This window comes from Cornus florida, unplaced genomic scaffold (genome assembly GCF_030987335.1).
Source record: "Cornus florida cultivar Cherokee Brave unplaced genomic scaffold, ASM3098733v1 CherokeeBrave_3.0.0_Hap2_Chr06, whole genome shotgun sequence".
Taxonomy (NCBI): domain Eukaryota; kingdom Viridiplantae; phylum Streptophyta; class Magnoliopsida; order Cornales; family Cornaceae; genus Cornus; species Cornus florida.
In genome coordinates this window covers 100,332,543-100,393,939 of record NW_026775576.1, presented here as the reverse complement: position 1 = coordinate 100,393,939, position 61,397 = coordinate 100,332,543, and the positions used below count along the sequence as shown (strand labels likewise).

Genomic DNA, 61,397 nt, shown 5'->3' with positions numbered 1-61,397 from the left:
GAACATTGAACATAGGCTCTCAAATATAGAGAGCAACGCAACTACTTGAACAACACGAAATTTACAGAGTACCCTCTTTTTCATTGTGATTTTCTTCCTCCAACATTCAAGGACAAAATAAAGCTAATGGGAGAGTAATCTTATGATAGTTATATATATTTAAAAATAAAAAAGTAACATGACTTGTGTAAAAACATATAAACACCAATGTATATTTGAATTTTTTTTTTTAGTGGAATGGATTGGAATTTATCAAGAAAGTGGGAGACTTGGTATTAAAAGATTAGAGACTGGGATTGGGTCACTAAGGTCGTAGGCTTAGACAGTTGTGACATTATTTAGTGTATACTCCATTTAGGTGAGGTAATAAAGTGAACAACTGAAAATAAATTCAAACACTCGATATTATTTTGTGTTACAAGTAACTGCTCTGAAACTCAAATATGATCGTATAAACATTTGTAAATGCAATGACAGATCCTGATTAACAAGAAGGTATCGAATATCCTCCATAATAGATGCCAAGACATCTATTATTATTTATCTATTATTATTATTATTATTTTTTTTTGGTGGCCTAATTTGGTCGGCCAAAAATACCACTTCCCAGTTCAGAAGATGAATGTAGAGTTTGATATGACATGTTAACCTTGAAATATAAATTAACCAAGTGAAAACAAAATTAAGAGAGTATTATCAATTACTTATTTAAATGTGACCTTATATTATATTCGGCTTATTCGTTTTGACAGCAATAAGTAATGAGTCCAATTTGTGTATTTAATTCCATAAAATATCATATACGATGGTATTAATTTTATTGCTATCTGCTACTAGATACTGTCTCCATTATGATACTATCTTTCCTTTTTCTTTACTTTCCATCAAGTTTCTCTATTTAAATATAATTCTTAAGATTTTTATTTTTTATTTTTACAGGAAACCTAAATCCCTTCTTACTGGTCCACAGTGGATGATGGTTGGGATTAATCCAACAGTGTCCTTTGGTTAATCCCAGCCGTCAATTATATATTGGAACGTACAGTGTACAGAGGAAGATCCAGGCTCATACATTATAGAGGAAGGACTATCATTTACATTAACCAAAAAAAAAAAAAGGACTATCATTTAAAATAATTGATGAAATGAGAAATATAGCAACTTATGGTATAAAATGACGGGACAGCACATGGTGTACCATGACCACGGATCGTACCATCCTGGCATTGCAGAAATATACATATAATTATATACTGTAATATATATATATATATAGGAGTGTATATATTTATATAGTCGGTAAGCCTACAATTATTTGTATATATGCAACCTAACCTTGCTCCCACCATTTTCTAAACAAAAATGATTCCAAATGCCTACAGTGATTAGTTATTTTTTTATTTTTTTTTATTTTTTTTTTTATATGAATGAAATGCCGACAATGATAATATTTCCACTAATGAATAACTATAATGTGAGCATGGTAATTATATGTGAGCATGGTAATTATACTCAAAAGTTATTAAGTAGTATTATATATCTATTAATTTATATACATTTTTATCCCTATTTAAATTCGAGGTGGAATAAGTTTCACTTGTAACATTCTCCCTCACTTGAACCCGGGCAACACCCTCATTTTGGTTAGATCACCCCGCCTACCTAGAGACCTGACCTAGACACCCTCCGGACCACGCGCTTGGCGTGACATTGGATCAAGGATTGAGTTTTACTTTGATACCAACTGTAACGGGTGAACACTTACCCATTTACCCAAAAGCCCAATCTATTAGGTAATGTTACATACCCACCCATTTATACATACTTCAACCCTCAATCAAATTTGATGTGGGACAAGTCCCACTTATAATACCTACTATATTACAATATTACAGATGCAAAAGAAATTTGTTAGAAGAAAGACTTGTTTTACACGAATTCAAATGTAAGGTGTAATGCGTATAAATAGATTGTGCGTGAACCGCGCCTAACATTAGTAAAATGTTTGGATTTGTTCGCAAAGCACCTGACTTATTACAATTGACATCACAATTGACATCAGATCTAAACTCAGTTATTGATCCAATGTCACGTCAAGTGCCCAATCCGAAGGTGTTCGGGTCTTTTCCTCTGATAAACAGGGTGGCCCAAACTTGTTACGAATTCAAATGAGAAGAATGTTATAAAGAGGACTTGTCGACTTATCCGACATCGAATTTGAATTAAAAGTGTAATGGATATAAATAGATCAGATCCCGAAGTACCTCGCCGTTACAAAACCTTTATACAAAAAGCACATTTGTGTGTGTGTGTATACTGAATCGAATTTGGCCATTACATATCTCAAATTTGGTTACTACCGATGGCAATCCATGTAGCACTCAAATCCAATCTTTAATTCCATATCTCTTTCTTTCTTTCTTTTATTTTTATTTTTTTTTATCTTTTCTTTGTCCCAATCATTTTTTTTTTGTCTCTTCCACCAGACACCGTGACCTAATCACATAATGGCTGTCTAAGAGCATGTTATGGATCAAATAATATCTTTTGATCATATACAAAGTAAAAGTATACTTACTCAATTGGTTGCATATGGACCCCATCTTGTATATAATCCAAAGTTATCATAATTATTATATGGGAAAATTGACCGGTCACTAAACTCGTTCACCCCATCATTGGTTCAACTCTCGGATCTACTGGTAATATAAAATGTGTAATTATTTTTCTATTATTGGAAAAATACATTTACTTTTTAAAATTTATGTAAATAAAGACAAATCATAATTTTAAAAATTACTAAATCAATCTTACTTTGTCATTAAACAAAAAATAAAAATAAACAAAAGACAAAATATCAAAATTATCTTTAAATTCATATATGATTCATTAATTTTTCTTTTTCGTCTGTCATAACATAATAATACTCTATATAATTATATATCAATCAGCCTTTTATTCCATAGCCATCACAAATAAACCCCAACTTATGAGTCATCGCTGATTAACTAATAAGGAATGTCATGTTGTATTGATGCACAAAGTTAAAATTTGAAGAAAAAATATGTAAGTGTAAAAATTTGTAAATAAAAAATAAACAAGTTCACACAAATGAAAATGCTCATAGAATTGATCCAAACTTCCTAATATTGCTTTGACATGGCATCCTTGGAATACAAGAAGTAATTTTTTATTTAATTTTCTCTCTATTTTTCGAATATCTATTTTTTTATGATTTCTATCTATTTATAACAAAAATTTGTAATTGGTTCTTAATTTTTTCTCTTGATCTTTTCGAATAGATTGGAATTGGATTGCTGATTTTTTGAAACGGATCAAACAACATCTTCTCGGCTTGTGCTATGTACTAATACTATGAAATTTCTTGAGACTTGTTAAGTTTGGGTGCACTGTTTTAAAGAGAGATACTATCAATGACACAGAGAAATTTGAGAGAAAAAAAAAAATAGAGAGATATATTATATTTTCTTATATAAGGAGAGTTCTAGGAATAGAAGGAAAATATATATAATTTATAGAATTAGAAAAGAATATTTGCAAGAAAGATTATGTATATATATATGAAATAAATAATATTCTAAGAAACTAAAAAAAAAATTAAAAGTGATGTACATATTCCAGAATCTCACTTGACAAACTAAATGAAATATAGTGTCATAAAAGTAAAATAAAAAATAAAAAGGATGTCTTCTTGGTAACAGGTTGCTATATGGCAACATAGAGATATTTTAGAGTGAGAAAAAATATTAGAGAGAGATTTTCATGGATAGGTCTTCAAGTACATTCAAACATACCCATTCACTAGTCACTGTTCAAATATATACAAAATTGATAGGGGCATTCTTGTTACACAAATGGTAATTTTGGAATTTTTTTTTTTTTTTTTATTTATAAAAATGATATCACCAACTGTTATTTTTCAACAAATTTATTCAATAGGGGGCTATTTGCTCAAAAGATAGATAATATATTAGAACTTTTTTTTTTTTTTTTTTTTTTTTTTTTTTTTTTTTTTTTTAGTAGAGGTGTTTTTTTGCACATTTTTTATGTAGTGATGAATTTTTTTGCACTTAACCCTTGGAAGAATTATTTGATAAAACTATAAGTTCCCCCACAAACTAGCATTAAATGTATTGATGAATAACACAACATATGTTGACCACCACTCGATTAATGAATAATTTAGCATTCACGTATTCAATATTTTTGTGAATTCTTTTATTTATGAATAAGTAAAAATATTGTAGAATATTTCTTAAGAATTGTAAGACTTCCAATATCAACATATTTGGATTTGGTATTAAGACTTCAAATTTGAATAAATAAAAATTCACATGTCCTAATCTTTTAATGTTATTTCCTTCCTTTGTAGTTTTGTTGTTATCGAATACGTTTTTTATTTTTACCAACGCTGAAGACCTTACTCGGGTTCAAGCCTCCTTGTAGGTAAGGTGCATGAGTGAATTGTGTTTTAACTTACAAAAAAAAATATGTTTTCTTTTTTTCATCAACAATAAAGACATTAATATACACTTTTCCCACGCTTGGGCTCGAATCCCTGCTATGTCCCAACTTATACTGAATTTTTTTTTTGCACACTTATATTGATTGATAATTACGAGAAAAAAAAAAAAAAGAAAAGAAAAGAAAAGAAAAAAAAAAAAAACTTATATTGACTGATGTCCCATTTATGAAGAACCATTTGATACCCAAACATTTTATTACTAAAAGCCCATAAATGTTAGGGCTGGGTGGGAGCTAAGTTGGTCAAAACTCTGAAGCTGGGCCACGGCCCATAAATAGATTATAATAGGCCTCTAGCCCATGTTGAAGCTTTCTACGGAGTATTTGTTATGTAAGGCTCAGCTCAAAAGGAATCTATCACCTGCACTCCTCGAAAAATAATAATAACAATAATAATAATGAAAAATAAAAAATATATATGCATCAACTTGTCTCATGAAATCGGATTACAGTATGTTTGAACTAGCTGACTAAACTATGCAATCCAGTGAAGACATGTTGCTTTGAAATTGTCTACCTAACGAGCAGTGATTAAAAAAAAAAAAATTGTGAAATTTGTATATATATATATATATATAGTTCTAATTGAAGTACATGGGTCAATTAGCATCTCCATTGCAGAGACCAATTCCAATTGTTTCATCCCCTTTTCTTCAGTAACCTTAGTTTATTAGTGCCCGATTGACCTTGGTTGTATAGGAATAGTGTCATTGGCACACCATTTTGCGTGTTTTGTTTGGAAACAAAATTCTGAGCATGAAAGATATAATTATTTAATCTAATTGGGAATAGCTAAGTTGTCTATAAAATTACTATAGACTAGTGATTCTATATATAGAGATACACACTCATACACATTTATATTTTATAAGTGAAACTGACCTATATACAAAGAATCTTTCTTTGATTACTTCTAGATGACAACTTTCTAAATAGCTGAGGAACAAAACTTTTATTATATATTCATCTTTCACTTGCAATGATCTATATTTCAGATTATGAAAATCTTTGGTGAAACACTCAATCTTTATATCAATCGATGTATGATCGATCAATATACCCACCTTCCTAACGACGTATGGAAAAAAAAAAAAAAATTTAAACGATACGTCTTGAATCATGTGATCCAATTTAATCATAATTCGATCTTCAATTGATAATTTCTTATAGAGTGAATGGAGAACAATGATTCAATTATGTCTGCTAAAGGCACTATATATATATATATATATATATATATATATATATATATAATAGTAGAGCTGGCAGTGGAAGGGTTTGGTTTGGATATACAATAATTCAATCGTTGACTTAGGGTTAACCCAACCCCATAGTGTTGGTCCTATTATTTGAAATGGATTGGTTCAGGTTGATCGATTAGGTTGAAGAGCCCAATCCTATTCCCGCCCATTAATTGTTATTATTATTTTGGTGTTATCAAATTAATTATGAGATTTAAAGCAAAGTTAGTCAACTAAATGTCAATAAATTGATATTTTTTAACAACAGGACCACATGATGATCAATCACAAGATATTAAGAAATAGGTGAGATGTAAACATTGCATGGGATCCACAAGAATGCTTGAAAATGAGACAATATATACCTTTGACGCCAATATAATAATACCAAATTTTAATAATATTCTTTTCCCACCATGCATACGTATAAACACAAGACTAATCAATATAGTATATAATTAAATTAAAGAAATATATTGGCCAAAGAAATTCCAGAATGAGTTAGCTAGCTCCCCAACAATTTGCATATGTGATCACTGATCAGCATAAAATATATATTATATACAGTTGCTTCCACCATACTTAAACTGGGCACAATTAACTCATAATAGAGATGTTTCTACTATATACTTCAACTCGGTATATATATATATATATAAATACCGATAGTATTGAGTACAATGATAACTCCTACCCTTTGGAGTATGAATACTGATAGGAGATACAAATACAATATGATACGAATATAACAGATACGACAAATTCTTTAAAAAAAAGGAATGGGGGTATATGCAAAGATCAACAATATAGTATACATTTATACAAACTTAGATATGTATAAAAATTAATATACATGTATCTAAAATAAATTCAAATAATAATTATTTATGTTGTATTTACTGTTATTAACATTTCTTTATTAAATATTATGACAAAAATAGCCCATTAGATTGTAGCAGGTGCATTGGTCATAATTTTAGTATCCATTATGTATTTTTCTAACTGATATGTACATTATATATATATATATATATTATTTGTAATTGATGAGATCATTTTAAGTTTTTATAGGTGTCGAGTAACATGGTGAGGCGACAATAGAATAATTCAAAAAATTGACAATTGCATTGCTGCTGCAACACAAACATGCAAGAAAGATCTGATAAAAATATGAAATAACAAGAGAAGATTGTGGATCAGCAAACAGACAAAAAATGAAGATTAAATGGTCTGCAAATTGTCTTACGCCTGCAGGTAAAGATTATATATCAAGCTTTTATAGTACATCCTTATGTATATTTTTTTTCAATCAGTGTATCCACATTTTAATTACATGGAAAAACTGTATACATTTATATATACACTGTCAGGGATGGAGCCAAAAAATTATTTGAGAGGAGGCAATCTTGAAAAATAATTAGATAAAAAATTTTCAAACTAGCATGAGAGAGGGATTTACCAAAAATATAGTTAGGGGTGGCTAGCTAAATTAATTGACACCAAAACTCCATTTGTTTGGATGCAGTGACCAACCTAGAAAATTAGGTAAGGGGAGAGGTGGCAGATTTTCATAATTTCAGTGGGGGCAATTTTAAAATTTTATGGATATAATTGTAAAAAAAAATAAAAAATTCAGAAGTATAAAATGCAAAAAAAAAAAAAAAAAAAAAAAGAAAGAAAAAAAAAAAGAGAAAAAAAAAAAAAAATTCCATCCTTGTTTGAAAGAAAAATGTTTTTTAAAAATTAAATTTTATTTTATGGTGTTTGGTGGTTGTAAAATTATTTCGAAAAAAAAAAAATTATAACATAACAAAAATAACTTATTCATCAATTTTCGATAGATTATTTCACGCACCCAGCCCAATTGACTTGACCTAGACCTAGGTCTTTCACCGAATATATATATATATATATATATATATATATATATTTTACTTGAAAAAAATATATATATATATTTCGAAAAGATAATTTATGTCAAAATAAACGGAACCCAACGAGAATATAAAATTTACTTGATTTTTCATTTGCACATCCACTCAAAATATTTTTCATTCAATAACTGAAAATTTATTGATGGGATGAATATACTGATGGTATTTTTACAGTAGTAGTCATCACCCTCCTCGCTATTAATTACTTTTTGATACTGTTTTGTTGTTTTCATGTTTTCTTCTCCCTGCTGAATTGGGGGTTCCATGCACATTCTCTAATTCTCTTCAATCTATACTGAAGCTTACCCTTTAACTAAACACACACACATACACACACACAGTCTTAAGATTATTTTATTTATGAAAAAAAGTAGTAGTAGGCTAGTACCTACCCATAATAAATAAATTTAAAGAGAGAAGCAATGAATTAGTTATCAAATCAACTACACGGCCTTGGATTAAACCTTATATAGATGGAGTTGAATTCGATTTGCATGACATTTTACCTATCACATGTAGGTGTATAAAATTATATAAGCATGTATATTTATTAATGCTTGCATGGAATGCATGGTGACCATATATATATGCTACATGCAACACATGGCATGCAAAGCCATCGTATGCATCACACGCATTCATATTTTTTGATTGAGGTAGAATTATACAGTAGTGGTATAGTAAAGTGTATAAAAGGACAGACATGCTCATTCTCAAACAATATTAGATCCGCATTAATAGGCACACAAATACCTATGCACATTTATATTAATGGGAACACAAGTACTGTTGGGGGTTGACTTCACAGGTCGTGTGGGTGCTGGACTGAATCCTTTCCGACCAACCTAAGTTTTTAATGTGGAAATTTTTGGTGTCCTCTAGATGGGTGTGTCATCCTTATAGTAAGCTTAGGGCTGAAATATTTGTTTTCTTATTTATTTATTTTTTGGTTTCTTTAATTTTCTTAGTTGGAAACTTCGAAATTTGTTTGAAAATTAGTTTAATTGACAATTTTCTAATGAACACTAAGTCAAAAAAAAAAGTTTCATTTCAAAGAATGGTTTTTTGTAATTATGGGAAAATTATTTTGTATTTTCAAAATTGTTTAAAAACAATTTCAGAGAACTATATACCAAGCATCCTTTTAAGTGTTTAGTTAGGTCCAAGAAAGCTCATTTCACGAAGAAAAGGATAGCTGACTCACTGTAATTCTTGGTGCATTTGCTTCATTCTTTGTGTATGTGTACTAAGTATGAGTAATAATTCTACACTTGTTGACACCCAACAACCAACTTGAGTATATTTCTTTAAAATTTTAAAATTGCAGCTTTTAAAAAATTAATTTTTTTTATATGTATATTTCTTTAAAATTTTAAAATTGGCCCTCAACCTTTAAAAAATTTCAATTTTGTATGTATAAATCTTTAAAATTTAAAAATTACCCCTTATTTTATTTTTTTTTATTTTTTTTTTTGTGCATTGTGCCCCTAAACATAATTTCTATCTCCGTCCCTGTTCGTGCTAACAATACATATAAAATGTATACTATTTGTTTTATTTTTTTTGAAAGGTAAAATGTATACAAAAAGAAGATGAGATACGTTTTTTTACCTGGCTTAGAATGCCTTGTGCTATTGTGCATTTCTCTTTACATCCACAAGTTCAATTTCAAGTAAAAAAATAGGGCAATTAAATATAAAATCTTTCATTGAATTTATATTCCCCATTTTCTTCCACGTAGTCTTCAAACTTTGAAAGCCAAGTCCATTCTTAATTTTGTTAAACAAGTGATCGATGTATGTGATATTTCTTTTAGAATGTCACATGGAATAAGAGTCACCTTTTGAAAAAGTTTTTATGACTCATTTCACGAAGCACTCAAGAACACCGTGACCAAACAAATATGATATGGTTGTAAAAGGAAGAAAATACAGCATTTTGAGCATGGAAGATGTCAATCACAATCACAATCTATGCTACACGTGGGAAGAATGAAAAAGTTCCATTGTACTTCCCAACTTAATTGTAAGTTGTAAAGCCTCTTTTTTCAACCTTATACCTCCGAACTAGTTTCTAACACCATACTAATTGAGCCACATTTATAGCGAGACCTAGTATATATTAATTCCATTGATGAGACAAATTAATTGAATATAGAACAAAACAATTCCACAAAAGGGCATATATGACATCAATATAATAAGAGACCATAACTTAATTGAAATGACATGTTTTGAGGCACATTGCAGTGTTATTGTTCTTATATATGCAATTGTTGAAATTGGGGTTCTTGACTTCTCTGTGGATGGGTTAGTGTCCACATTTCCAAGTCAGAGTCGTTTGTAGGGTGTGCATATATATATATATATATATATATATATATATATATATATTAATGTCCCACTAATATTTTGTAGGTTTTTTATTTTTATTATTATTCATTTTATTTTTAGTATATACATATAGTATAAGCATCTTAGAATTAGCCTAATTAGCAATGGTATTTGAGTATATGGAGTTGGGCTTGTAGGGGATGGGAAGGGATGAGATTGGATGGTAGGTCCCGAGTCCCAAGTAGGAACAAACCCCGTGATTCCCGACGGAAAGGGAGCTGCAAGCATGCATGCAACATTTTTTCTTTACACTTTCCGTCAGCATCACATTCACAGACAGCAATGCATCATATATATATATATACATACATATATATATGTATGTATATGCTTGTATGTATCATCAATCTTCAAAATTTGATCTTCTTACTATTATTAATTAGAAAATTAAAGATAAACACAGGCACACACATACACACAATGTGTGTGTGTGACAATGTGATTTATTATTGATTTGTGGTAAAAGAGTTTGTTTTAATTCAGTAACATTCACTCACCTGAAGAGAAAAAAGAAAATTAAGGCAAAATGAAAAAGGTGATGAATTAATTTCAGGTAACTTTAAATTTTGATCGAACCTATTAATTTAGGAGCCTTACTCAAATCTGAAAAGCGGTCTGTCTTGCGTGAGAATAATATAAATTCCCAGCCATTCATTTGAAAACATGTCCATGCAACAAATATTGAACAGACATACTTAATTAGTAGATCAAAATATTGCATTCACTAAACGATTCAAATTATTATTATTATTATTTATTTATTTTTTTTCTTTTCTGGAAACTTGACAATACGAACTTAAGCACGCACATACATTTTTTTCCCCTTAACAGTGTGAAAAGTGTTTTAGTAAGATTTGAAAAAACCCTTCAAAAACTGCTGATCTAATTTAAGTAAAGATAAATTAATTTTGATAGAATATAAAATGAAAGGTTTGTTTTTTTATAATATTCTTCAAGAATACATGGGTGGTCCCTAATGCTGTTTCACAAAGAAAACTGACAAGATAACAACAAAAATTTACTTGAAACTTATTCGGACTTCTTCAATAAACAAATACTGAATTTCTTGGTCTTTGCAGCACTGTTGAAATTGGGTAGAAGCTATATATGTATTTCAATGAAGTAGGACAGTCCACAATTCATACTTATTCATATTTTTAAAAATTGTATATATGTATTTGAATTGATCAAAATGATACATAACTAAAAAAATAATTTTGTTTGCAGGTATTGGTGGTGTATTCTACGTTAAAAAATAAAAAATAAAATAAAAGTTAAAACACACAGAATACACTACCAATATTTTTCTCACCAATGTATAACATCATGCATGACTGCCTACATGTATTGCATGCATATATACATATGCACAAGTTAGATACATACCAATAATGTTAGATGAATAATTGTTTAGACGTCTCTAGAGAGAGAGAGAGAGAGACTTTTCCATCTTTTTTGTCAAGTTCTAGGGTTTCAATTCCCATTGGCTGTACATAAGACAATAATTCATATTTTTCAGAGCTAGTCAACGGAATTTTCAGGTTTAGTGTCTCGATCTTCTTCTTTAGAACTCTCTTTCCCTGTCCTAAGATGAGGGATCAAATAATTATAGAAGAAAGAAGGAAGATAACATATATAGGTCATGAAGCTGCCTAGAAAGCCCTAATTCCTAATAATTCTCTCTAACTAGTGTATATATATCTGTATTGACATTTCTTCAGTGTTGATCTTCTTACTACTTTTCAGCTCAAAATTTCAAACCCTGACCTAGAGAGATTGAAGAAAACCTAGTACGAAAGATGGAGGGCAGTGGCGGCACTGAATGTGCTAAGACAAGCCTTTCTGACCAAAATGAAGATGAGGATGAGAGTGACCAGAACAACGATGCATGCCCTCCTAAAGATGGAGCAAGCTCAAGCAACAGCACAGTGGAAGAGACCGAGAAGAAGGCATCAGTGAGGCCTTATGTTCGATCTAAGATGCCCAGACTCCGCTGGACGCCTGATCTCCATCTTCGATTTGTCCATGCTGTAGAGAAGCTTGGTGGACAAGACAGTGAGTTACAACTAGTCAAATTTAATTTGATTAGGCCTTAAATATTTTTCCAGTCTGCTTGGGATCGTCTTAAGGACACATTGATCATTATATGTTGTTGATTCTTTTGGTGCAGGAGCAACACCCAAATTGGTTCTTCAAATGATGGGCATCAAAGGACTTAACATAGCTCATGTCAAGAGTCATTTACAGGTTATTTTGCCAATTTATAGCTACAGTTAGCATATCATGATGATTTAATTTCCTTTTTCCCAAGTAATATTTTTTCCTTTCTTGTTTGGGTATGTTGGATTAGATGTATAGAAGCAAGAAGATCGATGACCCTGCTCAAGGTAAGGCAATTTCTTCTTTCATATATTTTTCCTTCTCATTTGCACAAAATTAGGGTTTTCACTGGGCATCTAATTAACATGCCTATGCTTCTCCTTGGCAATAATAGCTGATCATAGGCATCTTGTGGAAGGTGGAGACCGAAATATCTACAACCTGAGCCAACTCCCTATGCTCCAAGGTTTTAACCTAAAGCATGATTCAAGTTCAAGGTATGAACAATTCAAACACTTCCTGGTTTGATCTTATTTTTTTAATTTAATCTCACAGTAAGATGTCCATTTTTTTTTGAAGATATGGAGATACTTGTTGGAGTGGCCTTGAACACTGGATGCATAACCCTTCTATAGGCCGGGGTATGAACGACATCAAAGACGGTCCACGATTTTATGGTTCAATTGCAGAGAGGATCTTTGGGAGAAACTATAGGAACTCTTCTGATCAATATCTTCATATGGGTATTTCCCCTTTGAATCACGAACAATACACTTGGAGAACCCATGAATTGAGAGATGACTTTCGATCATTTCATGATTGTGAGTCTTGGCGAGGAAAATCCATACCAAGCCATGTGGATCTCAACCCCTTAACTCAATTGCAGGAACAAGCTCGAGAGGGAACTAATCTTTTGGGCACCAGAAACTGTACTGATTTGAACAAAACGACGAGTCTTTCAGACCGGACCACACTGAAAAGGAAGGCTTCAGACTGCAACCTGGATTTGAAGCTATCTCTTGGGCTAACGCAAAGGAATGATGAGAGGAGGAAAGGTTTAGAGGAGGATGAAGAAGATGAGAGTAAGTTGTCATTGTCCTTGTGCTCACCATCTTCCTCAAAGCTAAGCAGGTTGAAGGAAGGAGACACTAGTAAGGAAGATGCAAGAAGGGTAAGTACTCTGGATCTGACTTTATGAATGAGACAATTCTAAGTGAGATCTTGAGGTACTTGTTGCAGAAAATGCATTTTCTAGATTGTCTTGTACCATCATATATACAAGGTATTAGCCAGCACGTACTTATCTTGTTTTGATGTTCTCTTTCCCCATTTTGTTTGCAAGATCTAGCTACTTTGTTTAGATTAATTAGTCTGTTATGTACTTCATTTGGAAGAAGAGGGTGAAAATTAAGATTGAAAAACTTCCATTTGTGTATCATCAAAATGGGATAATATATGCTAGAAATTTAGATAGATAGAATTTGGCATCACTACATTTTTTTTTTTTTTTCCCCTCCTCCCAGGCCAAAGTAAGATTGCATTAAACTAAAGAAACAAGAATACGAGGCACAGATAGAGGTCTAATTAGCTGAAGAAAATTAATTTGTAAATGGATATATAAGTGGTTAATTTGGTCCAAAAGGATCTAACTTTTCCCAAAATCATTGACATTCTTGCAAATCATACATTTGTTTAAGCTTCATTCTTTTGCTAGCTAGGGTTTTTAGTTTTGGTTGCTTATGATCCATATTTTATATATCATATATGGACACTCTTTTTATAAGTTTGTCTGACAAATGGTGTAAATTCTTACTTGACTAAGACCTCCTATCTTAATCTGATCCTAGCTATTTGTATAAAAGTTCGAATCAAGAGATGGAGATATATATACCTTTCTTTACCAGCACTTGGTCTGAGAATTTAGAAAGTGGCCGGTGTCTATGTATTTTGATCTGAGTCTATTTGAAATAGATTTTTGTATAAGATTATATATCTGGCCAAGAGCTAGACTATCTAATATATGGGGATTGGGGACCATAAATTAATATATATGTTGATGAATTCCACAACCAAATGAATTTCCTTTAAGAGCTACATATACTATTCCATAAATGGTTGATGAATTCCCTGAAAGGGAAGATTAATGTCAATTGTTGTGATTAGTTCCCATTAGAGAGAGAGAGATGATGATCGAAACTTAAGGCTGATAATTAATCTGTTCCAATAGTCTATGTTGTGTTGCAATTGTATGAAATTATTTCTGGATTGCTATATTGCAGGTTTGCTTAAGATTAGCTTTCTCATCTTCTATAAGTTTATTAAACTGCTCTCTTTTTGCTGTACCTGAAATACAAAATTTGTGAAGAAATTTCATGAGGTGACAAAAATGATATAAAACCCAAAAAGGAAGAGGTATTTTAATGTATAATATACAACTCCATGAATTTCTTGGATTTTTTTTTTTTTTTTTTTTTTTTTTTTTTTTTTTTTTTTTTTTCCATTAATGGTTGACATGCATATGTGAATATTGGACTTGGATTCTGGTATGCAGGATATATAGACATGTTTGGTTCAGTTTTTTTTGAGAATTCTTTCAAGTTTTAAGTAAATTAAAATTAGAAGACTGTACAATAATTTAACTGTTTGACTGACAGTTTCTATAAATGTTTTATGAAAAATCAGTTAAAAAACAGGCTTGAAAACAAATTTTCATTTTCTAAGTTCCTGCTAAATGTTTTTTACAAACTGACTCATAGAACCACAGTGTCCAAGATTATCTAGCTAGATAGTGGTCATAACTCACAATGACCCATCAATCATCAATTTTTTTTTTCCCAAAAAAAAAAAAAAAAGGAGGTAAAATGACCCTGTAACAGTCCTTATTGGTATCTGTTGTTCATGCAAATTCACTCCTAATTACAAATACAGGTGCTAACTTTATATGAAAAGAATTTGATAAAATGTTACTTCACTACTATTAATTAACTTTTTGTTCATATTCTTTTGTACGTGGTACTATATATGGCTAACAATTCAAAACAGGCTCCCAACTAAAGATCAAAAAGCTCTTGGATTTTTAAACAATCCTAACAATTGTTCTCTTTGAAATTCCTAACAATTACTCAACTCAATAAAATCTTTTTCCAACTATATGTTACATGAATCTTGATTTGTGAACCAGTTTACCTAAATTGATGGAATACAAAATTTTCCTGAGAATTACTCAAAATAGCCTCAAGACTCTTGTTTATAACTTGACCATCATTGTGTTTGGATTGCAGGTTATAAGAAAAAAATAGGACAGGATATCCTATCCTATTTCCTTTTCCTTACTTTCTAAATGAATTCCAAACTAATGATTGATTGTGTAAGATAAAATACACGGCACATAGTAATGCTGAGGTGTTTTGAGGGGTAAAGAATTGCAATGATATTTCTGCTTCTTAGAGTAATGCAGAGACGAGACTGTTGGTACCTTCTGAAAGTGCTAATCCATTGCACGAAACACACATTATTGTGAAGTATGAAGAAGGTCAAATGTACACAACTTTACTTTCATGTAGAGAAACTGTTTCAAGTTTCGAACTTGTGAACTTCATGCCACAATGGAAAAACCAACCCTAACAGCTATCTATTCTCCCCTCAAGGTTGAGCAAAACATTCTCTTGGTCATTGCATTGGGCATTATGGGCCTCTGTTTGTATCCCATTGTTAGGGCATTAGTTTATTAACCCTTTGGGTTTGTTTTGGGTTGCTTTTCTGTGCCCAATACAGTTAATTATTCCTTATTTATATAATTTTGTTTGATCTTAAAAAAGTAAAAAAACAAACAATGTATGTGGGCTACAGCTGGGTGTTTTGAGTAACAAATTGCCCGTGGCCCAATGGGCTCATTGTTTAATCAGATATGGGGATTTCTATGCCTTGTAACTTTTAAAGGGCAGCACCAAAGAAACAGATTGTGAAGCCCATGAACTTTCCAAGACCATATCACATACATGTACAGTAAATTTTCTGGGTGGTGCATCTTCCGATATATATAAATATATTTCCAATCGATCTAATTCTCTGCTGGATGGAACTTTTGAAATCATATATGGATCTAATTCTCTGCTGGATGGAACTTTTGAAATCTACATATATGATTCAAAAGAAAGTGAATGATTAAAGATTTGCCAAACAAAGGAAAGTGTTTGAAATCTACCTATGATTCAAAAGAAAGTGCCAAACAAAAGGAAAGTTTCAAAAAATATAATATAATTGGCCCATGCAGGTTTCAAGCCTGCGACCTTCGCGTTATTAGCACGACCCACTAACAAACTGAGCTAATAGGCCATTTTGTTTTTTATTTACAATTTTTAGCCATTTGTTCTATTGAGTCATATATATATATTGCTATACACATACATGTTGAACTAATGAAATAGAAATGAAAACTGATTGGATATATATGAGTTGGGTTTTAATAAATTAAATTTTTTAGTTGGATCGTGAAATATTCGACTCGTTATATTTGATCTAAAACACTTTATTAGTCTTTCTACATTATGCTTTGCATAAGTTAGCTCAATCACAGACAATTAATATATGTGTATTATTTCCTGAAAATAAAAATAACGTGTTTAAGAAAAACAAAATTGTTAGAATAAGAGATCCGAATAACGAAGTGTTCTTGCAATGTATTGCCCTATTTGGCAACAAAAGTATTGTTCTTGTTTTGGATTGTGTTCAATAGTAATCGAAAGCATTTTTGCTAAGGTTATATTTGTTGCAAGACTTTTTAAAACAAAAAAAAAGTGCTGCGTTTTTTCTAATTTTTTCCTGTGTGTCCTTGGGCTTGCTCTCTTGCCTTTTGGTCTGGGCCTTTTGTTTGTTTTTCTTTTCTCTTTCAATAAATTGATTAACTTACTGAAAAAAAAAATATAGAAATACCAGTTTAAAAATTAAAATGGTTAGTTTAAATGGTTATTTAAGAGTTCCTTTTTTCTTTGGTGTATTGTTCATCAGTAAGTGTTTTTGTTATGGTGTGGAAATATAAATTTGGTGCTTTTGATTTTGACTTCTTTCTCAAAATTGTTTTGATACTAATTAAATCATAGCAAATGTTATGAAACACGTTTTAGTGTTTTGTTTTATTAAAGTATACCGCCTGAAGCATAGACCACGAAATAGAAGCCGGTTGCCAAACGGGTCTATGTAAACTCTTCACCCACAACAGTTGGTAGACCGAACCTTGTAATGTGGGCTTGTAACTCAAATGAGGGCGCAACGAGGAGACTGGTTTGGCCCAGAAGGTTGGGCTTTCAGGGTTTAATCGATCGCTGGCTAAAAACCTTCAAAAAAAAAAAAAAAAAAAACAGTTGCTGGTCTGTTTTGAGTGGTGAGAAATTAAAATGAATGCAAATTATGATATATGTCAGCATCCAATGAAGCATATTGCCAAATTAATTTTTGCTTATCAAAAAGCAGAAGTGTTTGATAAATTAACATGAATCAGAACTAAAGAAAAATAAAAATTTAAAATTAAAATGAGGTGGAAAAAAAAAAAAAAATTCTCTGATCGAAACACACAGAACAAATCACTACCGGCCGATTCATAGCTGTGGCACCACCAGAGGAGGATCTGAGAATGGTTTGAGACGTACCATGCATGCAGCTAACCACGCCTAACTAATATTAATGGTAGACTAATTAATTCTTGATCACGAGGCTGACGTTGTCTCAGCGCGCGTCTTCAGATTGATGCAGTGGCTATACCCCACTATTAACATGAACATGTTCGGAGGAGCCAATGTTGGCTGCACCCTTAGGGCGCTTTACGCAAAGGAAGTAGAGGATGGAGGCGAGGAAAAGGGTGAAAAGCATGACAATAACGACCATCATGACTTCGCCGTGAAGACCAAAGTTATGGTCACTGTAAAACAGTTTCTCGTGATCTTTTTGAGTCTCTCCATCACTATCAGCCATGGAAGATGGAAATGGAGCACTAGCCATTGAAATGGTGAACATGGTTTGTGAATATGTCTGTCCTAAATATTTGTACATATGTATGTATAGGTGGGATCGAGATAAGATAAGAGCGTGACTGAAATTTTAGCAGGGAGAAGTTTTGGGTCATATTGGTCATTGGCAATGTGGCATGCATTCTGCATAATAATTCACTCATATTGTCCATAAACGTGGGATATTTGGAGAATATAGTTGGTAGATAAGACACACACAGACCGGCCTATGCCTTGGGCCATGCTAATGTAATGAGAAAAAAGCAGCCAAAAATTTATGTACTAGTAACGAGTGTGGTTTTTATGGACTATATAAATACATACATACATATATATATATATATATATATATATATATATATATATATATATTGGAGAGTGGATATACAAGCATCTTATGCAGAATGAAATGGCTCAAGCTAAGTATGCAATATAAATAATGGAACTGAAATGAAAAAATATATACTATGATCGTAACAGTAACTCTAACCTCTTACTTGAGATGGGTTATGCTATGCGACTTAGTGTAAAGAGATTATAAAGCACTACAATGATAGCAATACTAGATAATTCTTACTGTATAATTAAGAAAATCAATTGTTGGACTAGTTAATTTGATAAAGAATTACTCTACATGAAATATTTTACCTGATATAGATTTCTGTACAATTTTTTTTAATGACTCTGCTTAATTTCATTTTGGTGAAATGAGGTTTTCTAGATCACTACTGTCACCCATTTTTACATTAATTATTAATGTACGTTTGACCACTTGATAAACTCAAAACTCCCTTGAATTTCAGTGAGCACGTGCATGGGACAGTTAGAATTCAAGTCCATTATTTAAATAAACCACTTTACAAAATCAAGACTAAACTGAAAGAACTCCCTCAACTTTCACAATTTCATAGAAAAATCTCATCATCTTTAATTTTTTCACATAACTCCTTAGTTTAAAGTATTAAAAAATCCTAAAAATCACCCCTTGAAAGTTAAGGTTCGTTTTTTACTTCAAAGGTAAATCCGTAATTGACACACCCTAAAGGCACTCACACGGATTGAGTGTATGTTCCAACTTTCTAATAGTTGGGGAGGTTTACTTAGTTGCGGGGATATTCGTAAATTCTTATTCTTAACTATTTTAAAATCAAATTAAATTTGATGGCACCTTTTATATATATATAAATAGTTAATATTTACATACATATGTCTTTATTTTCTTTTGAGAGGTAAAAATCTATTACCGTTAGATCACTAAACCATTAATACTTTAAAAATATTCTATTAATTCACAAAATTTATTTACCATGATAAAGTGAAATGGATCTAAAATAAGTTATTTTATGAATGTCATATTTTATAGCCTTACTCTTGAGAAATTTACATCAAAATGAACTAGAATAAAATATATATTTATATAACTAATGGATTAAACATGTGTTTAAGAAGAAGAAAAATCTAAAAAAATTACAGAGATACTATCTAGATGGAAGACCATCAAAATTTATTAGTTTTGTTAACAGAATTTTATCGTTCTATACAATGAAAAATAAGATTCCTTTCCAGTAAATTTTTTTTTTTTTTTTTAAATTGATGTTAAATGTACTTTTTGTCATGAGACTTGAAGCATTATGGAGGGTAATGGATGATTGACACGTGACAGATAGTTATGATGTGATGGGTAATCCAATCAATACAATATTGTACCGCACAATCACAGACCACGTTTTGGTCTGTCAAGTACGTGTCTAGTAGGTATGCCACTCATTTTCTAACCCACCACCTCTCTCAATCTAGACATCAATTATAGCATATATTGTAATGACAATTTGGAGTTTCGTTTGTCGGAGCTCAGTTTCGACCTCAGTAAACTTTCAAGGTTTTCAAACGTTGGCAGTGAATTGAATATACAAAGTTACGGACCTGTCAATCCATGAATTCGGTATCATTTAATCCATCAATCCTTGAATTCAACTTTCTAGCTTAATGTTTCGATTACTGTTAATGGTAGTTCGTGAGCAGGATGAGGAGATCGTTTCACGTAAATCAAAAGATCTGAGAGCAATATCTAAGTGGAGATCCAAGAAACACAAGGGATTCTCTAGGTATGGAGATTAAAAAAGAAAAGGCCGACCTGGGTACCATGCAAACTGGAGCTTGTCAGAAAATAAGTGTTAATGTGGTGGTTGATTGTTTTAAATACTGATAAACACCCCTATTTATAGTGTTTACCTCATCGGTCAATGCCTTTTAATCCTTTGGCTGAGCCCGCTCTTATCCAAAGGTTTGATGGCCTCTTCGTCTGACGGATGAGACACTGGTGGATGGGCCGCGGCGCTTTGCCCCCTGTCAAAGGAGGTAACGGCACTCCCTAATTAATGCGGATCTTATCAAATGTCTTTCGCAATTAATGCGTTTCTTATCCTTCATCGTTCGAGCTTAGGTACCGTATATCCTTTCCCCCTTGTGCTGGACTCGGATTGAGGCGACCACTTAAATCTCAGCCACCTATCCACATGTCCTCAAATTTCCGTGCTTCAGTAGGGATAGGCCCCTTTCGAGATCCTGCCTTCATGACCTCGCAGGTTCCCATCCCAGTTCTATCTCGAGGTCTTCTTTGCCAAGAAGGGAAATGTGTAAGCAGATTAGTCGAGATTGCTCTTTTAGAGAGCACCCTCGAGCGAGCCAGGGGGGAGGAGCCTATCCGACTGGAGCGGGGCGCGTCCACACTAGAGGAAGGGTAGCGACCCCTCCCTTGACTAGTGAGTTCCGTTATCGGATAGGTAGCTCGAGAATACCTAATCCACCGTGGGCACGCCAGGTTAGCACTGGCCAGCTGTGCTTATGTTACAGAGGTGGCGCGATCATCAACAATTACAAATTTATAAGTTACGAATCTGAAGCCAACGATCTAATAAAATGATTAGGGCCTAAAAAATTCAAACCAATATATTTAATTTATACATTATTTCTTTGACTCTGATAAGCTTCAACCCTAAGCCTGTCCATAATAGATCTATTGCTAACATACTTCATTTAGTCATTTAAATGTAACATGTGTTCATATAATGAATTTATATATAATGACCTTTTTTTTTCTTTTTTCTTTTTTTATTATAGAAAAACTCGACCAATCCAATATTTCACGAATTGTATTGGTTTAGATTACAATTTCTGATGGATTTGATCGAATTCATTTTTTATTATTTCACAAAAATTGAATTAGTTTAGGTTTGATAGCCTAAATTAATTTGATGTGATCCGTGGTCAACGTCACCACTGTTAGAAAGAAATCAAATTCCGTAACATTTAAATCACGTTTTGACCTGTGGTCACAGAGGTACACTCATTTTCTAGCCCAGCTCTCTCAATCTAAAGATCAATTATATATTGTTATATTTTTTGTCAATAGATGTTATATATTGTATTTTGACAATTTATAAAAAATTTGACCAATATTTTACAAAGCTATCATGGATTTGATTGAATTCAATTTTTATTATTTGATAATAATCAAATTGATTTAGGTTTGATGTCTAAACTAATCTGATGTGATCCGTGGTCAGCGTCACCACTGCTAGAAAGGAATCAGATTAGGTCACATCTAATATTTTTGGAGTCTGGATTGTATTATACCATCACGTTGATTAGATCAATACCCCCGTCAAAGAATGACCACTTCGAAAAAAAAAAAACACACATAACTTTTTCGTTTCATAAAATTTTCATAAAGCTTATCCCGTAGTTCTTCTCACACATTAGCCCAAGTTTTGACAAGCCCTCGGCCCATCAACCCAAAGGCCCAACTCGCTCAAAAAATTTCTTTGACCAACAAATTTTATTTTAGTGAGAGGTCTTCAAACGCTGAAATTAACCATCAACATCATTGATGAGAAAAAGAAGCCAAATTTATGTGATATATATACCTTGAGTATTGAATTATGAAGGAACAATTCATTTGACCAAAACATAACAAATTACATACACGACAATAGAATTCACTATCATAAGTCGAAAGAAACACTAAACCCAAGAACAACTTTGAATACTAATTTTATTTTTCTCTGCATGCTACATTTCTTGGCAACTTCTTTTGATAGAAGACTACCTCAAATTACTTTGAATTTGTTATAAGTTTGACATTTTTTCATATGATCCATTGGACATCAAATCTAAAAAATCATACGAACTATGTATGTTCGACATAATAAGCTCGATTTATCAGTTTCAATAATAAATTGATTTAACCATTCTTTCTTTGGTGTAACAATAAAAGTTTGAATCAACAAGATAAATGAACTCAATATTAAGTTGTGCAAAAAAAAAAATATTAAAGGTTTAAATCTATATACTTTGAATAGTCTCTTCCAGCACCCTATGTAAATGGAATCAATGCTGACGAATGATTTTCAATTTTAGAGAAAATTATACTAATTTTTTTAGAGATTTTGTCAATACGCTTACATCTTTTATTTATCAAATTATACTTTTTCCCTTGAGATTTGTATGTAAACAATACATAACTTCTTAAGAAGCACGGACAAGAATATGAAAATAAATAAATAAATTATCAGTTTCTTGTAATATTATTAATCTAAATGCACTAATTAACATGTTTATAAATACATAAGCAAGTAAAGTAATTAAACAAGAAGAAGTTCTAATAGAGTAAGAGTAGAAAAAGCATAGGAAAAAGAAAAATTCTAACTCTAAAATCTTAAAAACCTAAAAAATATAAGAAAAGATAAAAATAAAAATATGACCAATTAACCATATTGTGGCAAATCTGGAGATCAATTGGGTAATTTTGGTGTTTTAAATGTAGTTTATTTTATTATAACTGGATCCCATTTTTTAATTTACAAATTTTTAAATATTAAAATATGAACCCTGTATTTTAAATACAATTTTATTTTATTATAACTTGACCCCATTTTTAACCTACAACTTTAAAATATTACAATATGAATCCCGTCGTATCGCAAAAGTATCTAAGACGTATCCCTATGTATTCTAGGCATATCCCAGCCGTATCCAAAAATAAAAAATTTCTTTAAAAAAATCGGATATTTCTACGAAGTATCGGGCACATGTTCGAGCGTATCCGAGTATCAGGACTGGACACGTGTCCAATAGCACCACGACGCTTCTTATGAAATATCCGTGCTTCCTAGATAGCTTCCCTGTGTTAACAGTCAACAACAAAATGCTAATGTCAAAAAATTTATAACTTTTAAATTTCAATTCTACCATTGAAAAAAATGTCTATTGCAACAAAATACAATATATATATAAGCACATAAACATAATTATCAACTTGAGACTGAGGAGGCCCCGGATGACATGGGCCAGATCCGACTTGTAAACATAGCATTCAGTCCGTACAGCTGGGCCAGCCCATAGAAGGACACTGCTATATGGGCCGAACGAGAGTAAGCCCATCAAAGGTGACCAAGGCTTACGAAGGAATAGGCCCAGATCCAACAATCAGTAAATATCTTGTAAATATCTTGTAAATATCTATAAATAGGAGATGGAATGAAATGGAGGGGGATCTTTTGGGGGTTTGAGGTGTAAGAATTCTAGAGAGAGAAAGAGGAGAAGGAATTTCTTGCATCTTCAATTGGCGCCGTCTGTGGGAAGGGCATGGAAGTTTGGTTGATCAATGAGGAATATCGAATGGATTCAAACCAATTCGGTTGATCGAGACTCGATCTTTGGGATTTGAATCCAGAGCTGAGCGATTGTGACCTGCTCTGGAGGAATTACAATTCTTGAAGCTTTGGAGTGACTTCAGATCTACGAGTTGTTCGATTGTGGCAGGATCTGACGGATTTAGAGTTCAGACAATTCAGATCTCGTAAACAGTGAGCATAATTCGGAAAATTAGAAGCCAGATCTAAAAATTTCTACTCACGAAGCTCAGATCTACTCGCGAACTTGAGATTAATGCCTTTACTCCGTTCGGGAATAATGATAGGTGAAAGCTCCAATCCGATGGAGGCTGTCCAGCAAACAAAGCTTGAAGAGTTGATGAACTTGATTGAAGCTCTCAAAAAAGAAAATGCAGAATTGAAAGCTGGACTGCAGCATCGGCAAATACCTGCGGTTTCGCATCCACTTCCGGTCGGAGAAGGAGGTGTTCAATCTAATATCGCGCATCAAGGCGATCAGGACGAGAACAATCAGTCAGCTCACCACCGTGATGAAAGGATGATGGACAATTTGCCGCCAAATGTTCGTCGAGTTGAAGATCACGAAGGATCGACTCACGTTGATCCGCAGCGGGAAAGGTTTGACCGAGAGGAAGTGATGGAGGTTGATCGCCGTCGAGTAGCGTCGCCTTGGCAAAGAGAGTTCATAGAGGAACGGTCGTTCGATCCGTCTTACCGGCCCTCCATGGTTACTGTCACTCATCACGGTTCGGAGGGCAGAACCGTAACTCACAGAGCTACCGCTGGACTCCAGAGAGAGAATGAAGCTCTCCGATCCGCAGCTCGGACGGTGGATTCACCATTCACCGACGAGATCTTGAATGCGCCGCATCCAAGGAAGTTTGCTATGCCAGTCTTTATTCTGTTTGACGGAACGACCGATCCGATCGATCATGTGTATCATATCCAGTTGAAAATGGCCCTGAATACGGAAAACGACTCTTTAATGTGCAAATGTTTCCCTACAAGCCTGGCCGGACCGGCGCTCAGCTGGTTCAAAAACTTGCCTGGGAGCTCCATTGGTAGTTTCAGAGACCTGTGCGATCGGTTCATAAGCCAGTACTATGGGAACAAACGCCCGCCGAAGGACATCTCGAGCCTATTCACGATGCGGCAGCACAAGGATGAACGTCTCCAGGCCTTTCTTACCAGGTTTAATCTCACTAAGAGTATGGTGATCGAATGCCACCCTTCAACGGCAGTTCAAGCCTTCAAGTTAGCCATGACACGCGGAACTCCATTTCACACCAGTCTGGTAGTGAACACGCCGACTACTATGGATGAACTCAATGAGAGAGCCGATGGCTTTGTGCGCCTAGAAGAAGAGGAGGCAGCTAATGCTCGGACAACGTCGCTTGTGTCGACCGAGGAAAAGTCCAAGGCAAAGATCAGGCAGAAGCAGGCTCAGCCGCAACGTCAGACCACCTGGAAGGCCGAAAAAAGGTCCAGGGAGGAAGAGTTGATTACTCCGCTGAAGGTCACTCTGGCGAGGCTGTATCAGGAGAACAAAGACAAGTTTCATCCACCACTGCCAATTAGGCAACCCCTCGAACAGAGGGATCAAACTAAACATTGTGCTTTTCATTCTGATTTCGGTCATCAGACTAACGAATGCAGGAACCTGAGGAGGCAAGTGGAGATGTTGATAGCTAGAGGGGAGTTTGTGAGTTATGTTCAAGGTTCGGCGATGGAGCAGAATCGACCGGTGGAACAAATAAAAAGGAGTCATAAACAAAGCTCCCACAATCGCAACCAGTTCGTATAATCAATGCTATCCATGGTCGACCCGAGCCTAGTGAAGAGTCAGATGAGCTGCTCCGGGTGCGCCTGCGGCAGGCGCAGATGAAGAAAAGGGTCGGCAATGTGACTACTCTACACCAGCAGAGCCCGTCAATGCAGATAAAGTTCGACTGGACAGACCTGCAGCGTGTTCAACTGCCTCATGACGACCCGTTGGTAGTCAGTTTGACAGTGGCAGATTGCTTGGTGCGCAGAGTTCTGATCGATCCTGGGAGCAGTGCGAATGTCATGCCGAGGGACACATTTGACAGGCTCGACATTAAACCAGAGAGGCTCAAGCCCACCGGAAATCCCTTATTAGGGTTCGATGGGAAGAGGGTAGAACCCGTCGGGATGGTGGAAGTGGAAGTTCAAGCTGCAGAACGAGCTCTTATGCAAACTTTTGTGGTTGTGGAAATTCACCCCTCGTATAATCTCCTGATGGGAAGAGGATGGATTCACAGAGTCCGAGGTGTACCCTCAACTCTGCATCAGGTCATGAGGTGCCTCGGGCCCGATGGAGATAAAGTAATAGACATTCGGGGGGATCAGGTCGCAGCCAAAGAGTGTTATTCCGTCACACTAAAGCATGCTGGGAAAGGAAAGGCGCCCGTCCGTTCGACAAGCCCCAGATAGCAATTACAGGAACCTCCGCTCGAGCAGAATAGGGTGGAGGAGTCAGTCGACTTGACCGAGGAGCCCCTTCTGGATGTGCAGATCGATCAGTCCAGGCCAGAACGAACTACCAGAGTAGGTATAAAACTGACCAGAGAAGAGCAGCAAGAGCTAGTGGATTTCTTGTCCCACAATGTCGACGTATTTGCATGGAGTCACCTAGACATGCCTGGAATTAGTCCTTCCGTATCCTGTCATTCCCTGAATGTCAATCCGAATTTCAAACCAGTGAAACAGAAGCAGCGAAGATTTGCTCCAGAACGTAATCAGATCATAGCGGAAGAAGTCGATAGGCTGCTTGATGCGGGATTTATCAGAGAAGTGCACTACCCTGAGTGGTTGTCCAACGTCGTTGTGGTGCAGAAGAAAAATGGGAAATGGCGAGTATGCATTGATTTCACCAATTTGAACAAGGCCTGTCCGAAGGACAGCTTCCCATTGCCTAAGATTGATCAAATGGTGGATGCCACCACTGGGTATGAGCGTTTAACCTTTCTGGACGCATATTCAGGTTATAATCAGATTCCTATGGACCCCGCAGATGAAGAAAAAACTTCTTTTGTCACCGAGCGAGGAACATACTGCTACAAAGTTATGCCTTTCGGGCTAAAGAATGCGGGAGCAACTTATCAACGACTTGTTAGCAAAGTTTTTAAGAATCAAATGGGTAAGATTGTCGAAGCCTATATTGATGATATGGTGGTAAAGAGTAGGAAAAAGGATGATCATCTGAAGCATCTGCAAGAGGTATTTGATGTACTAAAGCGATATGGGATGAGGCTCAATCCGACCAAGTGCTCGTTCGGTGTGAGTTCCGGACAGTTTCTGGGACACGTGGTCAACCGCAGGGGCATCGAAGTTAGCCCCGCTCAAGCAGAGGCTTTGATTAAGAATGCCGAGCCAAAGACGATCAGAGAGGTGCAAGCCCTAACAGGACGAATAGCTGCATTAAGTCGATTTATTTCAAAATTGTCAGATCACTGCAAACCATTCTTTGACACGATTCGGAGCCATGGAAGGCAGGTCTGGGGGGATGAGCAACGACAGGCATTGACTCATTTGAAGCAATATATGCAGAATCCACCAGTCCTGTCAGCCCCAGAACCGGAAGAAAAGTTATTTCTATATCTTGGAGTATCTGGTGTCGCGACGAGTGCCGTTCTGATTCGTTGCAAGGAAGGGGTGCAATACCCGGTATTTTATGTAAGCAAAACACTGATGGAGGCAGAAAAAAGATACTCAAAGGCCGAACGGGTGGTACTTGCACTTGTAAATGCAAAAAGAAAGTTAAGGCATTATTTCGAATCCCACCCCATAGCTGTTCTAACAACTTTCCCAATCAGAACGCTTATGCACAAGCCAGAGCTCTCGGGCAGAATGACAAAGTGGGCCATAGAGTTGAGTTCATTTGACATAACGTATGAGCCGAGAACAGCTGTTAAAGGGCAAGCGGTAGCCGATTTCCTACTAGAATGTGATGCCGAAGATACGGAAGAGGACCTTAGAAGCGGCTCTTGGAAACTTTTTGTGGATGGCTCCTCTAACCAGATGGGGGCTGGGATTGGGATCAAACTGCAAACCCCAGAGGGTACTTCCTTGAGCCAAGCACTCAGACTTGAGTTCCGAGCCACCAATAATGAAGCGGAATACGAGGCGTTGCTAAATGGATTAAAGTTGGCCAGAGAGCTACAGATCAAAAGTTTGACAGTGTATAGTGACTCGCAGCTGATTGTTCGGCAGGTAAATGGTGAGTACGCGACCAAGGATGACACGATGGGGGCATATCGTTCTGCCGTTCTGCGTAGAGCCAAGGACTTTGCAAAGATTGAATTCATACAGTTGCCGAGGGAACAGAATGCAGATGCAGACCGTTTAGCATGCAGTGCTTCGAGTTGCGGTGAAACATTGGCGAGGGTGATTCCAGTAGGAATAGTGACCCAGCCATCTATTTTCGAAGAACCGATGGACTCTGACCCTTGGCAAGTCAACGTCATACCGTATGAACCGAGTTGGATTGACCCAATCATTACCTATATTCGAGATGGCGTTTTGCCTATGCAAAGGGATGAAGCTAGGAGACTCAAAAAGAATGCTGCCAAGTACGCCATCGTGCGGAACCAGCTGTACAGAAGGTCCTATTCTGGCCCGTACTTGAAATGTGTCACCCCCACGGAGTCGCAGCAGGTATTGCGAGCTATTCATGAGGGTGTGTGTGGCAATCATTCTGGCGGGCGATCGTTAGCGCATAAAGCAATGACACAAGGGTATTTCTGGCCAAACATGTCAAGAGATGCGGAGGAGTTCTCTCGAAGGTGCGATAAATGCCAACGATATAGACCATTGATCCACCAACCACCTGAGGAATTGCACGTAATGGCCTCGCCGTGGCCTTTCGCGCAATGGGGGATGGATGTGGTCGGTCCTCTGCCAACTGCAAGAGCTCAGAACAAGTATGTGTTACTGGCCACGGATTACTTCACTAAATGGGTGGAGGCAGAACCGTATCCTAGCGTGACTCAGACTCAGGTGAGACGATTTATTTGGAACAACATTATCTGCCGTTTCGGTGTTCCCAGATCAATAGTCATGGACAATGGCACGAACCTCGACAGCAGACAAGTAAGAAAGCTGCTGGAGGAGTATGGAATCAACCAGAAGTTGGCTGCAGTAAGTCATCCTCAGGCCAACGGACAAGCAGAAATCACAAACAGAACCATTTTCGCCTGCATTAAGAAGAAGCTGGAAGATCATAAGGGGAAGTGGTTGGATGAACTCCCGAACGTTCTATGGGCTTACAGAACCACCCCAAGGCGGCCGACTGGGGAGAGCCCGTTCGCAATGGCGTATGGTACCGAGGCAGTTATACCGGTTGAGCATTTAGTCCCCACTATCAGAAGCTTAGCATGGAGTCAAGATCAGAACGACAAGATGTTAAGATTGAACCTCGACATGATAGACGAAAGAAGGGACGCAGCGGCTATAAGACTAGCATCGTATCAGCAAGTGCTGGCGAATAGTCACAACAAGAGAGTAAAACACAGGGATTTTGCCCCTGGCGATCTGGTTCTGAAAAGAAAGGTGGGGATGGTCAAAAAAATGATGCCGCCCTGGGAAGGCCCATACAGAATTGCAGAAGTCATTGGCAAGGGGGCATATACGTTGGAAACCATGGCGGGAAGGTTGGTCAGCAAGCCCTGGAACGCCACGTCTCTGAAGAGGTACTACCAATAAAAGCTAAGTTTCGGCTTTAATTGGATGTTGTTTGTTGTCAATCAAATACGTATGAATGAGCAAGTTACTGAAATTTGCAAAAAAGAATTTTCTTTTCCAACAGTCTACTATGAAAATTTAAAGCCAAGTGGCAAGTGGCATTCTAGCCGAGCGCCAGGCACTTAAGCAAGATAAGTGGCAGCTGGCACTATAAGCCGAACGCCAGACACTTGCTAAAAACTTAAAGCCAAGTGGCAAGTGGCATTCTAGCCGAGCGCCAGGCACTTAAGCAAGATAAGTGGCAGCTGGCACTATAAGCCGAACGCCAGACACTTGCTAAAAACTTAAAGCCAAGTGGCAAGTGGCATTCTAGCCGAGCGCCAGGCACTTAAGCAAGATAAGTGGCAGCTGGCACTATAAGCCGAACGCCAGACACTTGCTAAAAACTTAAAGCCAAGTGGCAAGTGGCATTCTAGCCGAGCGCCAGGCACTTAAGCAAGATAAGTGGCAGCTGGCACTATAAGCCGAACGCCAGACACTTGCTAAAAACTTAAAGCCAAGTGGCAAGTGGCATTCTAGCCGAGCGCCAGGCACTTAAGCAAGATAAGTGGCAGCTGGCACTATAAGCCGAACGCCAGACACTTGCTAAAAACTTAAAGCCAAGTGGCAAGTGGCATTCTAGCCGAGCGCCAGGCACTTAAGCAAGATAAGTGGCAGCTGGCACTATAAGCCGAACGCCAGACACTTGCTAAAAACTTAAAGCCAAGTGGCAAGTGGCATTCTAGCCGAGCGCCAGGCACTTAAGTAAGATAAGTGGCAGCTGGCACTATAAGCCGAACGCCAGACACTTGCTAAAAACTTAAAGCTAAGTGGCACGTGCCATAAACAAACACACGGCAAAGCTAATATAAAAGAAAAAGAGAGAAAAGATATGTATGTACTGAAGATGAGTTGAATAGAGCACAACACATAGGGAAAAAGAGTTCTGTCGTTTCATTAATATTGAACATTGAGTTTACAAAAGAGAGATGTCCATCATTACAAGAAGATATGAAATGGAAGAATTCGAAGGAGCCCTAGCTAGACGCCTCAGTACCAACAGCATCCTGGTCGTGCCGACTCGCCTCCTCGGCCCCATCAGCCGCCTCACCTTCATGAGGTGGGGAATCAAGGTGAATGACTGAATCGTTCGGCTGGGGTTCAGCGTCAGCAGTGGTTATGAAAGAAACCACGGTTGACGATTGAGGAGCGGTCAGTGGCAGAGCGGTAGGAGGAGCTGTGATGATCCTTGAGGATGCGATGTCCTGGCACTCATCAAATATACGCTCCGCTTCGGTGGGTTCTGGGTCGACATAGACCCCCAGAGGGTCGATCCCCAGATCCTTGTCTACCTCATCCGGAGTGGAGCTGGTCTGTCCCTCATCCGGAACCCGGTCGGCGAAACCTTCCCGGAATCCTTGAGCATACCTAAGAGCACCGACCCTTGAGAACCGAGCGTGAAGGGCCAGCATCCCACCACCCACTCTGCTGATCGCGTCGATCAGAGCGGTACGCTCGTCCAGAGCTCTTTTTTCAAAAGCCATCCGAGCAGACTGTTCGTCAGCTAGAAGGCGCTGGAGTTCTGCCTTCTCTTCTCTAATTGATTCCCGCTCGGTCTGCCAGACGCTCTTCTCAAGCTGGAGGGCGTCCTTCTCATCCTGAAGGGAATCATTCTCCTTCTTCAGGACATCTCTCTCTTGCTCGGTTTTGTCAAGTCGAACCAGCACCTCGGTATTCTTCATGGCAAGGAGGTCGTTTTCTTTATTAGCCACCTCCAGGCTGTCAGAATACTTACGGGCCCTGGCGTTCCCCATCTCCACCTGCTTCTGCATGGCCATCATCCCGAACAATGTCTGCATAGGTGCACGTTAAAAACGGTTAAACCAATAGTCAGAACGGGCGAAGGCAAGACCAAGTAATATGAGAGAATTCATGAGTTAGAAAATAAAAGTCACCTCCATAGCAGATTGGGGAAAGCGGCTGAACACGTCCTTCTGGGAAAGGCCCTTTGCCGCCTCAAGGTCCTTCGGAGTCCACATGCTCCTGTAGTAGGCCATAGCGGTCTGGCCATCCTTCAGCATGGTCTCGTTCGGTTTCACGAACGTCCCATCCGTTCGGGTGTACCGAGGGGCCCATGGCGGTAAGCTGGGGATAGAAGGGGGGCCTGAAGCAGAAGCAGAGCCACCAGCTGCAGGAGGCCCAGAGGGAGAAGGAGCTCTGATCGCTCGGTGCAAGAGAGCACCCGGCCTAGAGACCCGGGTCCTTCTAATGAGAGGCTCCTCCTCAGGATCGATTTCACTGTCAGGATGAGGCCTTTTGCCTCGTTCTTTATCCCGACCGCCCCCCGCAGCAGCAGGAGCTATGGTAGCTGGGGAGGGCGCGTTCTGGTTGGCAGCAGGGGCGCTGGCAACAGGGTTAGTAGCCACTGCGCTCGGGACAGTGTCAGATATGGTGGCTGAAGAAGAAGCTGACGCTGGAGAAGAGGTCGCCCCAGCAGCGGGAGTGGCTGGGGGAGTATTTTTCCTCCTGCCAAAAGAGGGAATCTGAAGTCTGCTCATGTTATAGCCGAGTGATGAGAGCGCTAAGAGGTTGTCTGAAGTGAGGAGATCTGAGCAGGAAGGAATATCGTTCAGAACGTATCTCTTCAAGTAGTTACTCCTATCCCTGCAAACACTATAGCTCAAGTCATCACAAGGTATTCCCAAGGAGCGGCATAAGAAAGTGCAAAAACGAGGAACGCATGTTTCACAGGGGCAGTCATGTTTATGGGATTTGAATTTTTTATAGGAGGAGACAGAGCAGACACCAAAGGCGCTCGGGATTGGGTAACCCTCTGCAACCGGCGAAGACCAAGCCCCACTAATGCCCACTATGCTATCCCTCCAACCCTTTTCAGATTTTATTGTGTCAGTACATATGGACATCTTCTCGAACGGGTAGAGGTGGTAGAAGGGCTCGTTAGTACGGATCTTACTCACCTTATAGCACAGAAGGAGGTCTATGAGGTCGAGGTCCAGATTTCTGTCACGCATCAACAAGAGCATAACAGATATGATTCTAAAGAAGTTGGGGTTGACCTGCAGAGGGAATATCCCCAATCTATTGAAGACATAACTAAAGAAAGGGTGCAGAGGGAACCTAACAACATTCAATTGAAGGTTCGTGAATAAGACTTCGCCGGGCAGGAGGCCGGCGCCGGTCGTAATATTAACGTCTTGGGGGCAAACCCTAACTTCGATGTTGTCAGGAAGTCTAAGTCTCATACGAAGAACATCCAGATCTACAACCATGGTGGAAGTGCTAGAAGAATCTACAAGAGGGTAAATGGAAGCCTGCCTAAAGTAAAAAGAACGAAACTAACTTCGGAGGACTGCAAGATCGCTGGGAGAATGACTCTTGAAGGATTTCACCAGAGAAAGCTTAGCACTGTTCTAGAAAAGAGAGAGACTTGGCTGATGATGGAGACGGTAAAGGGAAGTGAAGTGGAATTCTAGAGCATTATAAAGGCGAGGGGGCCCGAGGGCCGAAGCGTCGGGAAGGCGAGAAATCCCTCGAGCCCCGGAACATTGATTCTGGATCTGACCGTCCGCTCCCCCACGTGGTTATCTCGAGCCGTCAACATCATGATGAGACGCCATCAATAATTACCCCTTATTAAATAAGGGGCAATTATGGGGGCAGTTGAGGAGGCCCCGGATGACATGGGCCAGATCCGACTTGTAAACATAGCATTCAGTCCGTACAGCTGGGCCAGCCCATAGAAGGACACTGCCATATGGGCCGAACGAGAGTAAGCCCATCAAAGGTGACCAAGGCTTACGAAGGAATAGGCCCAGATCCAGCAATCAGTAAATATCTTGTAAATATCTATAAATAGGAGATGGAATGAAATGGAGGGGGATCTTTTGGGGGTTTGAGGTGTAAGAATTCTAGAGAGAGAAAGAGGAGAAGGAATTTCTTGCATCTTCAGAGACATTTGACAAGAGAGGTTAGTAAAATTTAACAAACAAGAGAGGGGATAAGTGTATATTAACGAAACCTCAAAAAAAATAGTATACTTTACCCTAAATTTTATTAACCGTACACCTAAATAATTTCAAATAATTCATAAAATACATATTTTTTATAATAAGCAATGCGCCTAGGAATTTCTTGAAAAAGGTTGAATTTAATTTAATTAGAGAGGATAAAGTAGGTTGCACCTGTGCTCATATACAAAACCAGATGATTGGCGTACTGGTGTACTTCCATTTCACATTGACACGCCATTTGTAAGTGGTCCTCATAAACATTATTACATAACCAGACCCATTCCAACACGTGTACGCGCGTGACCAACGTTTACGGGTTCTCACCCGCTTTATAGTCTGTACCGACCGTATTTTCAAATCTTCCAAATGGGAACCTTCCTGCAGTCTTCTTCCTCAACTCCTAAGTCCTAACACATGACTTTATTAACCCAAGAAGAGTCAACCATTAATTCTTTCTAAACTTAACTACTTGATTGCCTCACACACCTAACCCCCATTATAATAATAAACCCAATTTCACCCATTCTATCAAACTCAAAATTTGATCGAACATCAACTCCCATGGCACCTATTGCACAAGCATACCAAGAGCACCTCCCGGCAGTGCCCTCATGGCTAAACAAAGGCGACAACGGGTGGCAAATGACGGCCGCAACGCTCGTAGGCCTCCAGAGCATGCCGGGCCTCGTCATCCTCTACGCCAGCATTGTCAAGAAGAAATGGGCCGTCAACTCGGCTTTCATGGCCCTCTATGCCTTTGCAGCAGTCCTAATATGTTGGGTCCTCGTGTGCTACCGGATGGCCTTTGGCGACCAGCTGCTACCGTTTTGGGGCAAGGGTGCCCCCGCTTTAGGCCAAAAGTTCCTAATTCACCGAGCCCAGGTCCCCGAAAGTAGACACTCGTATGACGATGGCTCCGAGGAGACACCCAAGATTGAGCCCTTTTATCCAATGGCCTCATTGGTCTACTTCCAATTCACTTTTGCAGCCATTACAATGATTTTACTAGCTGGCTCTGTTCTTGGTCGCATGAACATCAAGGCATGGATGGCCTTTGTCCCTCTTTGGCTCATCTTTTCATATACAGTTGGTGCTTTTAGTCTATGGGGTGGTGGCTTTCTCTTCCATTGGGGCGTCATCGACTACTCCGGTGGTTATGTCATCCATCTATCCTCAGGAATTGCTGGTTTCACTGCCGCTTATTGGGTACTATGCTTACTAAAGGCGTGTTTGGTTCAATTTTTTGACAAGAACTTTGGAAAATTGAAAATAATTGAGTTTATTCTATAAATTATTTTCATAGAATTTTCTTTATAGTTATATAGAAACCGTTTTCTATTTTTAAAATTGTCGAAATTTATTTTTTAAGTGCAGCACCTAATAATTTTGGTAGTTATGGCCGTGTTAGTTTTATTAATTTAGAAAATGTCATTGTCTTAGGTTGGGCCGAGGCTGAAGAGTGACAGGGAGAGGTTCCCACCAAACAATGTGTTACTCATGCTGGCTGGTGCTGGTTTACTATGGATGGGTTGGTCAGGTTTCAATGGCGGGGCACCTTACGCGGCCAATATTGACGCCTCCATAGCGGTGCTAAACACGAATATATGTGCAGCCACAAGCCTTCTGGTATGGACATCACTTGATGTTGCCTTCTTTGGAAAGCCATCGGTGATAGGAGCCGTTCAGGGGATGATGACTGGCCTTGTTTGTATTACTCCCGGAGCTGGTATGTTCAATTAATTATAAGTCCCCACTAAATAAAATGTCGTGTCACACTAGCTAAAAGAAATTAATATATCATATACTATTGTAACTTTAACATTTGTCTAAAGTTGTTACACGGTGATATTATTTTGTAATTGTAATTATTGAATTGATGAAATTAATGTTGCAGGGGTGGTGCAATCGTGGGCAGCGATAGTGATGGGTTTACTTTCTGGTAGTATTCCATGGTTTTCCATGATGATCCTTCACAAGAAGTCTACTTTGCTACAGAAGGTATTTTTATATTATTTATTGGATAATTATTTTCATGCGGTGCACTATAAATCAAAAAATATATTTTTTGAGTAAAGATTTAGATAAATATGTGCTCCAATTCAACAGCCGTGAATGAAGACTTCTGTTCCTTTTCCTTTTTTTAATTATTGCACGAATTTCTCTACTTTTTTCCTCCCTAACATTATATTAATATTGAAATTCTATTGAGCGGTCACAATTGAATAATAGAATTAAAAACCACAAACTACTTTTCAATGATGAATATGATTATTTTAGACGACCCAGGCCTTCAAATTCCGTTCTCATACAAGAATTTCATTTTCCCTTTAAAAACTACACATGGTCACATAGTTAGGGTCAAATACAACTCTGGTGGGGCATGTATTGAGTCCATTTGTCCATTTGGTCCAGCTGAAATTTTGCAAGGCCCCCCTTCTGCCATGTGGCCCCCTTAACCATGGTTTAGTTCGTGGTTTGTTTGTTTGGCCCAACAGGCCCCAAACATGCTCTCTCTAGGCACGGAATCCCCAAAAGCAACAGTAGCCCGCCATTTTGGGAAAGAGGGTAGAATTTCAGGGCTTTGGTTTTCGAAAAGGATTTGAAAACTTTCCGGTGATGGCTCCAAATTTTGCCAAAAAGTTAATTATGGGTTAGATAGATAAAAAGCGACCACGTGGTAAAATGATGGCCACTGAAATTTCAACTGAAATGAATAGTGAAATTGACTGAATCCAAACCCCTCTATGGTCGGGATTATTTCCAAATCCTATGATCAAATTAATGGACAACTACTTTAATGTTAGGACAGTCAAACTTGAAGACATGAATATAAAAATACTCACTTATACCTACCATCACTTATTTAATGTTGTCACATAAATAAGAATATATGATTTAATTACTGAGTGATTTGGTTGTTTTTTTTTTTTTTTTTTTTTTGTGTTAAAGGTGGATGACACCCTAGGTGTATTTCATACCCACGCCGTGGCGGGACTACTGGGCGGACTTTTGACGGGGCTATTGGCTGAGCCGGCCCTTTCCAGTCTGGTACTTCCGGTAGGCAACACGAGGGGTGCATTTTACGGTGGCAGTGGCGGCAGTCAATTCCTGAAGCAACTGGTAGCAGCAATGTTTGTGATCGGGTGGAACATCGTGTCGACCACCGCAATTCTACTATCAATAAGGCTGTTCATACCGCTCCGAATGCCTGAAGAGCAGCTCATAATTGGAGATGATGCTGTTCATGGAGAAGAAGCCTATGCCCTTTGGGGTGACGGAGAGAAGTATGACCCAACAAAGCATGGATGGCATATGTCCTCCTACGCAGGCGAAGTTGCACCATCTGGGTTCGGCATTGGTGCAAGAGGTGTGACTATTAATTTATAAAAGGTGTGTGTGATTAGGTTTAATTTCTATCCTATCCCGTCCCTTCAACATCCTTAATTAACGGGAATCATACTCTAATGATTCTGTTAATTACCATTTAATTATCTTGTTTCATGCCCACGTTTACACATTGTTGCTTTTGATACTATCTAAGTTGTGAAAAAATTCAATGTCGTATATAAAATTTTGATCGTGTTACATTTCGTACATTATAAACAAATTTATCTTATAAAGTTGGCTTTATAGAGTTGCTCATAACATGTCATTCATTATTCTACTGTTTATGAAAATATTCAGCATCTGTCTTGAAGATTCGTGCTAATTGTAATTCATTTATTTAATTATTAGATTTTTTCTTTTGGCATGAAAAAAGAAAAAGAAAAAGAAAAAAAGAGGCGGGTTTATATATATGTGTATCTATTTTATATTTTTTTAAAAGATGTGGATGAAAATTAAAGTGGATTGGATTATATAAAACATTTAAAATTGTCCGTGGAAAGTGATTTGACATAATTGACTAGGAAACTAGGAGCGAAAGAAGCAGTTGGTCAAGATTGTCACCTCGTCTATGGTCATATGCCAATGGGCGAATATTTGTTTGCGTCTCCATGCGTGACGACTCCCCCAAATTGGAATTTCATTTCTTCGTTGATTTTTCGGGCCAAATTTTAAACGTCAAGTTATGGGCTGTTTGATTATTTAATTTTGATTATTAAGTGATTATTCAATTAAGTGTGTTTAATAATGTATTTTGAATATTATTAAAAATAATGATAAATATTATTTAAAATAGGATAAAATTTTAAATAACATATTTCAATGCTGAAAATTCAAAAGGGTATAAGAAAATATTAATTTTTAATTATCATTTAAAAATTTCAATACTTAAAATTCAACTTTTTAAATTTTTAATATATTTTCAATGCACCACTTAAGTCAGGAGTATAATTCAAAATTTCAAAAACTTATTTTTTGAATTTCTGCCAACACCACTATACGTTATTAATATGATCTCATTTTCTTGCTATGGAATGAATTGCCCAGAGCAAGTTTCCCTTGTGTATACGAAATCAAAATGTTAAATTATTTTACTGTTAGGAGAAAACAGGCCTAATAAACTATTAGTATATTGTTATTATTCTTGAATACAAATATGTCTTGTCATATTTAATTGTGGGAACATGTGTGCTTATGGATATTAATTCGACCCAGACCAATAGACACTAGGTGGGTGTGTGAATCCACCATGACCTTGTCTGGGCCGAATTGGGCTGGGCTCCCTCATAATTATAAACTTTATTTTAGCTTTTATGGCCTCTTTATATATATATATAGCATATACATTAGGTATCATATTTTTGTGATGCCAGGTAAAGTGGAACAAAGAGTTCAGTTAATACCCATCTTTCATCAAAAACCAAATGAAAAATATTATTTTAATCAATTAAATAGCCCGACTTTTCAAATTGATTAAAACGCTTGATTATATATTATGTAAAATAAATGCAACGGAGGTGTTTTAGTTAGAAAGTCGAGACTATTCAGTTGATATTTTATCTCCACAATTTGATGTGAAAAAAATGTATATAAAACATCTATTAAGTTAAATTTAAACCAGAAATTTAAGCAAAACTTTAATATATGAAGGGTAGATAAATAAGGAGGATACCAAACACTGAAATGTTAGTGGGAATAAATAGTTACAACCAATAGAAATTTTGAATGGAGATTACAAAAAAGGAAAATAACTAAATAATTAAATCATAATAAATATACTATTTTAAATCATAATAAAATACTGTATTATACTGACTGTCCATGAAGCTGACTTTTTAGATTCCTACCCTTTTAGGGATCTACAATGCATCTCCAATTCAAATTCCCCAAAGAAGGTGATTCTACTCTGATATGTTCCACTTTATTTTCTTATTTTTTATTTCATCAAATACTTATTCTTTGCCAAGTGTGTCTAATATATATATATATATATAAGTCAATTCCCATCCCAATCCCTTCTCCAATGGCATCACAACTTTGTGAACCACACAATTGGATGGCTGAGATTCCGCAATTTTAGCTTTATAATGGGACAACAAAGTTATTATTAATAATAATTTAATTACATCCTGTACAAGTAACGACCACATAAGAATGATCTCCTATCAATTATCACATAAACACCTTCCGAGGAAAAAAAAAAAAAAAATGATAACAAAAACAATTCCAACATTTTAAATATCTTATGGCTGTCTTGTATTACTGTGGAAGATAATAAAAGTTGTATAAATATTCAACAATAAAAAGCCTATTACCCGGTTATTGTGTGGACAAGTGTGAAATGGCATACAGATGCAAAGCAAACAAATTTAGTGGGGTCCATTAATTTATTGTTTCATTCACAAAATTCAACATTCAGATCCAAAGCACCTCGGAGGCTTGGACTTGGCCTCATGTAGGCCTACTATATCATTAATGAGGCACTGTCCGATTAGATCTCGACTTTTGGAGGAGAATCTTTCAGAATCTCCATATCTACCGTGAAAAGCTCATGCCACCAGCTACTAGCCACAACCGTTTGATTATTTAAGAAGGGAGTCAACAGATCCTTAACAAGGTGGTCAACCATTACACCTCATTTTTCCAGCAGATGGAAAGATCTCTGCATCAAACGGTGCCTATTAATCACCTCCATTGCCACCCAACCCATGTCTTACGTCATTTCACAGCAACATAACATGTGAAGTTCCTACGTTTGTGGTCTCATCTTAATACTTGTTCATTAGATCACTTAATAATCTCTAAAACATTTCATGACATGGTTTTGTGTATCTATATAACAAGTGTTTATGCTTGACCTCAAAGAAGGGAGGGGAAGTACCTTTTCCTTTTGTGAGGTTTAGAACCAAGTCACCAAAAATGGCCAACATATCTGTCCCATTGGCATACCGGAACAACTCCGCTGTCGTACCTGACTGGCTGAACAAGGGTGACAACGCATGGCAAATGGTGTCCGCCGCGCTGGTCGGCATGCAAGGCATGCCTGGCCTTGTGATCCTCTATGCCGGCCTTGTCAAGAAGAAATGGGCTCTCAACTCAGCCTTCATGGCACTCTATGCCTTTGCAGCAGTCATGCCTTGCTGGGTCCTGTGGGCTTACAAGATGTCATTCGGCCACCGTCTTCTTCCTTTCTGGGGAAAGGCTGGCCTCGCTGTATCACAGGACTTTTTGATCCCACAAGCCTTTCTTCCTTCCACTCGTTTTGTTGATGGAAATTACACGGTCTCAGCTACTCAACCGTGGTACCCTATGGCTACCATGGTCTTCTTCCAGTATGCCTTTGCTGCTGTGACTGTCATCCTCCTTGCAGGCTCTCTCCTTGCTCGGATGAGCATCAAAGCTTGGATGGCCTTCGTGCCACTCTGGATCACTTTTTCTTACAGCGTTGGAGCTTATAGCATATGGGGCGGCGGCTTCCTCTTCCAATGGGGCATTATGGATTATTCAGGTGGTTACGTTGTCCATCTAGCCTCCGGTGCAGCAGGATTTACAGCTGCTTACTGGGTGAGTAGCAATTCATCCAAGATGAGCATAACTATAGAGCGACCACCCTTTGTGTTGTACATAAACATGACAACCCTCTTTCTCTGTGTAGGTTGGACCAAGATTGAAGGACGACCGCGACGAATTTCCTCCTAACAATCTCCTGCTAGCACTAGCTGGAGCTGGTATTCTTTGGATGGGCTGGACAGGGTTCAATGGAGGCGATCCTTTTGCTGCTAATGTCGATTCCTCCCTTGCAGTTCTCAACACCCACATATGTGCAGCAACCAGTCTTCTTGTATGGACTTGCTGGGATGTGTTGTTTTTCAAGAAGCCATCTGTGATAGGAGCAATACAGGGAATGATAACAGGGTTGGTCTGTATCACTCCTGGTGCTGGTAAGACCCCTCTTACCTTCAAATAGGAAAAGTCTTGTTAAAACATCCCCCCATTAAGAGCTTTCATTCCCAAACTATTCTTGAATTTGCAGGTCTTGTACAGGGATGGGCTGCACTGGTAATGGGTATAGCTTCTGGTACTGTTCCCTGGTACACAATGATGAGTTTGAGCAAGAAGCTGCCATTACTGCAGAAAATTGATGATACACTTGGAGTCTTCCACACTCACGCTGTTGCTGGAACCCTAGGCGGAGCCCTTACGGGACTATTTGCTCATCCAAGTCTCTGTAGCTTGTTTCTTCCAGACCCGGATTCAAGAGGAGCCTTCTACGGCAAGAAAGGTGGAGTCCAATTTCTGAAGCAGTTGGTGGGTGCAAGCTTTATTATAGGCTGGAATATAGTTGCCACATCCATCATTCTCTTGGTCATTAGAGTGTTGATACCCCTTCGGATGTCTGAAGAGGAGCTCAAGATTGGGGATGACGCAGCTCATGGAGAAGAAGCCTATGCTCTCGCTGGACAAGGAGAGAGGGAAAGATCTACAATTCGTGCTGTTGAGATGGAAATTCTCTGAATTCGATCTTGCTTTCTCTTTCTCACAAGAAAAGAAACAAGAAATCCTTCGGCAACCAATCAAATGCAGAAAAACAAAAAGGATGTGAAAGAACAACAACAATAACTGATAAGTTCAACAACACATATATATTCATTATGTAAAATTTTAGATGTTCAGGAAAAATTGTTTATCCTTGGTGATTTGAGTTGTGCAGCAAAAAATAAAAATTTAAACCACCAATGAAGCACAACTAAAGCAAGTTTTCCTAGCACCTTAAATGTGGTATTCCAAGAGTTTTACACAATCCAGAGACAGATAATAACTATTCAAAGACTTCCCAATCCTGAGTCACTTTTGTAGATGATGGCATTGGGGGCGGCGCACTGAGGCTTCCTACTCCAGAATCAAATGTTTCCCATTTGGTGGTTACTGATGCAGCATTGCTGTGGTTGCTAGCCGGATTCAAGTTTCTTGCCTTGAGGGTGTCCACTGTCTCCACTAAGCTCTGGACACGACGCACCTGCCAGGGAGTTATATGTTGATATTGCAGTCTTCATCAACAATATAAATGAGATAGATTTGTAACTAAAAAATTTATAACAGCTTATGAAAGAATCTCATGCCAGTTTAATCTGAAATTCATACCAGAAATCGATTTTCTTAAAAGCGGTGCAAGATGATGCAAAACTTGGTTGGTACATGTTTTAGGTTTGCATATTATACTACCATAGAATGTCAAGAAAGGTACAGTACAACAATAAAATAGATGCCTAGTGCTCAGTTTTAGGAGAAATTATTAGGTAGTCTGGGACCACCACCTCATATATGGTCCCGGCCAATCATAAAGAGCCACATCAGCAAAAATTAAGTCAGCATTGACCAAAATACAAATCAGCACCTTCTCTCTCTAAAACGAAGCTGGCCAGATGACTACGATGATTGGGTCACAACAGCGTTGACGGAGGACGCACTGGTGGTAGAGTTGTTGCTTCGGCTTAAGCACTCATCCATCTTATGTTTCGCCACCGGCAAATTTGCTGCCACTCAGCTTGGAACACCGACAGGCACGTTCCAGACTGCCGACGAGGAAGCAGAGGGAGCTAACGAGGTGTAGCCCCCCACCATGCCGTTTTCCTGGAGCGGTGGCGCCGCCTCCAACAGCAATGGCCGGCTGCTTGTCGGCGATGGTGTGCCTGTTTGGATCAACACCGCCGTCTTCGGCGGCGTACGGAGTGAGGAATTGCTGCTCGTCCACAATGGCGTGCCTGTTCGGAGCAACGCTGCCATCTTTGGCGGCGTACGAATCGGAGGGAGGAATTGAGTACGCCGCTTTTCTCTGTATGATTTGACAAAGCTCCGCCTCTTCTTCGCCGGCTTTGGTTTTGAGCGAGTTGTCTCCTTCAGCAGCGAGTCCACCTGTTTGATTCCAAGGAGTGATCGGAACCAACGTGCTGCTTTGCCCAGTTGCTAGTGCTGGTGGATTGAATGTGGTTCTGGATAATGGTTACGAGTGAGCATGATGAAAGAGGGATGGTTTGGGGGGCAGTGGAGTCCTGTGACCATATATGAGGTGGTGGTCCCGGGACTACCAAATAATTTCTCCAATTTTAAAGACTGGAACGTCATACCAGATACCCAGATTATGTCTTTCCCCCAACTTGAATATTTTCATCACGAAATCACTCTTAACCCCTTCACACAGCCATTCACAAGGAGGGGGAAAAAACATAGAATATAATGAGTGTACAATCCACTAACATCAGGTAAAAAATAAGGTACGCAGTGGGGGGGGTTAAGCTATCCCGTATTATCCATGATTCAGAAAACAGCAAGAGGGTAAAGAAATCAACTATTGGTGCCAATATAAGCCATGTACACTCTCCCCTTATACCAATGATTCAGAAAAATGGCAAGAGGGTAAAAAATAATCAACTCATTGAGTATATGCAAAAGAAAGGAAGAGTGAACTTCTACCAGCCAAGTTAACCACGATTTTGATTTGAAACTTCCAGAAACTATCATCTAACAATATTTCAATGAGGCAACTGACAACAACATGAAGTTGAAATATTGGAATCAGCAAACATTGACGCTTTCAACTCAATTCTAGGATACTAAGATAGTAGAAACCTTTCAACTCTCTAAAATCATTTACAACAAATATGAATTAGGACTTTAGATAGACAAAATTATTAAAGTTCTTTTAGCATATCCCCAAAAGTTCTTTTCCATCAACTACAACAAGTATGACCAAGGATATTAAGAGGGATGAAGTTGAAATATGGGAATCAGCAAACATTGATGCTTTTAAACAACTAAATTCTAGGATTCTAAGAAAGTAGAAACCTTTAGGGTCAGTTTGGTTAGCCAGAATTTGATTGTGGAAAGTGAAAGGAAAAGAAAGTGAAATGAAGGAAAAGAAAATTTAGGTTCTATTTTGCATTTGGTTAGCATGAATTTTTTTAAAGAAATTTGTGAGAAAATATTGTTTCACTAGTTTGGATAGCATGAGAGTGAAAAGAAAATGATTTTATATACCAAAACTATCCTTATTAATACAATATAAAGTACTATACATCATGCTATAGGCATAAAAAAACATATACTCCTTACAAATTTGGTAATTGAATAGTTTATTTTTTTTATACGAAGTTTGCCTTATATATTAGGACTCTATTACTGTATTAGATTAGCTCACTACTTTTGCGAGTGTGAAGTAGAGTCCTAATTTAAAGAGTCATAAAGTTGTAACCTAATAACAGAGTTCTAATGTATCGATGAAGAAAGAGAAGAATGATAAATAACTAACAAGGGCATAATAGGGAGTCAAAATATAATGAAACAACTTTCATGGGAAACTAGAATTTTTGCTTGTTTTATGAAGGAAACATTTTCTGGAAAATCAACGAGTTGCGAGAATATTACTTTCCTTCTCACGCTAACCAAACTGCTAAAAAATTTTAAAAAGTTTCTATTTATTTTCCTTTCTTGCTAGTTCACGCTAACCAAACTAACCCCAAATTAAGACTTTAGAAAGACAAAATTATTAAAGTTCTTTTAACATATCCCCAAAAGTTCTTCAAACATTTCCATCATCAACCCACCCCCCCCCAAAATAATAATTAATAAATAAATAAATCCATGACCTTGTAACAAATGTCTGTGTATTCCCACATAGCTTAACTGCTTGTGCACTTTTGCTATAATATAAAGGAATTGAGTCCAAATGACCACCTTCAGTATAATGATAAATCCAATAAATAACCATATGTGATGGCTATTTTATTGGCAGGCCAATGAAAATTTTGAGGCAAAAGAAGTGGTAATATGACCAAAGTGCATAAGATGTAAATTCTTAACATGACAACGGAGTCTAAGAGAATGCATTATGGCTTACCTTTACCATCCAGACGCCCTAACTTCAACTTTGCTTATAACCATAGTGCTGTGTTTACTAAATTATTCTCTAACATAATAGTATTTTAATATATTCTATTATTTGTATTACAGAATATGGATCCATATATAGTGGTTTTTTTTTTTTTTTGGTAAGTAAAGACTAAGCAATTATATTCTATTGCTGGCACATAATCTGCGTATTTACAATCTGAAAGAAATTATATACCCCCCCACACACCAAAAAAAAAAAGATCAAAACAAAAACAAAGTAGTACTGAATCCACCAAAGAAATGATCCCACTTAAGTAGATAAAACAAATAAAAACTGAAAAAATAGCATATTAAAGAAGTAATTACTGTCGTAATGCTATCTAATCTCAGCAACTGCCTCATTAGCAACTTCAGTGGCATTAAATACTAACCTCAATCTTTCGCTGCAATCTCCCTTCTCCTTCAGCCTCAATGCTATCCAATTTCAGCAGCTGCCTCATTAGCAACTCCGATAAAACAATGAATTCCTTCTCCATGACCTTGGTCCCACCATACACAACTGCTTCCAAAGCACCCACCTAGACAACAAAATAGCCCAAAGAAGCCTCCAAGTCACCATGGGAAATGATAATTGTAAACAAATGTATACAAATGGATCTACCTGTTCCGAAAGCTTATCAATCTCTGCTCTGACTTCAGCAACAGCTTCACAGCCTCGTGATGACTCAATGCTTCCCTTCACCTCTTCAAGTTTCTTTTCTTTGCTTGCCAAGTCCTCCATGAGTAACAGCTTTGCATTGTCCTTGACGCCTGCCATGTGCAGATAATCGTGATCTTCTTTTTCCTTTCCTCTAAACAGCAGTCTCTGCTCCTTAGGCTCCAAACTGGTTTCTTGGGCAATTAACTTTTTCAGATCCCCTTTCATCAACATAAATCAAATTAAATAACCATGAAACACCTCCAAGATGGTAAGTGAAGAATTTGACGAACTTATGATATGTGTCATAATTTAGGCTGCACTTGATTATGTATACATTTATGGATAGATGATTGATTTCATCCTCTTCTCTGCTCCATGATAACCCCAAGTTACCACAAAACCAAGTCACCAGCTTCTATTTTAGCAGATTGAGTATCAAACTACTACAACACATCTGTTGTCCCAGTACACCCACTGTTGTGAGTTTAGCACCGAATGCAGAACACATGAAAAATTGCAGATGTATGGTTGGGATAATTAATTATACTTCATTTGTAAACCCTCAAAGTAGTCAATTTGGTAAGATCTCCTTTATTTTTAGCTCTCTCTGGTGTTCCATAAAACTACTTTGAGAAGAAGCAATCGGTACAAAATGCTTCCATTGAAAGTAAATCTGGTGTAACAGAAACTACTTTTAAAAACAAGCAATAGCTACAAGATGCTTCTTTTGTAAGTGAAGCAAAGCAGGCATACACCAACCACAGAGAGAAATGAAACCAGATGATTCAATACATTTATAAAGGAAGAAAAACTCAACTGTCTTAAATTACAAGGTAATATATAGACCTATATATGAAGTTTGCATATTGAACATCAAATGAACTTCTTTACCCAAAAAAACTAAACCTTTAATAAAATAGAAAGTAAAAAAAGTATACAAACAATCAAGCATATATACAACGACCTAAAGATTTTAAAGTGGTCAAGATCTCTGCATCAATTTCCAGGGAAAAAAAAAAAAAAAATTTCTCTGCATCAAGCTTATATTTTATGGTAATTGGCAAAACCCACTTTAAATCCTTCCAATTAATGAACTGTAAACATTACGCATATATATATATATCAATCTCACACATAAAATATCTATACATTAAACAAACAATATATAGCAGTTACATTTTCAACAAATCCACAACAAAATTTTACCATACATATAGGAAAACGAAAACTACCAGCTTTAGTAAATCGACAGCATAAAACCAGTTTTAATAACAAGATTGTTTTATAATTGACCTACAAAAGGGAGAGAAGCAAGGGAAACGATAAACACCAAACCAGAATAGAAGCTCATCCCAAATTAAAAACCCATTACCACAGACACATATGTGTTAGGTTCAGTTCGTTTCTGGGAATTCCTAAAAAATTAGTTTCCATGTTAAAGCATGTATTGCGTTATCATCAGTCAGGCTTTCCCGAAAACTAAACGGAGTCAAAGAGCAGAAAAGAATCCCCAACACGAAAAGTTCCCGAAAGAAGAATTACCAAAAGTGGATTGAGAAGGGACGGTGAGGTCGTAGTGGTTAGACCCATGAGAAACCTTGATCTTGATTGTGGACCCACCAACACCATCATCGTGATGATCGACATCATCATTACCATCTTCTCTCTTCTGAACAAGCATTCCACCGGGTCTCACCTCCCACTCGGTCTCTTCATTGCTTTGGACACTTTCGACCCCTCTCGAATTCGACCCTTTCATCTCCAATTCTCTTTGAATCCCTGAAGTGTGAGAGCAAAAGGGTTTGCAGAGTTTTGACTGGGAACGTTCACTGAGCAATCAATGAGGACAGGGTTTTGAGAGGGGGGTGTAGATTAGAGTCTTTCTTTTCAAAGAGGGTCGGTGCGTATGTAGTCGGTTTTGTCCGATAGTTATCACGGGAAATATTATGATGGGGGACAAAGTGATTTCGCCAAAAAAAAATAATAATAATAATAAATCACTTGTACATGAATAAATAATTTTTTTTCCCATTAATAGGGAAAGAAAATAACGAACTGTTGTTACATAATCAATATCTTTACTTTATACATGAAAATTAATTACAAGGGAGGTGTTTGATTTAAAATTTAATAGTTAACATGTTGTTTGATACAAAAAAAAAAAATTTACTATTTCTATCTTATTTTAATTGTCCTTTTGAAAGTTTAATTTTTTTTAAATCATAATAATTTTTATTATTTTTTATTATATTAATAATAATATAATGTGATTATTTACTTTTTATATATTTAATATAAGAAAGGATGTGTAGTGATGGTTTCCCTTGCACCTAACTTTCCAATCTCGTTAATCATTGCTAAACTATTTTTTTTATTATTATTATTTTTTTATATATATATATTTTTTAATATTGAACTTCCTGACACCACTCACCGTTGTCAGGTCCCAAATATATATATAAGTAGTTTAAATTCGTAATACGACAATTACTCCCGTCCCGTAAGTAGCATTTTCTTTATTCTTCCTCCAAACGGTAAACGTGCAACATGCGATGTTAGAGTCAATAGATAAGACCTATGTGCAATGTTAAAAACTTTGAATCAAAAAGTAAGACCCGAAATGTGAATGTAACTAACCTAAAAATATACATCTGTATATATATATATATATATATATATATATATATATATATATTTAGTTGAGGGTGATTGTTTTATAAAATTAGCCCTTATTTTTATATATTTGACATATTTAGTTATTTGTTAATTTTTTATACTAACAGTTAACACACTTTGTCACCTATTATTGTCTAGCTTCGTGCCTTGGACTTGTACAATTAGTTCCCTTTAAAATATGAAGAAGATTTCCCTAAAATTAACAATTTTATTTATTTTTGTTCGATTAAATAAATACTCATACACAACCCTATCACTCTAATAAAACAACGATTATTATTATTATTATTTATTTTTTTATTTTTATTTTTTTTCTGGTCGTAGTCTCTCTACGTAGGAAGGGTTATCACATCAGGCATTACATCTATGTCCAATCTTATTCCTGTGAATCGGTAAAAATTGAATCAAATTCAATCCATCGAATTGGATTAAATTAATTTTACAAATTGAACTCTTCTAACAAGTCCTTTTATTAAACAGATATTTGACCATGATCTAATGAAAATCAATACAATGGATTAAATTAATTTTAAAAATTGAACTCTTCTAACAAGTCCTTTTTTAAAAAGATATTTGACCATGATCTAATGAAAATCAATAATTGTATGTAAATTTATAACATGAGTTAAAATTAACTGATTAAATATGAAGTTACAGAGAAAATTAATATTTCCTCCGTCCCAAATTAAGTGTCACCTTAATAACTGTGACAGTATAAAATATGCAATAAACAACGACTTTAAGAAATGGAGTTACTCAACCACCTAGGTGACTACTATTCACAAGTAGATATCAAGTGAACACCCTTTCCAAAAATAAATAAATAAATAAATAGGGATACAGACCAAGAAACAGCAAAAGCCATAATTATTACTACGTATATCCAATCATTCCTTTGAAAATCTTTGATTATTGAGACCATATTTATTCAAAAAAAATCTATTTTTGGTGCACGAAGCGAGTTCTCTTCTATCAAGGAGGAGAATGTTTTTTTTTCAAGTTGTGGCTTTTTATAGGAGGTGAGAAATTATTGAAGATAATTATGTCAAAGTTTTCCTCAACATAATAATAATAATAATAATAATAATAATAATAATCCTCTTCGTGCTCACCTTCTATTTGCTTTTCGGTAAATTAACTGTGTTTATAAAGAAAGAAAATCTATCCAGGTGCATGGAGCATAGCCCATGGCCACCCAAAAAAAAAAAAAAAAACAACCCACCTTCTTAGAAGGTACAATAACCCTTAATCTCTTAACACCTTTTAGCATCTCAATTGTAATTGAAGACATGGTTAAATGCATTTTTGTACCCCGAGGCTGGAGTGACAATTTATGTTCGTGGGTCATAATCGTGTCGTGTCGTATCGACATAAGATATTCTATTAAACAAGATAATCCAAACCTAAACTCAACCCATCTAATATTCGTGTTAGTACCTTCAACATTAACCTAACCAATTTATTAAACGAGTTACACGTATTAACCTGTTTAATGACTTATTTACTGAAATGAGATATTTAATATTCAATTAAACAATAAATACTAAAAAATAATGTCTCAATTAATCCAAATATTTAAAGCAAGAAAATAAAAACATCAAACACCACCTAAGTAAATAGAATACAAATGTTCAAATAAAAAATCATAAAGAGTATTCAAGATTTATGTTGAAATGACTTAATTGTTCATAGTAATTGACTATAAACATGTAATATATTACTCAGATCATATTGACAATTATGACATGTTGAGTTAAATAAGTATAAACGAGTTACATGACTTGAACCCCTCAACTCTAATCTGACACCATTAAATAGACGGATTAATCGTGTCAATTCGTTTATGACCCAAACTTATTTAAGATCAATCCAAACTTATTTATCTTGTATTATGTTCGAATCATGTTAACATGTCGTGTCATATTTTGCCATCCCTACCTCTAAGTGTGTCAAATTCTAACCATGCTTTTGAACACCTACCTCTAGCCTATCAAATTTTAACCATGCTTTTGAACATTTTAGACTAGCTGACCAGCAGTGAAAAAAAAAAAAAATAAAATAAAAAAAAATAAAATAAAAATAAAAAGGGACTAGCTGACCAGCATTAGAAGTGATTTAAAAATGGAATATATATGTGTGTGTGTGTGTATTTAAAAAGAATAAAAAAAAAAAATAGAATTCATAATTAACACAGCTGCTCAATGGATCATTTTCCATATATACTAACAAAATAAATTAAAAACCGCCAAACATTAAAAGAGTACAAAGAAAAAGAGCCAGAGAACTTAATTAGAACAAATGCAAAGTAGATCGAAACTGGCCGTTCGATCAATTAAAACACACATGCATACACACAGAAATACAGAGAAGATCGAGTTGGTACGTCCATCCAAAAGTCATGTAATGATCAGAATATGGCAATCAAGACTGCCTCCCCAAGCACATGTCCTTCAATTGCCTCCAACACTTTCTCCTTTGTCCACATATATCATATCACAAATTAAACCAATATATATATATAACTTTTCAAGGTCAATTGGTACATTTAAAAAAGGGTTAATTTGATGCTCATCTTTAAAATTTTTAAAAAGACATACAATTAATGTATTATTTTTTTTAAAAATTATCAATTTGTTCCTTTTATTTTAGATAATTATAATTATCAAGTTTAAAATTTTCTCAAAATATAAAAAACAACTATAAAAAAATAAGATTTATTTACTTTAACTTTTCAAAGTCAATTGGTACATTTAAAAAATGGTTAATTTAACCTGTATTTCCTGACGTTTGCCTATATTACACACACACCCCTTTTGTATTTCATAATTTCACCTACACCCCCTGTCAGTAACCACTGTTTAATTTATTTACTAACAGAAATGTGTAATTTTATTATTTTACCCTTAAATTATATATTAAAATTTATAACTCAATGAAAAAGACTTTTAAGACCTCAGTTTAAATTAAATTTCTCTCTCTCTCCTCACACACACATTATATATATATTTATTTCTTTATTTCTTTTTTCTTTTTCTTTTTTTTTCCCTTTCTTCTTCATCGTTGCCGGCGAGCCCACCGGACTGAACTGACCTTCACTGGACTTGGGATCGCCGTTGTCTTTGATCCGGCTTACCTCGTTCTTGTCCAGCGTTACGACGGTGAGTACACGATTCGACGGAGTTGAAGTCCGGTGTTTGGACTGAACTGAGGATTCCTCCTTTTTCAGTCCGGCGAGCAGCGATTCAGTTATGCGAAACCCAATTCAGCGATTCAGTTGTTCTGAAAGCTAGAACGAACTAAGTTCGACCAAACCCAGTTCAGTCCGGTGAGCAAAGATTCCTCAACCCACCTCGGTGAAACCCAATTCAAAACGGCCATAGACACACCAGAGCTCTACAGAAGAATTCGGCCTAGCTCTGTAACTTTTTCACCATCCGAACAGCTCGATGGCATCGTAATCGGCGACAAAAATCAGCATCTCGTGCTCCGACGGGAGACTAGACCCAACCTTTACAACCTCTCCAACATTGCGCTGTTGATCAACATCGTCGGCACCGGAACCCTCGATCTTGACTTTCTGGTATATATATATATATATATATATATATATATATATATAATGGTATATAACATCACCCACATGATGGCATGCACATGGAACAATTCCACATGATGGCATGCACATTGCACAATTATTCAGGGGACAAAAAGTATTTTAAGTGGAGGTAGGCCAGTTATGCTTGGATTTTCTCTCTCTATTTAATCATTCTTGGGTTGGATACATGCATACCAGTGTGTGGATAATATCTATAAGGTAATAATCTTTTATTCATAAAGTGAATAAGAAATTCAACTATAGTTATATTCATGGATGAAATTTTTATTCATTGATGATTAACAGGACTATTATATAAGCCTCTACCCTTGGGCAAACTGAAAAATATAATATAATTAAAAATTTAAAAAGAAATTAAATTTAATTGCACCATTTAAATTTATTAAAATTAAAATTTTATTTTTTAATTAAATTAATGAATTTGTGTGTGGAAGGAAGAAGATGATATATGAATATATATTGAAGTGAAAGGTAGGGTATTTTTGTACACTTGAGTTAACAAATTAAGGACAGTTTTGTAATTGTGTATTGGTGAACTGAGGTTAAAGATGTCATTTTAGACATTAGAAGGGTAAAATTAACTTTTTAACAATTTATTAATGTTGACATCAACACACACTGTGAACTACTTAACGGCAGGGGTAATTTGCTACACAAACCAAAACTTTAAGAGAGGTCGGTGAAACATTAAAACGTATAAGGAGTATTAGTGAAATATGGATAAACGTCAAGAAATGTAGGTGGAATTAACCCTATCCAATTACTAATAAGAGAGAGATATTATATAGTTGAACACTTTTTTAGTTTATGGTACGTACCTTGTGCCCCAGATGCAAGTCATCATCCAGTGCATACAGCTTGAACTCGAACCGGTGTCCATGAGAGGGCAGCTTAGGCCCACGCCACCCCAGAACCTTGTAATCATTGTTTCCTTCTTTGATGCCGGCATAATCGCCGCCCACCTCCTCCTCCTCCTTCCCGGAGAATCCCTCCGGCAGGCCCTTCAAGGTGGGCGGTATGTTGACCACCACCCAAACGGTCCATGGCACGATGGGCCCACGTGGATCAGGAGCATCTATATCCTGCACTACCAAAGCTAAGCTCTTGGTTGCTTCTGGGACGTTGTACCATTCCAACGGTGGGGATAGGTTCTTTAGGGCACCCTGCCCCCCAGGTGTACTTCCGGGGCAGTCTGCCCTCTTTGTTTATACTAGGCGACACTAGCTTGAACTCTTCACCCATGGATTCAGCTTAATTTCTTCACTTTCTTTTCTTCTTCTTTTTTTATTTTTATTTATTATTTAATTTTTTTGGAAAAGTTTCACTTTCTTTTCTTGCCAAACTCAAGTGAGTTGATGAATATGTCTACTCAAGTGAGTTGATGAATATGTCTAGTTAATAATGTATGTATATATATATATACCACACGTGGCAAAACAAGTTTCGTGTTGTCAAGAGAAGGTGCTTGGTTTGTTTTCTGGTGACAAGTGTCCTCACACATGGCAATTCGTGTAGGGTTCTAGAATTAAAAGAAGCATTTCAATTGTTGATGCGGAAGCAATAAAAGACTTGCTTTACTTCCAAGAGAGAATAAAATAATAGGGTATATGAAAGAAAAATCTAAAGTGAAACACACTCGACTTTTTCTTACCTTCTATAAAGCTTTAAAAAATTACATAAGAGGAGACTATTTACCATTCATCATTTTAATTTCTCTTAAATTTAGAGCATGTGCTTAATGGCATTCTCAACATTTTATTCTTAGAAGATTTGTTGATTAAAATTTATAAAATAATAAATTTGTCATTCTTTTATATAAAATATAATATATTTTGTAATATATTATTATAATATAAGAGTATTATTAATTTTTCACATTCAAAATTACTTTTTAGTCACCTCTAAACACGTGAAGGAAGGTCAAAGTAATAAATGCTGAATAATTTACTCGTGTATAATTTGTCCAAATTTCAGAAAAAGGTTAGTGAAATTTACTTTTTTTTTTTTTTCTTTCCTAGTTTTCCTTTTGTGAGGGAATCAAAAGTTATTTTACACTCCTTTTGGTGTGAAGGAAGAAAGAGGGGTGAAGGGAAAATAGGAAGAAAGAAATAAAATTTCTTTGTTTGGTAGAGAGGAGATAAGGAGAGAAGATAAAAGAGGATGGATAGGTCATCCTTTCTTCTTCCTAAATTTTCATCCCTTCAAAAGATACGGAGAAAAAAATGCAAGGCTATTATAAATATTTTTAAATTACAAAACTTTCTATTTTCTTCTTTCCTAACAAAAAAAATAAAATATTGTTTTATTTCTCATGATATAATCTCTTTCCTAGAGATATGTCATTCATCTCTTCTAATTTCCCTTCCATCTAATTTTCTTCCTTCCTACCAAAGGAGCATAAAGGAGTTGACATTGGACCACATTAATATAAAAACATAATAAAATGAACCAAATTAATCAAAAGGACTTAAATATTAATTAAAAAGATTTTGTTCAATGAATTTGATATATATTTTTTGTTTAAAAAAGAACAAGATTACTTGAGAAAAAAGAATTACACAGTTCATATTTACAATGGAGAAATCAGTCGAATTAAGGGGAAAGAGACTTGGAGGGGATAGATGCATGTCCTTCCTTTCATAAGGCTTGTGTTGCTCCAAGAAACCTTGTTGCATTTGGGTCGACCTTCAAGTCATGAACATGAAACTAATGTTGGGTTAAGTTCGACATCAAGCCTGTTCACAGAAGATTAACAATATTTAGTATGGGCCAGTCTCTGGGTATTGTCAGACTCTCAGTATGTTTACAGCAGCCCAAGTAAGCGCATGTGTTTTTAATTTGGTCCCCCTTTAACACTGGATCCAAGCCCAAAAGAAAAACATCAAGCCCAGTTCCAATCCTTCAACAGAAGAATGTCAGTAAAACATAGAGAGAAAAAACTATTTTAAAGTTAACAATTAACAAGACATAGATAAACTATTTTCTTGATTTCAAAGAGCATAAAGAGAAAAAATTATGAAGTATTTTCTTGTATGTCAAAGATTATAATGGTGTGTTGGAGTAAAGTTGCACTATCTCATAAACATCTTTGAGAAAGAAAAGTCCTACTGTATACGAAGGCCCAATTCCGCAAATCTAACTTCCTTAATTTTTGAGGGATAGTTTAGTAATTTAATACACTTATTATATTGTTTTAGTACGAAAATATTTATTCATTATGAACTTTTTCTATCTTATATAATTAGTATATATTTTTTAACATTATAGTAAAATTCATGCAACCCAGCTCTAGATCATGGCCTGACCATTGAAATTTTGTAACCATTCTCTTTTTTTATACAATATTTAACTTCCGAAAAAAAAAAAAAAAATTTAAATGCTATTTGATATCTTTTTTATGTTATTTTTAATTTAATTTCACAACAATTATTACTCTATTTTAACTTTTCTTCATTAATTTTCATTAAAGCTTGATTTAGTTCACAAAGAACACGTTGCATGGGGATTTGGCACCTTATTCAAGTGACATTTACTAATTACTCTGTACTCTCTATCTCGCAGAAATAACTGAGTTAAAAATGTATATTGGTCCCCTATTAGAAACTAGCCAACTCCTTCAAAAGGGAACCGAGTTACATAGACCTTTCTAATCGTATCACATTAAAAGTAATGGACTTAGACTCTTGTAATTTAAGAAAAAGTATTGAGTGTGTGGGGTGTACTGATTTATTCAAATTGTATGTACCGTCTACATGCAACATTTGTCTGTACGACTTGAATGAGTTCGTGTATGATGCACCCGGTGCAGTTTAGATGCTGATAAAGTGATAATTGATGAAACAAGGGATGAAAGAAAGAAGTAGAACACTTTTTGCTTTTGAAACCATAGCATTATTGTACCCTCAACCTTTAATAAAGCTAATCCAGAAACGATAGATCAATAGGGATCATGATAAACAATCAGTTTTGAATTGATCACATTCAAGAACAGTCCTATCATCAGATATATATATATATATATATATTGAAGAATACATACATAAATGGGAGTTCGTATAAAATAGGTCTCACGCGTTTTGCCAGTAGTCTGATTTAGCAATGTTGCTTCAATTGGATCAGCGTCCCATCCAATCATCCTTTCCAACACTTATCACTGACTTTAGGGCACTTGAAAAGTCAGATCGATCTCACTACAACCCCCACATATATATAAATATTTGTACTTACTGTTACTTTCTTGCAAACGTGTCATCTAACTCCACTCCCAATTTCTAGTTACACATGTCTAACTAAATTTGTTACCCCATCACCGCTATTTCAATACAATTCCATCTCCTTGTTACATCTTTATTATATACATGTATGCTCCAGTAATCAGCTGGATCAATTTTTAAATTTTATAAGTATTAAAACGTATTGAAATTTCGTTATTATTTTTAATTTAAATACATTTAAATCATGTTTTAATACATTTATTTGATGTGTTGAAATATATAAAAAAAAATGGGTCCAAAGATGATTTAAATAGGTTGAAAAAACACTACAGCGGACTCTTTAATGTATATATACGCATATACATATATATATATATATAGAGAGAGAGAGAGAGAGAGAGAGAGAGAGAAGTAGAGAGCGTGTATGTGTCTGAAGAAGCAGCTAACAACAGTTAAGCCTGAATTCACTGTAAACTAAGAAGGGTTTACAACTCATGCGAATGTGAGTGTAAGTTGCATCAACACTAAAAGCAAAACAACCTGGCACAGAAAATGACCAGTCCAGAATTTACCTACTATCTGTCACAGTACAGTAACTTGTCTTGGTTTTATCTTCTTTTGATATGGTTTTGTTAAACAGTCTTATCAAAATCTCAATTTAATTAGTACTCCGATGATGATGATCATATATATATATATATATATATATAGACACACACACACACACTTTATGTATCATCATGTGGGGGTTGAAAAGTTGTGACTGATGTGTGGGGTTGAATATTTGTTTTGAATAGACAGGTAAATCAGGTTCTCTGAGTTCAACAAGTTACAATAAGTTTTAACCACTCCCCAACGTGAAACCCGGATTCACATGTGCCTTTTTTCCTAGTGAAATGGGCCCACCTTAATTACCATATAAAGTTAGAACAGAATGATGAGAACATCAACAGTTTATATGTTTCAGCCAACAGTGTTAATCCTAGGGAAAAATAGATTGTACATGGTACAATAAGCAAATATTTTTGTTCCTAGCTTCGATTTTGGACTCACCAGCCTTGGCCTACTATATGATACATCAATTTCAGGGGAGCTTAGGCTCAAGGGAAGCAATTAAATTACTACTAGCATTTAAGTAATTTTAAATAAAAGAACTTCTAATTTAATGCAATGAAAAACGGTGACAATTGAGCTGGTTTTGGACAAATACATATATATATATATATATATACTCGATTTTATTTTTAGTGAGAGAGATCAAGATCATATTATTTAAATTAATGTCCATCGGTCATATATAGTTATTTTTGTTTGGAAGGAGCAAGGAGAATCTTGCAGGAATTAAAAAGAATGGGTATGGTACAATAAAAGCTCGGCAAGAATTTGGTGGCCCTTGTGTTTGGACTCTGGACTTGTCTGCAAATTTCATACATCCACTTCGATTCAAGGAAGGTCCCCCTTTCCTATCCCAACCCTACAAAAGGTCACTTTCTCTTTCTCTCTCTCTCTCCCTCTCTATATATACACATATATCATATTACATTAATGGTCGGTCACGTTACATATCCATATATAGGAGTATATGTTTATATACAAAAGCAAAGAAGGCAAAGTAAAAACTTTATTTTCTTTGGGATTAACTTGAAAGAAATCGGGATAATAACCACAACTCTTTCAGTGAATTTTCTGTTAATTGCATGCTGCATGAGAATAAGAAGATTGCATGTATTTGTTAGCATACAATAGAGTAGGTTAAATAAGTCCAGTAACACCATTGGTCAATAAATAAATAATAATAAAAATAATATAGAGAGTATTAAAAAATAAATAAATAAACGAAACTATTGAAAGCATTTTGCTGTCCTAGGCCTTAGGGGTTCTTCTTTCTCGACATCTCTATACACTAGGGTAGACACTCGAATCCTCTCCCAGATATCGACTGACTAATATGACATATATGTCCTGTTTAAAATTACATATATATATAAATGACATATATGACGATATCACAGCATTTAATCATAGTGTATTATATTACTCCAGCCAAAGTAAGTTTCACATTCTTTTCGTTAACTTTAGGAGAATTTGAAAATATATTGGTAAATAGCTTCTTAAAAAAAAAAAAATTATGTCCTTATATTCTGATTATACTAAAATAATAGTTCATATAAAGCATCCCAATAATAATTTTAATAATAGTTCATCGAACTGTTTTATTTTATTTTATTTTTATTTTTATAGTTGACCCTTAACATTTTTTGTAAACTAATGCACAGCATGCAACCATTAAATATTCAAAACTAATCCTTAAATTAAAATTTTAGGTTGATTGTTAATTTAAAATATATATATATATACACACACACACATACACATAAGTTTTGTTCATTAAGTTTTCAAAAAGAAAATTTTATTTTCGGATATACTTATGGAAATATTAGAAATAAGTGCATTAAGAACTTAAAGTTACAAACATGGAAATCAAAATCAAGTGTTTATATGAAATTATGAATAAATAAGGAAAATAATTACTTATACATGGAAAAAAAAAACACAAATAAGAAAAATAATTAATTACATATGCATGGATAGCACAGCTCATTTATTTTAACTGAACAAATTGCCCAAAAGGGACCATTAAGAGAGAAGGAAAATAATTTCAAGACAGATGAGTTAAAATGATTTGTTTGACGACAACTTTCGATTAGTCATGTATTTAATACATATTTTTTGAAAAAATTGTATTTAATACATCAATATATGACTTTTAATACGGTTGCATCTGTAGTACTTTTGTTAAGGACTTTTTTTATGCATGAACATTTGCGCCTGTAACTTTTTTTTTCCCCTTATCTCTGCATTTTGCAAATTGAATTTGATATTTTCCATGTATTTGTAATTTATTGTTCTTCATTCCGCTAATTTGCTATTTTCCCAATATTTATTTTGGGACGTGCTGTCAACTTAGCCAATCTCTCTCTAAACCCCTTCTATATATAGCCTATGAACTGAGGTCTCATTTCATTCTCTGTCATTCTTGTCTCAAAAACTAGTGAGGTGCTAGAAAGGGTGAATATTTGAGATATCACAAAATGAACTACTTTTCCAGCTCTTGTAACCCTAATTCTTCAGAGTCTTCTTCAGCTGCAAACAATAATAATGGGAAAGAGAAGAAGAAGGGTGGTGGTGGTGGGAAGAGAAGCAGCAAAGTGGTGAAGCTGTCGACTGACCCACAAAGCGTGGCGGCACGGCAGAGGAGGCACCGGATCAGTGACCGGTTCAAGATCCTGCAAAGCTTGGTTCCTGGTGGGACTAAGATGGACACAGTGTCTATGTTGGAAGAGGCCATTCACTATGTGAAGTTCCTCAAGACTCAGATATGGCTTCATCAGACCATGATGATGATGAACTTCATGGATGATAATAATGACCCATCATCTCTTGTGGTGGACCCTCAATCTAATTCTCTACATTCTCATGATCATCGAAGCCTCCATTCAGGGACTAACTATAATTTGGTGGGTCAAGTACTTCAAGGGTCACCACAATTGCCTGACCCTAATTGCTTCCAAGGTGACGAGACTAAGCCTTTTAATCCACCTATCAACTACTAGCCTCTGTGCGTGTGTGTGTACGTTGATTAAAAGGGTCATATCATGAATGTGGTCAATCAAAGATTAGGTATTATAATGCTAGTACTGATGTATTCAAGAACAACTATGATTACCATATCTAGCAAGAAAATCTTCGTGTGGCTTTAGAGATGAATTGAATATGATCCAACATGTAGTATTGCATAAACAAGTAGGATTGATTTGCTATCAAGACTCTTTGATCATGTGAAGTTAATTTCTATCATGCATGTGTGTGTGTGATTATGACTATATATTTGGCCCAATATGTGATCTCAAAATGCATATTGACATTAGCCTACATATTTGAGATGTAGTTGTGTGATTTGTGTGGACTGATCCAGGTTTATTATTTATAGTAAAGCGATTATCCTACTATTTTTTGAATCATATCATGAATAAAACTAAGTACTATAGTAAAGTAATATTCTTGCATTACTATCTTCTTTTTTTTTTTTTTTTGGGTAAATTATTCTTGCATCACTATCTTTAATTTGCACAACTCAAACTCCCTTAAGTCGCTATCCTACTAATTTTTCAAATTTTTTTTTATCATACCAACTCTATTGTATAACTACATGTCTATTTAATGATTTACGAGTTTGATGAAGGCATTCCCATAAGTTTAAATAGAAATTTTTTCTTACAAAGTTACAAGAAAATTTATGTGTACATTAGGAAGTATAGTTGAATCTTAATCTATGCATATCATATTATATCCTATTTAAATTATTCAGCTTGTAAGGAATCGCGTGTCCACATGTTATACTTAGTACTACTCCATATATTATAGATTTATATATGCATAGGAGATATTTTTTTTATTTTACTTTTCCACAAGAAATTTTATTGACACAAACGGACTCTCAAGATAATTAAAAAATCTTAAGTCACATATGAGCATTTTCTCGTTCTTATTTTTATTACTTGGGACTTAATTTTACTGTTTTTGAATTCTCACTCTTGAATTTACTGTCACTTTCGCCTTGTGTTACTTAAATTAGGTAAATTTTATACCGAGAGCTAGCAACGTCACTTAAAAGAAAAGAACACAAAAAGATACCACTTCTCTCCTTTCTGTGCGCTTCACATAAAATAATTAAAACGATTAGGAACCAAATAATGCAAAATTTCACCATCAATCCTTTCCAACCACCAAATTGAGCATCAATGAGGAATCCGACAAGGTGAGTGTGAAGTGTTTAAAAAGTCCAACAAGATATGTGAGGTGTTTGATTGGAAATTGGAATTAAATTAAGTAAAACAGAACTTCTGAATATATTGTCACATGTGGATCCAAGAAACTTGGTATGTATATATGAAACAGTACTATCTCGACGTACGTTTTATAGATTTCACTTCACATAATTGGAAAAAAACAAAATAAGAAGAAAAAAGAGGCTAGAAAAGGCATGATTGGTCCAGTTTGGTCGACAATCTTTTGAAGATTGAGTAAAAAAAGTTTTGATTCAAAGAACAGGTCTTTAATTTATAATTATCATGTTTTCAGTGGCAAATGAGCCAAAAAATTTGGATCTTTTTGAGGTAGATGATGATTGATAATTGGACAATATTTGGATTATTCAATGCGTCAAAATGTTAATTCCATAAAATTGGAACATTGA

At 35.9% G+C, this 61,397-nt stretch overlaps 6 protein-coding genes across 8 annotated transcripts; 4 read left to right on the top strand and 2 right to left on the bottom strand.

The window, feature by feature from the left end:
* Positions 1-11,491: 11,491 nt before the first annotated feature.
* LOC132313335 (two-component response regulator ARR18) lies at positions 11,492-13,527 on the top strand. Of its 3 annotated transcripts, none has more exons than XM_059812053.1 (6): positions 11,492-11,654; positions 11,860-12,168; positions 12,284-12,360; positions 12,464-12,500; positions 12,608-12,710; positions 12,793-13,527. In XM_059812053.1, exons 2-6 carry the CDS (start codon positions 11,913-11,915, stop codon positions 13,409-13,411), a joined length of 1,092 nt encoding a protein of 363 aa, XP_059668036.1. In that variant the 5' UTR covers positions 11,492-11,654; positions 11,860-11,912; the 3' UTR covers positions 13,412-13,527. The 3 variants fall into 3 exon arrangements, with proteins under 3 accessions (XP_059668036.1, XP_059668037.1, XP_059668035.1); XM_059812054.1 differs by lacking the exon at positions 11,492-11,654 and adding an exon at positions 11,661-11,752; XM_059812052.1 differs by lacking the exon at positions 11,492-11,654 and having other exon boundaries at positions 11,661-12,168.
* A 20,490-nt stretch (positions 13,528-34,017) lies between these two features.
* Positions 34,018-37,308, top strand: LOC132313332 (ammonium transporter 2). Its single transcript, XM_059812049.1, has 4 exons — positions 34,018-34,869; positions 35,104-35,389; positions 35,558-35,661; positions 36,613-37,308. Exons 1-4 carry the CDS (start codon positions 34,225-34,227, stop codon positions 37,048-37,050), a joined length of 1,473 nt encoding a protein of 490 aa, XP_059668032.1. The 5' UTR covers positions 34,018-34,224; the 3' UTR covers positions 37,051-37,308.
* Positions 37,309-39,619: 2,311 nt separating this feature from the next.
* On the top strand, positions 39,620-41,744 carry LOC132313333 (ammonium transporter 3 member 1-like). Its single transcript, XM_059812050.1, has 3 exons — positions 39,620-40,611; positions 40,703-40,988; positions 41,081-41,744. Exons 1-3 carry the CDS (start codon positions 39,967-39,969, stop codon positions 41,560-41,562), a joined length of 1,413 nt encoding a protein of 470 aa, XP_059668033.1. The 5' UTR covers positions 39,620-39,966; the 3' UTR covers positions 41,563-41,744.
* Positions 41,669-47,549, bottom strand: LOC132313334 (BAG family molecular chaperone regulator 4). The gene is made up of 4 exons (XM_059812051.1): positions 47,177-47,549; positions 45,596-45,852; positions 45,366-45,512; positions 41,669-42,064 (listed from the first exon to the last, which is right to left on the bottom strand). Exons 1-4 carry the CDS (start codon positions 47,391-47,393, stop codon positions 41,867-41,869), a joined length of 819 nt encoding a protein of 272 aa, XP_059668034.1. The 5' UTR covers positions 47,394-47,549; the 3' UTR covers positions 41,669-41,866.
* Positions 47,550-50,233: 2,684 nt separating this feature from the next.
* Positions 50,234-53,449, bottom strand: LOC132313331 (uncharacterized). Its single transcript, XM_059812047.1, is given in 3 exon segments — positions 50,234-50,790; positions 52,743-53,099; positions 53,101-53,449. Coding segments are annotated over 3 exon segments (498 nt in total). The 5' UTR covers positions 53,169-53,449; the 3' UTR covers positions 50,234-50,717.
* A 5,783-nt stretch (positions 53,450-59,232) lies between these two features.
* On the top strand, positions 59,233-59,754 carry LOC132314719 (transcription factor bHLH140). The gene has a single exon (XM_059813542.1). It carries the CDS (start codon positions 59,233-59,235, stop codon positions 59,752-59,754), a length of 522 nt encoding a protein of 173 aa, XP_059669525.1.
* The last annotated feature ends 1,643 nt before the right edge of the window (positions 59,755-61,397 follow it).

What these genes read in the sequence shown, in the direction of transcription:
- LOC132313335 (XM_059812053.1), top strand. Translation starts at nt 11,913, where the DNA reads ATGGAGGGCAGTGGCGGCACTGAATGTGCTAAGACAAGCCTTTCTGAC. An exon ending in GAAGCTTGGTGGACAAGACA is followed by an intron (nt 12,169 to 12,283) that starts GTGAGTTACAAC and finishes CTTTTGGTGCAG; the next exon opens with GAGCAACACCCAAATTGGTT. An exon ending in GATCGATGACCCTGCTCAAG is followed by an intron (nt 12,501 to 12,607) that starts GTAAGGCAATTT and finishes TGGCAATAATAG; the next exon opens with CTGATCATAGGCATCTTGTG.
- LOC132313332 (XM_059812049.1), top strand. Translation starts at nt 34,225, where the DNA reads ATGGCACCTATTGCACAAGCATACCAAGAGCACCTCCCGGCAGTGCCC. An exon ending in GTTTCACTGCCGCTTATTGG is followed by an intron (nt 34,870 to 35,103) that starts GTACTATGCTTA and finishes TCATTGTCTTAG; the next exon opens with GTTGGGCCGAGGCTGAAGAG. An exon ending in AGTCTACTTTGCTACAGAAG is followed by an intron (nt 35,662 to 36,612) that starts GTATTTTTATAT and finishes TTTGTGTTAAAG; the next exon opens with GTGGATGACACCCTAGGTGT.
- LOC132313333 (XM_059812050.1), top strand. Translation starts at nt 39,967, where the DNA reads ATGGCCAACATATCTGTCCCATTGGCATACCGGAACAACTCCGCTGTC. An exon ending in GATTTACAGCTGCTTACTGG is followed by an intron (nt 40,612 to 40,702) that starts GTGAGTAGCAAT and finishes TTCTCTGTGTAG; the next exon opens with GTTGGACCAAGATTGAAGGA. An exon ending in CTGTATCACTCCTGGTGCTG is followed by an intron (nt 40,989 to 41,080) that starts GTAAGACCCCTC and finishes TTGAATTTGCAG; the next exon opens with GTCTTGTACAGGGATGGGCT.
- LOC132314719 (XM_059813542.1), top strand. Translation starts at nt 59,233, where the DNA reads ATGAACTACTTTTCCAGCTCTTGTAACCCTAATTCTTCAGAGTCTTCT.
- LOC132313334 (XM_059812051.1), bottom strand. Translation starts at nt 47,393, where the DNA reads ATGAAAGGGTCGAATTCGAGAGGGGTCGAAAGTGTCCAAAGCAATGAA. An exon ending in TTGATAAGCTTTCGGAACAG is followed by an intron (nt 45,513 to 45,595) that starts GTAGATCCATTT and finishes TTTGTTGTCTAG; the next exon opens with GTGGGTGCTTTGGAAGCAGT. An exon ending in GATTGCAGCGAAAGATTGAG is followed by an intron (nt 42,065 to 45,365) that starts GTTAGTATTTAA and finishes ACTCCCTGGCAG; the next exon opens with GTGCGTCGTGTCCAGAGCTT.